This window comes from Lepisma saccharinum, chromosome 6, assembly GCF_977018435.1.
Source record: "Lepisma saccharinum chromosome 6, izLepSacc3.1, whole genome shotgun sequence".
Classification (NCBI taxonomy): domain Eukaryota; kingdom Metazoa; phylum Arthropoda; class Insecta; order Zygentoma; family Lepismatidae; genus Lepisma; species Lepisma saccharinum.
Genome location: NC_139234.1, coordinates 14,817,210 through 14,880,868, shown reverse-complemented (window position 1 = coordinate 14,880,868; position 63,659 = coordinate 14,817,210). Strand labels below are relative to the sequence as shown.

The window sequence follows — 63,659 nt, the reverse complement described above, 5'->3', positions numbered from 1 at the left end:
GAATCTCATAAAAGCCCATGAATTCCTCAAAAAATATCAAAATTTTTATTCACAGTTCGAATGCAGAATATTGATTGTTAACGGATGAATATGTCATAAGTTTCGTCAACCATAATAGCAAAATATTCTCGACTTTTAATATCTGTTACCACGGAGCGCAAAACAGATCTCCCTAATATATCAATGATCTCGTTCTGAATGTCATGTGAGAGCCATTGTAGCCCGAACGTCCCATCCACTCTCCTAGTTCATGCACATCGTCTTTTGAAACTCTTTTTTTAGTAAAACATTTAACAATACTCATAATTATATACTTAGTATATAGTAATAAGTCATGTGTTTTGTTTTCTCTGGTCACAGCCCGCCCTAAGTTGATGGTTTAGCGGTCTCAGCCCCCCAAAGGTGATGGTCTAGTCTAGAACATTTCAAATGTGTATTTAAAGTTAAGTTCATGTGGCACAATTCAGAGTAAACTTGACAAGAGAAGCAAAATAATACATTAGAACTCTTAAGCAAAATTATTTGGGGGCTCTGCCCCCCCCCATCGTTAACATTGGGGGGCTCGAGCCCCCCCCCCCAATCCCCATGGAGTCGGCGCCTATGCTTACTGCGTTAATAAGCACAAAGCTCCCTATGGAACAACGAGAGTACAAATAAACGTCACATCACATGCCACATACACGTTTATCGAAGAAACAATGCAGTTAGGTAATACACGACGCGACAACAATTACTCCCACGTATGTTATTCCTACATCCCGCTCATAACAAACAGGAATCAACACTGGGGCAAAACACCATCAGCAACGCGTTGAATTGGCAACACAGCAACGTGCAGAACGAAGTTAGCGCTGCAGCTTCCTCGTGCAACTGCGTAACTCTCGGCTCCACCGCTAGGTGGTCTGTTCTCTGGTTGGTCAGCGGTACGTTCCCCGCTCTCCACTTCCCCTGCCAGCTTCTAGAGCGGACGACGTAAGAACTGAAAAGAGCTATAGTGAGGTTTCAAACCGAAGCGACACGCGACAGCAGTAGTTCGTACCGAAGTGACAAGCGACAAAGGCCCATTTAGTCTATAAATAAGCATTTACCGCTCATGGGAAATCAATTCTCAGGCGGCGCAATACACGCCATTGGGAATCTGAGCGACACGTGCAGCTTGTTGTGTTGGTTAGGTTCGAAAAATTTAATTGATCACTGAGGATTCACTTTTAAGTGGCACGGAGATTACACCCCGAAGCGACAAACAACGGCTCCTTTACTCTAAAGGAAACAATTCACCTTGCATACGAGTACAACAGACACGATGCATGGTAATGAGAAAACAACAGTCCAGTCCAAGCGACACGTGCATTTTCTCGTGATGAATTGGTTCGAAAGGAAGCTTTCAGACTGAAGCGATACGTGTTTCTTGGAAACCAACATTCAAAAATAAAAAGACACCTTCCGAATTAAAGCGACACGACAAATTGCAGATGTCGCTTGTCGCTCGGACTAAGCCGATTTATCAATACCGTGCTTTGTGTCAAGGTTATTAGAAGTTGTGTTGCCCCGGCCTGTTATTTGCGCAAGCCTGGCTTGTGAATGGTTTGCTCTAGATCGAATGCTTCTGTGCGAAATCCCGATATCGCTTGTCGCTTCAGTCTGAAAACTACCTTGTTGTTTGAAGTATATTCGTGCAAGTGAAAGTGGCATGCCATATCATAGGTTTTTCCTAAATCCCTCAGGCGGAAAGGCGACGTTGAAAGCACATATATTTACTTTAGCATTTGTTATGTGTCATTACTTCTGCAGATTTGTTGGCAAAGATTCACTTAAGCTTTACTTTACTTACAAAATAATTAAATATATCTAAACTTTTGTACGTTTTGAGTTCGTCGTGCGTGTACACGAGACACTTGTATGTAGTATGCTATACAACTGGCGGCCACAAAGACACGTCATACTTTAATAATTTGCTCTGCAGTTGATCATCCGACGGATTCTAGACGTCCACTCCTTCATAGTAGAACTTTAACAAATAGCTTTCTTGACTATCGTCGCGCAACTGATGAAAACAAGCGCCCATTTCTTACTTCGTATGCAGGTGAATCTGCACTGGCAACAACGGGGACTGGCCTAAACCGGAAGATCCGGGGGGACCGGGCAAGACCTCACCAATGTTTGTGTTTACATTTTTAACACGGTCTATATCAATGACATACTTCGAATAGGTTTCTGTTTCTTTTTAAGAAGTGTAAAGAATATGATAATTGATATGTATATACACACACAACTTTGTCGGGTCAAGCACCTCCCCCCCCCCCGAACAAACTTCAGGTCAGCAGTGTCCCGGATTTTCACTTATGAAATATAGCAACCTTAATCATACCAAAAGTTGAACCCCCTCCCCCTTACGTCAACCATATATACGCCCATGGTTATACATGCAACCATTTCGTTTCTTAACCGCAACCCGCTACAAATGTCAGCCATATGGAGTGAAAGTGGGGAATTCGTTGTGTAAACTCAAGTCCGCCGTTGCTATGGCGACAGTGCTGGTAGGGGCGCACCGTGCACGTGATACCGAAAAGTCTGGATCGGGATAAAAATTCACGTCCCAATCTCGACTTTGGGAAATGACATCCCGAATGGTCATTTCAAAAATTCGTTATTTCTCGACGTTTTCTTCATTGTTAAGTGTCTGGAACTTATCAGAAATTACTAGCTTTTATTCCAGAAATGCAAAAACAATCACTTAAGGTGAAACTGACGTGTAGAATTCGAGATTTCCAGAGCTTAGGGAAATTTCGAACATTTCCCGTCCCGATCCAGTCCCGACTAAAATAAATTCTGTCCGGAAAACTCGAGCTCGAGGGATCTTTTATCAAATAGTATAATCAGTGAATTATCAACGAAAGCAACCATCACTTGTATCTGGTGCCACTGTACCGCAATCTGGAAAAGGTGGAGGTAGTGTAGGAATGGGTGCAGTCACCAGTCAGTAGGGGAGAAATGACATTGAAATTAGTGATGTTTTGGGATAAAACTACGTGTATTCTCTTGGTATCATGAGTGTGTATGGGGATTTTCGACGGGTTTGGATTCAGCGTTTTCCCGGTAGTGAATTACCGGCAGCTTGGGAAGAAGATGTTCGTGCAAATCTCTCCAAACACAAGCAAAAGGTAGCTGTTCTGCGAGAAGAGCTGGAGAAGGAGGAGTTCTACGTTGAATATCTGGAAAGACTTCTCTCAGATGTCGAAAAGCACAAAAGTCAGGGTTGTGATGGTTCTAATGTAGCTAACCGTGTACATCTTAAACCTGAAGAAAGTAAAGAGAAAAATGACAAGGAAGTTAATGAAAAAGCAAGCCAAAATGGCGATAAGGAAAGTGAGAGTTGTGGGCATCACATAGCACCAACACAGCCTGAACAATGCGAATCCAATGAAACCAAGACAAAAGAATCGGTTAATCAATGTATAAATGAGCTATCTGTAACATTAAGCGAAACACGAACGAGAAGATCAAGTGGTTCTTCTTGTGAGGGTTCTTTGGAATCTGCAAAACCAGATGATTCAAACAGTTCAAATTATGTTACTGTTATTGAAGTTAACGGTGTTACAAAAAATAAGAAGGGCAGTTCGGGAAAACAGCAACAAGCACAAAGTTCTCCAACAGATCAACCAAAAATGCAAGTGAAGAAAATTCCCCCAAGGCCCCCTCCCAAGAATTTTAGAAAATCAAAAGATAATGAAAGTGAACTATTAGCTTCTTCTAGAAAAAGTTTACCAGCAAACTCTTCACCCTCGGGGGCTCTCAGCTCAGGATCTTCAAATCCTCACCCAACAGCCGAAACAAACAAACAGCTCAATGAATACGCTTCACCAAAGAATTGTGACATAGAGTTACGAAAACAAACAAATACAGATGTAGATCGTCCTGCTACATCAAGGCCAACTTCTGTACCTAGCGATACTGCATCTAATGCAAGCAATTTATGTCGACGTTCCAGTTTTAATAGAAAAAAATTTAGAGATAGAAATGTTTCATTGGAGAAAGAGGTTGGTACTGTCAACCAAACTGCAGATGTGCAGCTTAGAAGTTACCAACAAGCTGGTGAAGCAGTAGATGTACTGAACAGTGAGAGTAACAAAGAAGAAGGTATTAGTGATGGCAAGAAAATAGAATATGAAGTAAATATCAATGAAAATAAACAGAAGATAATACAGAACAAAAATGTTATGGAGTGCTCACTAGTCATTGAACAGCACAGAAACAACAAAGTTAGTGATAAAACTGAAAGCACGAAGACATTGCAGAGTCATGTTGAATCAGGTGAGGTGAAAGAGTGCATTAGTGAGTGTGTGCATCAGAGTGAAGATGACTCTATTCTAACAACAAGATCCGAAGAGTTTCCTGATACTGGTATCCTTCTCGACAAGGATATTAGCCAGGTCGATAGTGAAGAGCATGTGTATGATTCTGTACCTCTGGATGTAGATGGGGACTATGTATACTTGTCACATGAACAGAGTGGTAGCATGAGTGATTTGGACGGAGAGACAACTTTCAAATCTCAAACGTCTCATTACTCTGGCCATAGTGCAACCAGCTCAGGGACCACGGACACTGAATGGTTGCCCAACAGCCCAGTTCCTCCAGAATCTGATTCTCCAAAGCAATCAAATTATGTCAACATTGATTACTTCCTCAAGTAAGTAACACTGGTTGAAGGTTAAATGTAATCCTAGGTTTATAGGAAGAACTAACTTTCACCTATCATATGGAAGTTGTTTTCGGGAAGGGGTAAATTACTGATAATTATATGCTGTACAAAATATTTTTTTTCAGGTAAATGATTGTTGATGTCAGAATTTAGCTGCACATAAAACTGATAATGAATCTGTTCTATGGGGTATTATTAATATTTCTTCTCGATGTATTGACGGAGTTGCAGCACAGGGTGGTTTCACGAATGACCAGCCTGGAGTAAGCATAAAGATGCGACATTGCTAATAGGTTAGGTGGGTTTAGCATTTTTTTTTTGGTGCATGCAACCTGATTTTATAATTAATAAACAGTGAAAGTAGTCTGATGTAGGACATTTTTACATATGCAGGCCATGCTTTGGGATGAAATATATAGGTTGTTTGTGGTTTCCTTGCCATGAAACAAATTTTTGTACCCTTCAGTGTTTTTAGCTTGCACAAATTTGTTATTGTGAATTAAAGTATGTCTGCTAACGTACCATGAAGCAAAACAGCCCTAAGGCTTCACACAAGTGAATATAGCACTCAACACAACATTCCACAACAGCAACTATAATTTTATGTCGTTAGGTTACGAGTGTAAAGGGTAACAGTTCAATTGTTTTTATTTTTATCATATTCTCCTAGCAGGAAGATTAATTATCGTTGAATTTGGACAAGCGTTGTCACACAATTTGAACTATCCTTAAATTAATGATTACTGTTTAGATTTTGAAAAATAGGTTATTTATGTTGAAAAAAAAATTACCTTACGCAAGGATGCGTGCTACCCATGGACAATGTATTTTCTGTTGACAAGCGGCTGTAAGTATTGTAGGCTAGTGGGAATCAATGAAGAAGTAAATCGAAACCTTAGTAGAATGCATTTAGGGACTTTATTTTAATGCTAAGATAACCAAACCTGACCTGCCTAACCTAACTAAAAAATAATACAGTTTTGCATGGTTCGTACTTACCAATTGTGTATTGCGGAACATAGTTCAAGGTGTCATTATGCTTTTTACACGAAAACAAACACAATTTTTCACATGGAGAGTAGTTCTTGTTATTCCTTTTTCTGCTTCCGTAAAACACAATATGGCGGGCAGAGGTTGACTAGTGTTTCCAACCTTCTTCACAGAAAAATACCTACTGTCGTGTTCATCACGTGTGCAAATTGTAGATTATGCACAGGTAGCTGACGGATAGCCCCATGAACCATTTCCGATAAGGTTAGGTTAGGCAAGCATAGTTAAAAAAAGGGGTTGGAAACACTGACAGGGAGTTATCATCAAACGTATGCAGCAACCAGTTCACGTAGCGACAGCAATAGCACTTGTGCATCGGTGAGATCTTTCTCATGAAAAATACATGATTTCTCAGTCAAATAGATTCCACGATGAAAGAAAATACCTCGACGAACTTTGGAAACCTTAGAGAAACTCATTTCCATAAGTAGTTTCTTCTGTAAACATAAAGAAATGTGTCTCCGATATAACGAACTGTTATCTACAGATTCAGCAATATGTTAAGTTATCACTGAAACTCCACAATATGTATTAACCAGTGGCGAAGCTAAGGCGTAAATACTGGGTAGGCTGAAAAATCTGCTTATATATGTTTATACAGCAGGTAAATGCGTCGATTCTTGTTGGTCGCAAAAGTATCAATTACTCTTTCCTTGAAGCCTTGATCAAGAGAAAGTTCTCTAACCAGTTTTTTTTTTTAATGGCTATTGTACTGAGAGAACTTTATCTTTCATTTTTCATTGAATTACAGAGATAATTTTTTACTCTCTTGAGGGTGCTCATACTTCTTTCGGAGGAAGCTGTTGTAACAGGGAATGTCAAGACCAACTTGATAAGTTGTGTTACTTCTTTGTAGATTGTTTGAAGATTATTGCTAACTATGAATTTTAGAAGATCTACAGGAGGTAAATGCTTTTCTTCATAAGCATAGATATTCTTTAAATCATTTTCTAATCGTTCTTTGTTGAAAAATGGATATGTGGACAGAAGGTTTTTTTAATTTCATCACAGGAAAATGTAGTTTATATTCCCCAAAGCTATTTTGGTCTAGCAATTCAACAAATTTTATCATTTCAAGATCTCCAAAACGTATTTCCATTTGTACAGTCAGGTTGTCCAAGATTTCGTAGGTTAAGCATCTGAGAGCCACGAAGTCTTGTTCACTTACATTTATTTCACTGCAAATTCTCTTAGAGTTTTCAACACATAATTTCACAGTATTATATTTTTATAACATAAATACACTATGTGACACACACACAAACACACGCACGGATACGACGCACTTTGCACAAGAAGACTAGAAGCACATCACGTTGGTTCTGAGGCTAGCCGCTTTCACCCAGGAAATCGGCAGTCCCCTCCCCTTACACTCCCCTTCCACCTACATAGAGCTCACGCTGTAGCTGCCCTTTAACGCGAGGCTTTTCGTCAAAAGCCTCACAGTTCGGACCGAACGTGCTCTCCTCTTTCTGGCCTGACTGCCGAGACATCTGGAAGGATCGGCGGAACCAAATGGTCGGATTACATAGTTTAATTCGTTTTAACGAACTTTGATTGTTACAGGGTACAAGAACATTTTAATTTCAACATTTTTTGGGTAGGCTAAGCCTCAAAAGCCTCATAGGAGCTTCGCCACTGGTATTAACAGAAGTAAATCGAAATCGAACCATTATTTATTTGTGTTTTTTTCCGCGTGCTGGAACTAATTTTACATTAAGTAAAACATGAAAATCTGTCAATTTTTTAAAAAAAAACAACCAAATAATTCTCGAGGGATACAGTGGGTGGACAGCCCCCAAATTTTATGTTACGCAAGACATCAAGATCTGTCTAAAAAATTAAGACAATTCTAGATGCAGTACCATCAATTAATTGCTCTGAAATAATAAAAGTCTTTTTGAACATTAAAACTAAACAGTATCAGTTTTCTTCACCAAATTAATGTCCGTGTATTTTTTATTGGATTTCATGGAAATTCCTTGAGGACAACACCTGAATAACATATCTGGTCACTATTCTCAGAATTAGGAGGGATTATTTGAGAAATGTGTCAGTAGCAAAGATCAAAATAAACATGTAACCTTGATTTTACTGTGTTTTTCGTGGCTTAAAACAATATAAAGTGATGGGCCTGCTATAATCAGGTGAAGATTAATAAGTTTTTGAATAATTGTCCCACAAGTATACCCACATTATTCTGTAAAAACTGGAGAAATGTCACAAATACCGCATTTTATGTTAAAATATTACTCTAAACAGAAAAGTTTCAGTGCATGTCTACATACGTAGAGTTGATGTTTAACAAGAAATTCAAGTTTATCAGTGCAAATAGTGTAATTTGCTGACACTTGTCATTTTTGATTGACTACATAAAAAGAAAAGAAATGTTTAGGACCAGTTTTTCAATGTCCAGTTATTTTTTCTGTGACAAGTAACAATCTTCACTTAACCAGCACTGGATTTTTCAATTTGAAAGTAACCGATAGTTAAATAATCCTCACTTTGCGCTTCAAAATAGTGTGTTGCCAATGCTGAACAACAGAAATGTAGGGAATTGATCTGCGAGCCATTTCTTAGTGTAGTTTCAAACTGCTTGTCACACAGCTCGGTGTTTCAATATAGAACTATAAGTGCGCTGCTCTTAAAAGCACGTTTTCGCATTGGAAACAATGGCTGCATCTATTGATGGGCTTCGTATCCATTCTGTATGATTACGAAATAAATTGAATGAAAACTAACAGATTAGGCTTTCTTCTAATAAAGGCCAATCCCATACATGTCAAATGCTATTATGGAATGCAAGCGTAGGTACTTCCTTGTAGAAGAATCATGTAAAGAAATAGAAATTTGAAACATTAATAATTCCTGTCTCTTGATATAAATGCTATTAATATGTAGAAATTGTACATGCTTTGACTGCAAGCTTTGTACCATCTCTCTGCATGTTTGTTGAACAAAGATAAACCTTATAGTAAGCATGCTTTGTAGGAAACTTCTAAAAATGTGAGGAAGGTACAACGAGTAAAAGTAATTTGAAACTTTACTGTATTTGAAGTAATATCATTCAACAATAAAGTGCGATTTGAAGGGAACACATGGGTACTTTAGTACCTCCAATTAGTATGCTTTACATACCTAACCTAATGCAACCTACCTAATCTTCATATCTAATTAGTTAGGTTAGGTTCTTATGGCATACTAATTAGATATGAAGGTTATGTTACGTATGTATAGCATACTAATTTTAGGTAGTCCGTATAATACTGAAGTACCAACACATGTAATAAATATTTGTCCAGAAAAAGAAAGATTTGGGGTCAGAACTTGAACTCGTATTATAAAATGCAACGTGCTCTTCAAGCTGGTACTGCTAACCACTGCATCGAATTACTGCTCTGAGATTGGCCTGCCTGGTAGACCGGATATCCTTCAATGCGACCTTGCCAACTGAATTCTTGTAACCGCTTTGCTTAATTTCCATATTTGCTTGGATGCTGATTGAGTTCTGCCAAACACAAGTCCTCTTTTATGCCAATGTAACTTTTTAGTGCATCACATCTTGTTTAATCTGACCGTGAAGTTATCGAGTATGTAACTTTGATATCCATGTTGCTTCTTCCAGTTAGGCCTACTTGCTAACATGAACCTAAATTGTACATTTAAAAACCAGCCCTTAGAGTTGGTTAGGTCTGTTAGAGGTTTATTGTTCATAGTATTTCTACCCTTTTCCTGCACATGTGTAAAGTACTATTAAATATGATATGTTCCAGTTATAAGGATAGCTATTGTTGAGAAATTAGGCATTACAATTATTTTTTCCATGTCATTCATTCATTGTTCTCTGCATAGTGGACAGGCATTTTACCTATTTCCCAGTCACACAGTGGTAACACTATTGTAGGGATTCTCAACCTTTTTACATTCATGGCACCCTTTGGAATGAGATTAAAAGCTTGGGGCACCCTTGTTATATATATATATAAAGTTTTTTATCTTCAATTGAAGTGGGATATGTTATCAGGAGCAAGTTAAATTTATTGTCAAATAAATACCTACTCCAGTACTAATATTTCTTTTGCCTATTTCCTAATAATATTTTTTCCTTTATCCCTAAAATATCTCATGACACCTCAGTTGGAAATTGCTGCACTATTGCTTTCTAATCAATGGGTTTGTGTTCCCTGGTGGAAGCACAATGGTTCATATCCCACTTTTAACTATAGGTCAGGTATTGATTAACCTCTCTTGAGCCTAAAGTATATTTAAAACAAACAGGTGTAAATATGCCTTACATTAAACACTTCGATGATGCAGTGGTAGCATTGCCATCTTGTAATGAAGGGGTCCCCGGTTCGATATGAGGTGGAGGCTCATAGTGGTTCAGATCCCACTTTAAACTGTAGGTCCAGTCCCGATTAGCCTTTCTGTGCATAAAGTGGACTTAAAATGAGAATTCAATCAATCAATTAAACTATTCGATGTTATATCCACAGAAACCCCAGACACTTGAGCACGGAGCAGAGGAGCAACTCCATGGAATCAGACGATGACATCCAGGACATTCCTCCATTGCTGCGAACAATTTCCATTGACCAGGAAGACGAGCAGGATGATCTCTTTTCCAACTATTCTGAGGGTAAGCATCAGTTTCTAGTGAATTTAAACTCTTTAAAGTATTTCATGTGCACAATCTGATAGAACATTTACAATCATCATAGTGACCCCATGTCCATTTAAAATTTTGCATTTGAATAAATTGAACAGAAACAAGAGGCAGAGATTATTTTGAATCGCTCATCGCAAAACACTAAAAGTGTGTTAAACAAAATTTCATGATAAATTGTAGGGTCTGTACTTATATTATGTTTGAATTAGGGTTGAGGTGATGTCAGTGCCAACTCAACCAAATATTCATAAATTTTTATGTAAGATTTGCATTGAAACCATACCATATTTATCTAACAGTTTTTCTTTAAAGTATTCATGATTTCACATGAGATAATAATTTAAGCATAAAATCAATTGTTTCTTACAATATTATTGCAAGAATGATGAGAATGATACATTTCTGCGCATATTTAGACTCTGTAAGTATTGTTTGGCATTTTTGTGCATCCCATCTGGGAATTATGTGCCAGTATCGATGGTAGAATTCCAACTGATACCTTATATCAATATAACAATTGTTGTTATTCATATTGGCAAAAAATTAATTTGTCTAATAAATTGTTTTTGTAGTCACCATTTTTAATTCTATGTGGATCAATAGAACATCAATTTCTTCATCAGTATTGGCAAAAAGAATCACATCAGTTCTTCTCCAATATCATGTGATCAAAAGTATCCGGACACACCACAAAACATGTGTATCATAGAGGGTGGCACAATACTGCCATCTACCGCATGGAACACATGGTAAGCGATCTCGGTAGTCTGCAGACAGCGCGAGACAGCAGTATGGGATGGTCTGAGGAACTCGCGCGCTTTCAACGTGGTCACGTGGTTGGGTGCCACTTGTGTAAGAAGTCTGTGCGCGAGATTTCCACCCTCCTAAACATCCCTAGGTCTACTGTTTCCGATGTTATAGTGAAGTGAAAACGTGAAGGGACGTGTCCAACCCAAAAGCATGCAGGCTGACCTCCAGAGACAGTCAAGTGTTGAAGAGGGTCATACAACATAATCACCAATCATCCATCGCCACCATCACACAGGAATTCCGAACTGCATCGTGATCTACTCCAAGCACCATGACTGTTCGGTGCAAGGTGCAGCAACTTGGTTTCCATGGCCGAGCAGCTGCCCATAAGCCAAACATCACGCAGGCAAATGCCAAATACTGCCTTGTGTGGTGCAAGGTGAGACTAAACTGGACCATAGAACAGTGGAAATCACGGTACACAATGTGGGGATCTGATGGTAGGGTGTGGGTGTGGTGAATGCCTGGAGAACAACATCTACCATTGACCTCCCCGATGGCGCAGTGGTAGCGTCGTTGCCTCGTAATCAAGGGGTCCCAGGTTCGATACCCGGTGGAGGCACATAGTGGTTCGGATCCCACTTTAAACTATAGGTCCAGTCCCGATTAGCCTTACTGTGCATAAAGTGGACTTAAAACACCAAATCAAACCAACATCTACCAGCCTGTATAGTGCCGACAGTGAAATTCGGGGGTGGTCACAGCGTGGTCACATTTCTCCTGGAGGGGGCTTGGCCCCCTTGTTGCGTTACATGGCAATGTCACAGCACAAGCTTACGTTGACATTTTAACAGCTTTCAAGCTGCCTACCCTACTGGTCGTAAACCACTTCGGAGATGGCCATTGTGTCTTTCAACACGACCGAGCACCCATCCATGCAGGGCTTGTCAGGGAATGGTTTGAGGACAACAACGTTGCACTAATGGACTGACCTGCGCAGAGTCCTGATTTGAATCCCATGGAACATCTCTAGGATGTTTTAGAATGCAGACTTCGCACTAGACCACACCGACCCACATCGATACCTCTTCTCATGTCGGCACTCCACGAGGAATGGGCTGCCATTCCCCAGGAAACCTTCTGCCACCTGATTGAAAGTATGCCTGTGAGAATGAAGGCTAAGGGTGGGCCAACACTGTATTGACTGCCAATGTTCCCGATAGAGGCTGGCCCAGACGTGTACTTTATTTTCAGGTGGGTGTCCAGGTACTTCTGATCACATAGAGTACATTAAAGAAACTAAATAGAACCAAGTGAATCTCACAAGAAATATCTTCGTGGAAGAAATGACTTTTTTTCTTCTCTTTGGGTTGAAATTCTGTTTAAAGTATTATTTTCTTTATGAACAGGGTTGTATGGAGGCTCGGTTGGATCATCGACACCTTCAAGCAGCAGGAAATGGAGAAAGGAGAGTACCTCACAGGTGAGAGTTTTGGGAAGTATAGATCTAACTTTACCGTATTGTTTCTTAGTTTCTTTATATCCAAAATATCAGCACAGTTTGGAGCAGCATCCACAGTTCTGACATCACGCAATTGGCTCACACAAAGTGTGTGAAATAATTATCCGAAACATGAAAATTTTTAATGTTAGCTAAAATCTGATGGCAGGTTTTGAAACTTTGCATCAGTTTACATATTTTATCCGCCCCAACCCCTTATGGTCTAAATTTTCTTGGAATAAATAGGTAATTTTAATTATTCCACTCAATTTTCCTACCCGTAATGGCATTCAGAATGGTTTTCCAGAAGCTGAACCACTCAGCCCCTCCCCTAAAAACTTTCTCGGTATCCGTATGTAAAGATATATGGGTGGAAATCGTTGCATCTCTTTCCTGAACTAGTAAGTTGTATGGAAATGATAAAACTTATAATGTATATACACAGGTAAACCTCGCAACTTCAAGGGACCAAAAAATGCCAACTTCGGATTAAACGACTTCTAGTTCTACAATTTTTTTCAGTTGCAAATAAATTACAGTATAAATGACTCCAATAATGGATATTTTAATTTGGCAATACCTCAGAAAATAAGTTTACATGTATAGTATATTAACATTCTGAGTTTTAAAGAAGCTCTGCACATGCTGACTGTACTAAGGCATGCCGTGCACTCTTTTTTTCGTCAAGAATGTCAAAGTAAAGGAAAAGTCAAGAAATTATGCCTCTGGTCAAGAATGTTTTTTTTTTTTTTTTTTTTTTTTTTTTTACGTTATAGTGAATTTACATTTTCATGTACCTGTACTGGGATTTTATAAAATTGAGTATTTGGAAATCTAAAATTTTAGAGTCGTTAAGATTTGTTCACTGTGTTTCTTAAGAATTACATTCTTGTATCCATGAAGTTTTAAAAAGAAGTAATGGGGTCATTCCCCATCCAGGATGAAGTCTGAAGCATTAATTTTTACATGCATTAATAACTAAATCAAGTCTAAATCTCTTGTTAAAGTACAGCTTCATTTTCTTCTTTACCGGCCTTGTGGTTGGAGTTTGTCATTGAATACAAATAAGTATCTAATTTCTTAATTTCCAACTATAAATGTTTATAAAAAGGATCAAGAAAAGTGAAGAATTTTGGATTTGTTTTTTTTGGTAGACAGCCTGAAAATGAAGGTGTCTAGCACATGGTGGTACAGAGGTTCGCAATGAACATTACCATTATTTATCTTGCAACATTATGCAACCTGTTATGCAACGATGGTGAGAAAGCCTCTTATGGTGCATGTTGTTGGAAGGAATATAAAACGTGAAAATGTTTTCACCTACACCACTCTAATCCCAATTATTTAAAAAAAAATTGTATTTTGTTTTAATTATGCACAGTTGTAGTCCTTCCTCCCCTCCCCCCAATGTCTTTCATGAAATTCTACTTCCTGAGAAACCTATTTGTATGAAGACCTGTAGGAAGGAAAACAAGCTCTAAATTACTTATCACAAGTAAGACTCCTATGATATTTACAGGAGTCATACTGGTGCCAGCAAGTGTTTGGATAATCTAGCAGAATGATATGTTCATTTTACGCAAATCTTCCTCCTAGAGCACTGTTTGTTGCAGATAAAGTCCCTTCGGAGATGAAACTGAATCTTTCCTTGCATCAGAAAAGAAAGAAAAAAGAGGGGGATGGCAAGGGGGCATGTGACTGGGGTTTACTCAGGCTTGAAAAAATGGGTACCTAGATGCAACCCGGAGGGTGTGGTGCCAATCACATCACCTCCTAAATGGCAGAGATCGAGAATGTGTGGGACCATACCTCCAAAATTTCCCCAGTATGTGCCTTCATGGCACAATGCGATGCTGGGTACGATTCCCGGTGGAGGCACATAGTGGTTCGGATCCCTCCTTAAGCTGTAGGCCCAATCCCAGTTACCCTTACTGTGTACAAAGTGGGCTTAAACACCAACTCAATCAATCACAGTGCAATGTTTGTTGATGAAGTTTATGTATTTCTTTCATGTTTTGTAGGATGGCGGAAAGTTGGAGGCCGAACGAATGACGATGTACAAATGCATAATCACCAGCATTGTGGAGAGTGAGAAGGTTTATGTTGAATGCCTAGGTGTCACGTTGCAGGTAAGGTGATGTTTCTTCTAGATCTGTTCAAAATTAAGATCACAGTATATCAGCAGGACCTAAGTTTTGTCTACAGTGGAGCCTCAATTTAATGTTCCTTAATTTTACATTGACCCACATTATGCATTCAATGTGCATGATTCTAGCAAAACTATAAAAAATTTCCAGATTTTACATTCTTCAAGTTTTTTCATCTTAGTTCTGTACATTTGTATTGAATGCTTTATTTTTAAAAAATGTAATTTTTGTGGTTGTACCTCTCTATTTTGTTCAACATTTTGACTCACATATGTGCATGTCTAACCAAGATTAAAGAATAATGTTAAAATGTACTGTTGTTGAATAAATTTTAAAACACTCAGGATTGCAATTGCAAAGACCTTTAGTGTGCTCAGTTATAGTCCATAACTTACTGTGAAATACATACAACTTTTATACAACACTTACTGTAGAAAATTGTGTAAATTGAAAAGTGACCAGATCAATTGCAGACATTTATTGCCAGTTACGTGAGGTGTATGCTGAGAATGTGATTGTTGAAGGCAAGGTGCGTAAGTGGGAATGTCTGTTTAAAGTCTGTCGCACGAATGCTCATGACGAACCACGATCAGGATGCCTCCCAATCGTAACTGACTCATTGGTGCATGATGTTGAGAGCGCGATACTAGCCAATTGCCATTGACAGTGTCAACGCTGTCCGATTTGTTTCCACAAGCTTTACGTTCTGTACTGTACACAATTTTCGTGGAGAATTTGAAGTTCAGAAAGCTGCGTGCTCCGTGGGTGCCCAAAATGCTCTCAGAGGAACGCAAGAGTAAGCGAATAGTAATTGCATTGTCTTTTTTGACACGGTACCAAAGTGAAGGTGATGACCTGTTGACCCATATCGTCACTGGGGATGAGTCATTTGTGTCCCTCTACACCCCCGAAACAAAACAACAATCCAAGGAATGGTGCCACTCAGCCACACATGATCCCCCACAAAGGTGAAGTTCAAGTAAGCGACATCCACCAAGAGACTCATGCTCACAGTCTTCTGGGACAGGTTCGGGGTGCTTCTGATTGAGTTTCTGCTGAATGGACAAACAGTTAATGCAGCCATGTATTGCAACACTCTCAAGAAACTTCGCCGAGCAATACAGAATAAATAACGAGGAATTCTGTCTTCTGGTATCATGTTGCTGCACGACAACGCACGGCCACACACTGCAGCTGCCACACAGTCGCTCATTGACTCATTTGGCTGGGAGTGGATGGACCACCCTCTGTACGGTTCGGATCTCGCCCCTAGCGATTATCACCTGTTCCTCCACTTGAAGACTTTCCTGTCTGGGAAGCGAATCATCAGCTCCGATGAAGCCAAACAGACCGTGAAGGATTGGCTATCTGTACTGGCGGCAGATTTTTTTGATGAGGGTCTACAAAAGCTCATCAAGTGTCTCAAAAACTATGAGAACTACGTTGAGAAGTAGCTTAATGTACATACAAACAGCCACAGAGGTAATGAAATTTCTTCCTTTGCATGTTTTCGTTTTATTTCAAAACTGCCCCTAATTAAAAAATAAACCTCGTAATTTATATGAATTCCTGATCACTGTCCATTTTGGCACCTTAAAAAAATAATTAAAGCATAAATTACACTTTGTGCCAACATGTACATAAACACACAATAATATTTCATATATGACTGTTTTTCTGGCACATTCATTTTTATCACAATTATTGAACTGTTGCAAACATTCATCGTCAGGTACATAGTAACAAGGATGATATATGTCTATCAATTTCATCCAATTTTATTCATCCTGATTGTCACTATTAGCCAGAAGTGTTAGAAAGGCGACTCTAAATAACAACAACCACAACACAAGTACTTCTTTACTATGGCTGAGCAGATACAACTTCGAACAGATACCGATACTCGCACTGATTCCCACTGGCACCGATACCTGAAAATTTCAATGATTGAATGTTATTATTAACAATAGTGAGTAAGTATATCCATATGCATAATTATATGCATCGATTGACAAAGATTTTTGCTTTGAAATATACAAAAATTACATTAGAATGTTAAATTACATGTTATGTCATCAGAAAATTAATTTGCATTTTTGTAGAGCCTGTGAAAGACAAATGCCGGAAAAGTATCGGCTCAGCTCTATTCTTTACCTTTTTAACGTAATTTCCTCAAAAAAAGATCCAGAAACAGATCTGAAAATTATACAGAGGCATTGAGTACAAAAGTACAGAAACATTTACACATTTTAAAATTATGTCCTATAGGTTATGCAAACATTCAAGATGTCTTTGCAGTATTATAATTGATGTTTTCTTCTATTCTGTTTTGAGTGAATTTCCTTTTTTTGTCATTTCAATTTTTTTTTGAATGGAACTTACTTTCTGAAGGTGCCTTGCAGTTTAAATGTAGATGTAAATTGTACATTAATGAGAGGATGTTGCATTTGCAGTACATGAAAGCCATCAAGGCAACATTGGCCACATCCCAGCCAGTGATAATGGAGGACGATTTCAACACCATCTTCTACAAGATACCTGACATATATAACCTCCATGCCAACTTCCTTGAGGGATTGAAGAAGCGAACACAGAACTGGGATGGACGACTGACGATTGGAGATCATTTCAAGATTATGGTAATTACCTTTCTTTAAAATTATAACAAAGTAGTACATATTTATTAATTTTAATGTATAATATTCATAATTTTGTATGAGAATCATTTGATCACAAAATCCATTTCTGCCCACAATGTTCTTGCAGAAATAAAATGCATTTGCATTATTTTCCAGGATATTTAGAATCTTAAAAAGTGTTGCGTGGCATTTTTGCAAACTCTGCGAGTTACTTAGACTTCAGAAAAGCATCAGCTGGTATCCAGCTGATATTTTCTAATAATACTGATACCTAGGAAGACAAATTTATGGTAAATAAAAACTGAGGAGAGCGGTAAATAAAATGTTAGATCAGCTGTACACATACACAAGTACTTAGCTGTCCAACCAAAAAGAAAACTTCAACACAAAATCACTTCATTTCTAAATTGCATATCTCAAGTGATTTATTCATTGTATGTATTTAAAGGATATCCTTGCTGTCCAAGAAATAAAATAATCACTACTGCACATACACAAACACATGTTGAAAATCACATGATGATAAACAAAATTCATTCATGACTGAACACAAATGACACCGTTGTTTCACTTGATGTGCAGGAACAGACTAATCTTATCGCTGCTACAGATAGCAAGTTCAATGAAACTGGAATTTGAGTAGACATTCGGGTGAAGTAAGGAATGCAGCTTGACAGGGAGCAAAGTTTTCGAACTGAGATTATGTTCATGGGAAATCCCAATTTGCAGCATCTTCCTGATGTAATCGAAGGTAAAACGTTCTTCAGCTGCAAGTGGTAGGAAACTTTAGGCAAACTATTTGTTACAAATTGACAATTTGCGTGCACAACCTTGATTGCCGGTTTTTGCGTGTTTTCTACTTAATTTGATGATATTTCACGGCTATTTCACGAAAAAGCGTTCATTTCGTGGAAAAGCACACATTTTGCATTACTTCGCGAATAAAACTCTCGCATATTTCATCATTGGGGGTGTAGTTACGTGCAGAATGTTCAAAATTACATATTTTTTTCACATTTCACGATTTCGCGCATTGTGAAAATTCAATGTCCCTTGATACCACACCAATACATGAGTATCAGTATTGGCCGAGTGTTGAAAAACTATTATACTTACTTACCTCTTTAGATACATTAAATAAGGAGATGAATGAATTGTTTTGTTTCTTTATGGTAACTTTCAATGTTATTGTTGAAAACAAAACAAATAACAGCACGAAATAACACACTTTAAAAGTCTGTCCAAGCTTTCGACTTCATCTCTCGACCAGCCCTGAGCCGGTCCCCGTGGTTAGCACATCCTACTATGATGCCAGGGGTCCCAGGTTTGAATCCTGGCCTGGGTATGGATGGTTGTGAGTGTGTATTCATCAATTTCAGCATATCATCACTTATCCCCATCTTCACAAATTAGCCAAAAAATGCACAAAAGTGAAGTAAAATAAACTAAATCAATCAATCGACCAGCCCTAATGATGACAACTCGGAGAGGGAGTCAAAAGCTTGGACAAACTTTTAAAGTGTCTTATTTCATCCTGTGTATGAGTTTAATGGTAAAATTTGATAATTTTGATGGTGTGAGGCAAGGAAAAAGTTTTAATTTGTACCCTAGTATTATTGACAATTTTGATGGTCTGATATTTTTGCAAAGTCTACGGATCACCCAATATGATACCAATATTCTAGCAATGCAATATAACATTGAAATAAGGCATTAAAAACCTGTTAAGTCACATGCAAGCAACATTATTGTTAAAAACCACACAAAACAAATATATTGATATGCCCACATAGACCAATAGAGTACACGTTTCCATCCCTACCCTTAATTGTTTGGATTGAGTTATATGTTTTTAATTGGTGAAAGAAAAAACTAATTTCACATATTTTTGTCCCATTTCAGGCCAGCAACATCAACATTTACGGTGCATTCCTCCACAACTACAGCCGTGCAACAGACACTGTGAGGAAGTGCAGTCAGTGTAGTCAGAAGTTTTCAGAAATCACCAAGAACATCAGGTTGCGGTCACTCGCTAACCAGTCACTCTCACTTGAAGACCTGCTGCATAAGCCAGTGGCTAGAGTACAAAAGAATGCATTGGTTTTGCACGTGAGTGTTGTTTTTTTAAAATTACCTTTTGTACCATAATGCAAAACTCCACTGATAGACTGCATGGCACTGCAGTTTTTGGGGACCCACTGCCTACCAAAGACTTTGATCCTGAGTTATGCATCCATTCCCATTGTTTTCTCCGACTTCCTGGAACTGCATTTTGGCCAAAGCTGTTACTGTTCCCGTGCTTGCCAAATTTTGACCTTTCTAGGAGGAACCAAGTGACATTAATCTATCCACTGTCTCCGGTGGAGGCACATAGTGGTTAGGATCCCAATTTAAACTGTAGGTCCAGTCCCAATTATCCTTCCTGTACATAAAGTGGACTTAGGTCATTCAAGGTTGACCAAGACTTTTATTTCTAGACAGGAAATATACATACATAGAGGCACCAAACTATGTCAGTTTTTCAAAGTATTTCCCCTGAACTCCAGACACCGTTGCCATCGTTGTGGAAGTTTCGTGATGCCTTTGGCGTAGAAAGAAGTAGGTAGGTGTTGTAACCACTGCAGGACAGCATTCTTGAGTTCCTCATCTGTCTGGAAGTGCATCCTGCCCAAATGCTCTTTAAGAGCCCCAAACAAGTGGAAATCACTGGGGGCTAAATCTGGACTGCAAGGACTGTGTGGTAAAACCTCCCAATGGAAGTTGGCCAGTGTTGTTTGAGTCAAATGCGCTGTAGCCTGGCATTGTCATGGAGAAGAATGACATGTTTTGACAACATTCCAGTCTTTTTCTTCTGAACGGCCCCACGTACAGCACCGGGAAGCAGTGTTGAGTAATACTGGGCATTAATTGTTGCACCCTTCAACAACCCTGTGGCCGCGGTGGCTCAGTCGGTAATGCGTCTGACTACCATGCTAAAGGTCCCGGGTTCGATCCCCGGCCGGTTCAAATCCGGGAACTTTTCTAACGTTGGAAGCGGCCCCGGCGTCCACCCTGCGTCGAATAGCATGGGTACCTGGGGGAAACCCTGGGGGGTAAAGGCGGTCAGGGGCGTGGTGCTGATCACATCACCCCCACTCACGACCTGATCAAGAAAGTGTGGGGCGTTACCCCCACACCCCCTATATGCCTTCATGGCATGGTGCTAAGCACAGGGGAACACTTTTTTTTTTTTTTTTTTTTTTTTACCCTTCAAAAAATCCACATGGATAACACCTTTCATGTTCCAAAAGACAGTTCCCAAAATCTTACCGGCAGACGGCAGCGCTTTGCTTTCTTTGGGTGGAGGGGGAACCCTTATGCTGCCACTCCATGCTGCTTTGTTTGGTCTTCGGGGTTTAGTAATGCAACCATGTTTCATCACACGTGATGATGGACTCCAGAAATGCATTTGCATCGTTTCAAAACCGATTCAGGTGTTGTTCACAAATCAACATGCGTACCGTGCTGCCTTCTGATCGAATGTCAAATGTCAGGGCACCCACCTTGCACAAATCTTATGGAACATTAAATGCTTGTGAATGATTGTCTCCGCACTGCCATCAGTGCTATTGACCGCATGCGCTATGTCACGCACTGTTACTCGCCGGTCTTCAAGGATAAGTTGCTCAACCACGCAATATTCACCGGAGTGACTGCAGTTGGGAGAACGTGTTCGTGTGGTCTATTTGCTACAAACTCCCACCCTTCACTGAACTGTTGACACCATTCGTACACTCTTGCCCGTGACAGTGTATGTTCACCATACTGTGATTGAAGTCTACGCCAAATTTCAGCAGGTTTCACCTTCTCCTTCACCAGAAATTTCATTATACACCACTTTCCACAGCAACAGATACACTACTTGCCGCCATCTTCGTTTACACTACTGCGCATGCGTCACAAAGGATCATGGTTACTCGCAAAGAATCATGGTCTGTCCTGCCAAAGTAATGCAGCGCTACATTGATTCATTAATATTTTACGCACGAAAGTCTTGGCCAACCTTGAACGACCCTTGTAAAACAAAAACTCAAACTCTGTCTACTGTCAACACTACTCTATGGAGAAGCTACACAGCAATGCACAAATGTACACACAGCACACTAACATGAAAACAGAGCATAACAAGCTTTCTTGATTTGAGGATGAAGCTACAAAGTGGCAACTGCATGTGCACAAACGTTGCTTCTCTTATTTCCATTTGCTCCTTGGTCTCCAACAGACAACGGTTTCCTGGTTTCTGATTGGCACTGGTACTGTTGAGTGATCATACACACTTTTAAAGGTGGGTGTGATTTAGAACACCAGAAAGGTAAAAATCTGAGTAAGGGATTGACTTTGACATTGTTGGAGTTGACTAGGGAATTGATGATACTTTCCTTGCCTCTCTTTTGGCATTATTGTGTAACCTCATCACCTTGTAATCAAGGGGTCCTGGGTTCAATACGTGATAGAAGTACATAGTGGTTGGATCCCAGTGTCAAATTTATGTCCAGTACTGCTGTGCATAAAGGTGATTTAAACCGAACTTCAAGTAATACCGTCCTCTATCACTTGGGGAATCCAATCATTGTACCAAAGTGGTATGACCCTTCGATGGGTACACAGTCATTCAAAAAATTACTACCAATAACCCAACACACCATCCCAACTTTCCCTGGAAGTATGAGGATCTATGAAGCCCAATGTAAATGTACATAAAAAGTATGTTTCACACATTTGTAAACATTGACTATTTTTACTATACACCTCTTGTAGAACATTCAGTTATTTCATTATTCACTTCAAAACAGAAGTAATCATTATTTCTTCAATTATAAATATAATTTTAATGTTTTGATATTTTTTTCATATATTTGGCACAGAAAATTGTTTGCTGCAAAACATAAGCATAAGTTCTGATATTCTGTTGCAGGATTTGCTGAAGTATACCCCTCAGTCTCATCCAGATCACAAGACTTTGAATGAGGCCCTGAAGTTAACACAGAACTTCTTGGATGAATTTAATATGATCCAAACAAAGACACTGTTTCCTGTAAGTATGAACAGCCTCATATTTATGCACATACATAAGTATTGCAACTTTTAAATAGCATATAAATGAGAAATCTAAGAAAAATTCATTGTTATGAAATGATCAATGTGCTGAAGAGATTCTCTCGGGATACCAGCCAGGTCAGTTCTGAATTTGCTTTCAAGGCTTCCAAGAATTAGCGTCTTACTCATCTTCAGGGATAGAAGTGCAGAGGTATGTGTGAAGTCAGTTTATGCATTTGGTGTGGAAAAAGTGGCAGGTCACTCTGGTATTGTCTCTCCCATTTTTGCACTCCCGGTTAACTGTTGCCAACCAGGCTGGGTCCAGTCCAAGTCTTATGTCCCTGTTGATGTTTTTTTCCTGGTGGAAACCTTGGAAGCATATCCAGAACTGACATGGCCGATATGCTAAGAGAGAGAATCTCTTCATTATTTGTGTCCAAGAGCTACAAGAATTATTTCAATGCATGTTCTGTTATTAAGGTTGAGCCAATACAACTTTGAACCAATTTGCTTACTCTTAGCAAATTCTCACCATTAAAAAAAACAGTTACAATTATATTGTAACAGTTTAATGTCTTTCAAAATATTGATTAATGTTTACCAGAGTTTTGCTATCAAATGAGTAGTTCACGAGTAAAACGTAATAACCCACAAAAATATGAAACAGAAAAATGCAAGTGAAAGTTTGTCCATTGCATTGTAACTCATGTATTACCCAGATGTTCTTGTGTATTTACCAATTGCTGGCTATTGAATAGACCTTGTTCACTAATGTATGAGAAATAGAAGACTCCAGCAATTATACCCTGTCCCAGCAAACTGTAGAGCAGGGCTGCCCGTATCGGCAGAGGAGGAGGAGGAAAATCAAGTGATAAAAGCGCAGCGTTGCCAACCGTACGGTCCTGACCATACGTGCATGGATGTATGGTCCAGACCGTAGTCCGTTCGCTAAATGCACGGCTTGTTAAAATTTGCTCTTGCAGTTTTATCCCTAATATTCCCCTAAGAAATTTTTAAACCAATCGTACGGACCTGGAGACAAAAATACGGTCTGTTTGCCATGAGCGTTCGGTATTATCCTTTTCAAAAGTTTGCAACGCTGGAGGAAATTGGGAAAAACTCCCGTTGCCCATTACACAATCCCTTTTCTCTCACTGTTCATGGGTGGAGCAGTCTCGCGTCACTACTTGCGCAGAGACTTGTTCTCGTTCGTCTGGTCTACAGTTAGCTGGTACGGATAATACATCAAATGTTATCTCAATTTTTAATTGAGTGTGGATTATCACGTTTTCCGAGCTGCTCAAATATTCTAGAATTACATTAGAATATTAAAATGTGTTTTATGTAATCATATGCGGCTTTTCACACTATACCAATGCAAAATGTATGGGCACTTCAAATTTTGCATAATTTCCAAGATAGACAGATAACATTTTCGCATGCCAAAAAGAATGTCGATAAATTAATTCCAACCCCTACCACTGGTATCAGCCAATACCATCAACTCAGCTCGACTGTTTATAAATGTGTCAATACAGTTTTGAGACAAAAGGATTGGTGACTGTAACAGCAATGTGCACAAGTACTTCTTTGTATTTGCTAGTATGATTCTTATATGCTATGTCATTTTCAGTCTCACGATAGAGCTCAACGCCGGTTGGTGAAGAATTCTTTCATAGTAGAGTTGTCAGATGGACACAGGAAATTGCGACATCTCTTCCTTTTCAATGATGTGATAGCATGTGCCAAATACAAGGTAAGCATATGTACTGTGTTATGCATGTAAATTGTGTTTCTTGTGCGTGCCACTTAGGGATTTTGATTTTTCAAAATGTTGATAACACTGAGTATTCACATGATAACTGGGCTGATAACTGATAGGAATTAAAAACTTGCAAAACAAAGCAGGCAGGTAGGGTTTGAAATGTGCTGCCATTCAATTTTTAAATGTGCCTATTTTGATAGGGAACTTCAATGTATGTAATTTATTTACTCTTACGAAGCTATGCAAGTGCCCCTCTGTGCTTTGCACCATGCCAAGAAACCATATAGGGCAGGGTGGGCCCAGCCCAGTTTTCACCACGTGGGTTTTTTCAGAAAAACCGAAAAAACCGAGCCAAAATGTGGGGTTTTTCAGAAAATGTTGTAAATTATTGCTCTAAATACTTGAGGTTCTATGATTGTCAAATTTGTTTTTGAAAACTTGTAAAGAAAAGGCTTATCAGAGCTTATAATACTAAAAATAGTGAATGTAGACAAGTCATAGTGGGTTTTTCAGGATGTGTTCCTCAAATCATGCTAGAAATGAACATTTAACACAAATAAAAAGATCATATATCCAAGAAACAAAAAAGAAAAAGTATCAGAAATGTTTAGGTAAATTGTTTGCATTTATTGACGCAGCATACTTGAACAAAGCTTATAATTTTGAAATGTGGTAGCACTTTGGTTATCAGTCAGTTCGTTATGTGGGGGAATCCATAGTGGCACGTCATAGTTTCAACTGTGATGATCAATTGATACAAGAAATTTTTGCATGTTTAAACGTTACAAGGGAGAATTTTATTGAAATGTCGTTAATTGTGACATGATTAAATTGGAACACACTTTAAATAATTTTTGTAATTTCTCATCCTAATGGGTTGCTTGCTTATGCAGTAAAATGTTATTTATGTCTGGTTGGGAGCTTTGTAGCCATGCAAGTCGTACATCTTCATAATTACCACATTGTCAGCTTTGTGCACAAAACTTACTGCAGCATTATGTACTTGCACTATAATTTGACAATAAAATTATCAAAATGTAGTGCATGATTTAGGAGGAGCATGAGTTAGGGTGGATGGGCAGAGAGGGATAAGTCATATATTTAATGATGATGATAACTGCTGTAAATTTAGAATCATTTAGGTAAAATTATTTCTGCAGCTAAAAAAAGGTGTGAACAAAATTGAACAATTTGTTTCAAGATGGTGGATGAAAAACTTATTTTCCACATGTTGCAGGCAGGTTCTATGCTATGCTCTACAATGTATTTTTTTTTTTTTTAATGGTCTAGAATACATTTTCAGAGTATAAGGAATTAAACTGAGTAATTTTAGATATATAATTGGTCCGCAATTTTGCAGTAAAACTTATAAAATAATATTTCGTAGCTTAGGAGAGGAATGTAAAATCACACACATTCTATTTTAGATAACCACCATAAATGCAAAGCTTTTGAGTTGCAAGATAACTTGAAGGATGGATCCCACATTGTATTTGAGAAATATTGCTCATCATGTTTAAAGATAGTACACGACAGACTGGTTTAACATGTCTTGCGAAAACTTTAAATTATGCTCATATTTGACTAGGTTATATTTTTGTAGATTAAGAAACACAAGTCTCAACAATGTTACGGCATCACTTGAGCTTTAAGTTTTTCATAAAAACTGTAATGTAGTGTGTGTGCTAGGAAGGTTAGGGATAAGTCACCAATTTTGAGACCACATTAACTGCAACAAATTTAGAGAAATTAATCACATCTAGATTCACCTTTGGAATGATTTTGTTTTCCATTGTTCAAAATATTTCAAGATTGTAGATAAAAAAATGATTTTTTTATACTGAGGTAGATTCCAAATTCTGATGACACTTTCAGATCTCTGCCTAAACTACATTTTTGGAGATTAAGAAAAGAGACTAGAATTTTAGGGCTTCACTTAAGCTATAATTTGACAATAAATGTTTTGAAATAAAGTACACGTTTGGGGATCATTGTGGACCAAATTGGAGGTAACCAATGTTTTGACCATGGGAATTGCCATTCTTATAGCAGCCAGATATTTTGGAAGATGTATAAGGTATTCCATTTGGATGAAATCAGCCAGACAATTAAATACGGCAAACTTATAATTTGGCATCGTTAATACATGGAGGAGGTATTTTTGTTTGAAACATCCAGAAAAATAAATTGGAAAACAGTAAACACGACTGCGATAAACTGTGAACAAACTGTATTGAAGCAGATTTAAAACATTGTGTTACATAGTATTTTTGAATTATTTAATGGTCTATGGCATATGAAATAAATGAGACAAAAAAAGTTTTTGTAGCTGTAGCATAATTCATTCCAACATAAGCACAACACTGCATTCACAAAATAATTTGTTTCACAAACTCAAGTTCAGAATTGTTTTGATTCATTTGCTTTATTTTACTTCGCTTTTTGTGCCACTGTTGGGAAATTTGCGAAGATGTGGATGAGTGATGATATGATAAAATTGATGAATGGACACTCACAAACATCCATACCCTGGCTGGGAATTTGAACCCAGAACCCCTGGATAAGAAACCAGGACTTCTGGGATCGTAGGCATTTCTCTTGTTAGAATAAAATGTTATTAGTCCTCACCTATAATAAGATGCCAGTATGGAGTACCGTTGTTGATACCAGAAAAAAAACACTGGTCTTGTACCCCCCACCCCTCGGTAGTCTTGCTTCTTGGATACACCAAAGTATGTGCCTCCTCAGGGAATGCAATCCTGAAAACTGATCACAAAGCAATAGCATTAACTATTACACCCTCCTGGAAGAGTAGAATCAAACTGTTGGACAAATATTTTAGAACAGAATATGTTAACAGAAATGTTAAATAGTTTTTGATTCAGTCAACTATTGCCTGTCCCAGTTATGTGTGGAGCAAGGGTGCACATAGCATCAGAGAAGGGGAGGAAATAGAGTGGGCAGAGTGAAGCAGTACATGCTCCTGTGAAGGCTAGTAACTGCAGTTGCTTTACATTGCTCCAGGCAATCCATTTCTCTCTCCGGTAGTGGAGCCATCTCACATCACTACTTGCGCAGAGACTTGTTTTCGTTCACTTGCTCCAGAGATAATTGGGACAGGGTATAAAGCAATACAAATTGAATGGTACAATGCATTACTACTAGGAGAAAAAAATAATTCATTTTTAATATATATATTTTTAAACATAACCTGAAAAAAACCGTAAAAACCCACGAAAAACCCAGGCAAATTGCCAACCCTGGTATAGGGGTGTGGAGTTAGAGCCCCACACTTTCTTGATCACGGCTGAAGGTGGGGGTGATGTGATCAGCACCTTGCCCGTGGCCACCTTTACCCCCCATAGTTTCCTCCAGGTACCCACTTTATACAATGCTGGGTGGGCACCGAATCAGTTTGAACAGGTGGAAAAGATCTCTTGTTCTCCCTCGCCGGGGATCGAACCTGGGTCTTCCGCATGGTAGTTAGACAAGCTAACTACTGAGCTACCACGACTTCCATGTGTCATTAAATAATTGTTTAAATTAAGCCAATTTTTACCCTTTTTTTGTCCATATTGAGAGAGAGGTCATTTTTTGGGGGCCAATTTTAGCTAAACAAGGCATGTAGAAAACAACAGAGAAAAGGAGTTTTTCATGTAATAAATTATAATTTTAAAAAAGGTGGGAAAATACCTCCTCAATAGCAGTCAATGAATCCTGGATTTGATTCCAAGGCACAGTAAGAGGTTCAGATCCCACTTCAAACTGTAGGTTCACTTTTGATTAGCTTACCTGAATGTAAACAAAAGTGAAAAGCAGGGACATAGTTTTAACAACGTAAACTTTAAGGATGAAGTAAGACTAAAACAATCATAATTGTGCGATATGTTATATTTTCAGGCATCAGGGCGAGCAAAGTTTACATTCGAGCTGAAGTGGTACATTCCATTGAGTGACATTGTGATATTTGAAGAGCCGGCCGTGGAGCCTCGGGAGTCTTCGCCAGCGAACATTGTGGCTCTCAAGTCTCAAGCGTGCACTGTCAGGGACCAAATTCTCTGGGAGGAGAGTCGGGAGGAGAAGGTGAGTGAGACATGAATGGTGGAACCTGGACTTCATGTTTCCAAATTTTATGTGCTTTTTTATTTATTTATTTATCTTATTTTCCAGCGATAGCACACTTCAACTCTAGTAGGCACAACAAACATTGAGATACTACCAAGCACACATTCATATATATTAGACTATCAGAAATGTAAGTTCCCAAGGCTAAACACCATCGAGTAGGTATACATCTCTAAAGGTACATCTGTTCCGCCAGCCAGAACACACGTGTCGCAGGACCAGTTCACTGTAATATTCATGCCATTTCTCCAGAATTACTTTTGATATTTGATTCATGTTTGTTTTTCATAAATATACCAAGGTATGAATTACAGTGGAATACAAGTATTGTATACTTCTCAAAAAGCTACTTTCAAAAGAAATTGATTCTTGGGGCCACCCGTCTCATTCATTCACTGCTGTCTTGTTGAACTTTTTATAAATTAACATGATGTAAAGCTTTTGAAGGAAACCTCTCGTGTGTAGAGGAGAGTACATGACACTGATGTTTAGGCTGTGTAGGTAATATCGGGTGCATTCCAAAAAATCCCATGAGATTAACACGTTAAACAAGTTATGGCAATTCTTGAAAAGGTCGTTCTGTGAAAAGGAAGAAACGAATCTGAGATAACAGGGATATGGACTTTTTTTCTGGAAAAAGCAAAGGCAGTGGATGGAAGTCCTTGCATGAAGTTTGTTCTTGCTTGAAATGCACCGGCTGAGAGATTGATTTCTTCCACGAAAGTCATCTGCTGCATGGATGCTTCAAACTGCGCTAGTTTAGAGTGTGCCTTAACTATTCAAAAAGTGTAATTGAAATGAGCAAGAACATCTGCAATAGAGTTGATTTTTGTCATAAGGACTGGCCTTCCACTGAATGTCATGTGAAAACTTTCCATAAAAAAAATACTGCAACTGATGCTTTCACCAACTTTCATTTAGTGGCTTTTCATTGTGTGATGCGTGGTCAGTGGATCGAGTCCTCACGATGCTGGTTCAACACCGATTGGATGGGAGGGACTTCCATAAGGAATTGAACCGGGGACTGCTTGCACCCAAGAAGAGCAAGCTAACCATTTGGCTAAACATGATCTTTTTTTGTTTTTACGAGATATCATCTTAGTCAGAGGTACTACATATTTGTGAAACATGTTTTCTGTGCAAGTGATGCTATTGTGGTGCATTTTGTTTCAGCGTATCCGACTTGGCAGCCGCACAGAGAAGCAAAAGAAGAAGCTGGCGGACCTGGAGGCTCAACTGGTTTTGGCATCCCCTAACCTTGTCTTCCGCGTAGGGAACCGTAGTGCCCGCGTGTACACCTTCTTCCTTTCGTCCGAGTTTGAGCGCAGTCAGTGGGTTGAAGCCATCCACAATCTGCAGGTAAGCCATTTTACCAGCCAATATACCGATCCTTAAAATGCAGCAACATTACAGACCTACTATCCTTGACAATTTCCCTGAGATCATTCTCAGCATTGTCCTTCACAACTGTAGGCTTCCCAACAAAAATCCTGTAAATTCTTCTCATCTCCCATGCATGGAATTGAAGTCTTTTATGTTAATCTACGAGGGGCATTTAAAAAATAATGGCCAATTGATTATATCAAAGAAGAAAGGAAGTGTAGCAACACTGCTTTAGTGGTTACAAACATGCACATATCTACTTTATTTCTCGGCAGGCATAGTCACCATAATTTTCCAAGGAATTTTGGTACTGTTGAATAAGCTTTTTTATACCCTCTGCATAGAAGTTCGCTGCCTGGGAGTTCATATTTTCAACACGTCAGTTTTTGCTAATCATTGACATGCAAGTCACTTTTTGGGGTGCAGGAAGACATAGTCACTAGGTGCAAGGTCCGGATTATATAGTCGGGGATGACAAAGTTCCCATTAGAACGTCTCAATCGTCTGGAGAGTGAGGGCAACAGTGTGTGGTCTAACGTTAGTGTGGATAAAAACATTTACTGAATGCAGCATTCCACATCGTCAGTTTTGCATGGCACGTCTGAGTTTTCATACAGTTTCACAGTGCACCTGCGATGCGATTGCTTTACCCCACTCCATGAAATCCACTAGAAACACACCTAGTTCGTCCCAGAACACAGTTGCCATGAATTTTTCTGCAGATGGAGTTTGCTTGAAATTTTTTGCCTTCGGTGGGTGTGGATGTACAACACCATTGCCCATAGGTGTCAACTCCATGGGGCTTGGGGAGGCTCAAGCCCCCCCCCCCAATGTTAATGATGTGGGGGCAGAGCCCCTCAAATAATTTTGCTTGAGAGGATCTAATGTATTATTTTGCTTCTCTTGTAAAGTTTACTCTGAATTGTGCAACATGAACTTAACTTTAAATACACATTTGAAATGTTCTAGACCATCAACTTGGGGGGGGGGGGGGATGACCGGAGACAGCAAAACACATGACTTATTACTATATACTATGTATATAATTATGAGTATTGTTAATAATTTTACTAAAAAGAGTTTCAAAATAACGAGGTGATATGACAATTATACCAGTATGTTGTTTAGTGAATTCTGAACAATTTGGGGTCGTAAACATGACTTTCAGGCAATATTGATATGTACGATATTTACTTATCCTCGAAATCTCTTCCTCTAGTACAAAGAATAAGGGTAAAATAATTCTAAAGTCTTTGAGTTTATTTAACACTGGCTTGCAGTAAAGTACGCAATTAAAGCTTATGAAAAGTCTGTATTGCGAAAGCGGGAACGGCTGTGATCAAAGGCATTATTGCTAAAGCACAGCGTGCTATGTGTTGTTTTATTATTGCAAAATTAATTTTAAAAAGTAAAATATTGTAGCAAGAACAAAAAAGTAAAACTAATTTTCCTGCGATTTGTGTTAGCATTTATGTAAATTTTAAATAAAACTGTTAAATATTAGTTATTTTTATGGGTACGTCAACACTAAGGTTAATTGCACCCGTCACATGTCCTTTCTTTACAAGTCTGTTGCGGACATTAACACCCACCCATGCCCTCGCCGGGACTCGAACCCGAGACCTCCGGATCAAAGCGAGTTGAGTTGACCACCCAACACATTTGGCTACTGAGGCCAGCATAAAACTGTTATGTTGGCCTGTTAATGTAAATACATAGCCTACTTTTATATAAAAATGTTAATTGTTATCTAAAAAAAAACAAATCAGCAGATACAGAAGACATAAAGAGAGTTTGAAACATTTTCTAAACATTTCTCATGTTACATTTAATTTGCATGAGGAATATAATAGCTGCTTAAAAACTGCTATACGAAGACGTAATTTTTATTTTTAAAAAAGGGAGGGAGAGAGTCATTCATTGATTTATTTCAGTGATCAGAACCCCCAATAATTTTGACAAGTCGGCGCCCCTGCCATTGCCCTATTCTTTTCTTCACTCATTACATTTGGACCATACACTTCACACAGTTCTCTCCTAAATTTCAGCAGTATTATGACCTTTGGTGTTAAGAAATCAAATGACAGACCATATTTCTCAACAGGCGGGATTGTGTTTTCACGCAGCCCTTTTAACATGCTCTAACTCACACGATAACCAACAGCTGACTAGCAAAACTGTGATTGTTAGCTCGCCAATGGACTAGTTGATGTATTGCGCAGGCACGATCCGATCACTGATGGCCCTTTCTTTTGATTGTTGATTTGTTGTTTTAAGTCCACTTTATGCACAGTAAGGCTAATCAGGACTGGACCTACAGTTTAAAGTGGGATCCGAACCACTATGTGTCTCCACCGGGAATCGAACCCGGGGCCCCTTGATTACAAGGCGACGACTCTACCACTGCGCCATCGGGGAGGTCCCCCTTTCTTTTGAAATGCACCTTGTAATATCATGAGATGAATATAGATTATGCATTTTACTAGTATGTAATCTTATCCACTCACCCTTTCCTTAATCTTTTTTATGTCCAGATATTTTTCTATTGAGTTTATAAAAACACTTGACTGGTGCTGGGCTGGCTGTTTACTACAACTTTGAACTGAAACTAATACCAGTGCCAATATTCTTACCAATTCCTTCACTTATACTGATAGCAATTTTTTAAACAATTCAGTTCAGAGTATTTTAAAATCTTTGTTTTCCTTGGAACTATATGAGGGGTTCAGAGCACAGTGGTATTACTCTACTTTTCATGGAAGTGGAATTACATGTGTAATTTAGGCTTGTGAAGTATCACCATTTCAGCACTAGAAGTAAATATAGTGGAACCCCGATTTTATGTTCTTCGATTTTACATTTTCCTGCGTTATACATTCAATCTTGATGGTCCCAACATAGCAAAATATTACAAAATTTCTCCCAGTTTTACATTTTGTTTGTTCAGCTACGTTCCCTGAAAAACTTAAAATCAAGGTTTCACTGTATCTCCTAAGTTTCAAATTCTTGCTCATAGAGGAACCACTATGTGCTCCAACAGCTGAACATAGTACTAAGTTATTTAAAAGATCCTTTTTCTCAAAACTATCTTGAATGGAGTTACGCCACTTGTGCTCTCAACCCCTCATATCATAGCAATCTACCTAAGTTTTTGTATATTTTAGATTCCCAGATTTATATTACACTCTAATTATGCATTTGTCTGTTTCAGTGTTCCCAGCTTCCTAGTCCTAGTGTGAATGTGACCATGTATGAGTTGCAGGCATGGATCACTGCCTGCAGGACATTCCTGAAGACCAACATGGGCTCATACCTCCTGCGGACAGGTCATGATGAGAGCCTCCTGCTTGGAGATCTCCATGTCACTGTCCAGGACCTCAAGGGGATGGATGCCCCTGCAGGTGAGGGAATCAATATTTTAACCCCTTAATAGTGTTATTATTATTAATTGTGTTTTTAATAATAATAATAATAATGTGGAGAGCTATTACTTGTACGTTCCACAACTAGTACTGTCACTGGCAAGATTGGGAATTCAGTGCTCGGTGCTCTGACACCAAACAGGTGCATGGTTTATCAGTTTCCCATAAATAATTCTCGTAGGTACGTATTGTATGTATTGTAGTTTATGGTTGTTGTAAGCACGGTAGCATGTTTCTTATTATTTCTCTTGTAGTGTACGGTTATTACAAGCATAAAAACACAGTTTTTCGTTGTGACGTTTCAGGAGAACACACGCTCCCTTCATCAGACATTTATTTTTAGTTTGACTAAAGATACAGTTATAACAATGGTTAACAATTTTTTATACAAAAAAGAATCTGTTATACAATGGATGTTGTCAATGTGACATTGTTGTAATATAGCAACTTAACTGTGAAAAGAAGCAGTCTGTTTTATTTTTATTTCAGATAACAATTTTATTGTTCACATTATTATTTATTTAAAAATTATTAATCCCAAATATCATTTGGCAATAATCATCATTGCTTTCACAGAGTTTCTTGATGTTTTCCGTTACATTAAATTTTAAAGATGATGGTGACTTACTCCACTTGTGAAAAAGGAAACTCCATAGTGGGTCTATGTTACCATTTTCATTATTTAATTTATTCCAGTGTTCTTCTGCAACACATGATGTTTCTTGATGTAAATGAAATATATATTTTAGAGAATGAAATATGCAGAAGCAAATTAATATGTGAAAATGAGGTGTACTTACTTACCTGCAAAACTTGTTATGGTAGCCACTGCCAACATCCTCTAGTGCGCTTGCTGTGCTATTGTTTGGCAAGCTTTTGTTGTGTATAGTAATAACATGCGTTAGGTTGTAGAAGAAATTTGGTGGAAATTGGAAAGAGAAAATTATGAATAATATCAAATTTGCTGGGAAATTTGAAGATATTGGACTTGTATATTTGATTCAGGCTAAGTGGAACATGAAAGCTGTTTGCTTGCTTTCTCCCCTCCCACAGAAGAAACATAATTAAGATTTAAAATTTTTGGTTTGGAAGCAACCAATACCTTCCCATTATCAAAGTATGAAAATTAATGAAACAATACAAACATAATCAACATAATAATCTGTCTTGAAACTTTTTGCATGATTAGTCAAAGGGACAAAAGGGAGACAATAAAATAAGACAATTTTTCTACAGCAATGATCTTCATTTTTTTGCTGTTCCCGCTGTTCTTTTCATTCAATCTCAACATTTTTATGACTTTGTATTTTCTGTAGACCAGTGGAAAATGAAATAATAATTGTTGATGAAAATTTGTGATTGAGATTTCAATGTCTTCTAACAGGAAGATTGGAAATGAAAAGGAAATTTTTCACCTGAAAAAGGGAAACTGTGCCCTCTGGCTTGCAACATTGGTCTGAACCTCATCTGCATCAATGAGGAATTTTAAATTTGAACCTGGATTGTATAAGAGATCTTTGTTATTTGACTTTTCAAATTTCTATCGAAAGTCGTGGCACCACACCTCTCTGGCACTGCCACCAAATGCCAAGATATTTTGGCCAAAATTTCCAGCAAATTTTAATTAATGATGTTACAGTACTTGTTTTTATGAAGCTGTTAATGCATAAATTGTGCTCTGTTTCAGATTTGTATGTCTGCATTGAAGTGGATTCGTACGGCCACTACTTCCGAAAGGCGAGGACCAAGATGGTGTGTCAGAGTGCAGCCCCTGTGTGGAACGAAGAGTTCATCATTGAGCTGGAGGGTTCCCAGAATTTACGTATCTTGCTCTACGAGGAGCATCCGTCCCGACCTTTTCTGCGGGGCAAATCAACCGAGAAGGTAAGAATTTGGAATTTCATGAATCATTCAAGGTATAGCTTTTCAAAGATTCATGCTGCACTGTCATCTTATGATAACCCACAGAGCAAGTGTTCAAGTCTGTTGTGTTACTCATTTCAAAAGGTATGCTCACAGTGTTGTTTCAGGCATTTCCAGGCCTTCAAAGTAACCTCCATTGTATTACGAGGGTCACTATTTATATTTTGAGCCTTGGCAACACTGATTGAAGTTAGGCGCAATTTGAAGTTTGCACAGAATCGTCTGGCATTATTGACCATAACGTACTTCAAATGTTTTGTCAATAGCTTCATTTGTGTTGTTTATGTTGCCTTGGAGATTGCACGACAACAATAAAATGGAATTAACTCGTGAACATTTTCGTGCGATGATTTTTTACGATTTTCGACGTGGATTATCAAGACAAGAGTGCATCGATCAACTTACTTCCACATTTGGCGATGAAGCCCCATACTTTGCCACTGTGAAACGCTGGTATAACGAATTTAATCGTGGCCGCCATTCGCTCACCGACGAGATTCGCGAAGGTCGTCCAAAATCAGTTGTTGTTAGAAAACATTGATGCTGTGCAAAACGTAATACCTCAAGATCGTCATGTGACATACTGTGAGATTGAGGCAACCATAGGCATTAGTTCCACCAGCATATATAAAATATTACATGATCATTTAGCTGTGAGAAAGTTGTGTTCTCGTTGGATCCCACACAATTTGACAAAAACTCAATAAGACGCTCGCGTCAATTGGTGCAAACAAATGCTCAATAAATACAATCGTGGTGCTTCAAAAGACGTATATAAGATTGTAACAGGTGACGAATCATGGATATATGCATATGAGCCGGAAAGTAAACAGCAGTCGACTGTATGGGTGTTTCAAGATGAACCCAATCCAACAAAAGTTGTTCGCGCTCGAAGCACATCGAAACAAATGGTCGCCTGTTTTTTCGGGAAAACTGGTCATGTGGCAACTGTGCCTTTAGAGGAACGTAGAACGGTCAACTCTGAATGGTACACAACAATTTGTTTGCCAGAGGTCTTGGGTCAAATACGGAAAACAAACAAACGCCGTCGGATCATTCTTCATCAAGACAATGCCAGCTGTCACACATCTCGTCTAACAACCGACTTTATGAACAGTCAAAAAATCGAATTGATGGGTCATCCGCCGTACAGTCCTGATTTGGCACCCAATGACTTCTTCTTGTTCCAGAATGTCAAGAATAAATTGTGTGGACAACGATTTTCGTCGGCAGAAGATGCCGTTGATGCGTTCAAAAACCATATTATGGAGTTGTCTCAAGAAGATTGGAAGAACTGCTTTGACAAATGGTTCGAACGAATGCAAAAGTGTATTGAGCATAAAGGATAATACTTCGAAAAACAATAAAGCAGTTTTCAATGCCAAATTCCTGTTTTTTCATTGTTAGGCTCAAAATATAAATAGTGACCCTCGTACTACCAGGGCACTGTTATTGACAATACATTTAACTATGGTTGAGCTGATACTGCCGACCTCCGAGGTGGAGTGCAGCATGCTGCGATGCCAGAGGTCCTGGGTTCGAATCCTGGTCTGGGCATGGGTGTTCTTTATGAGTGTCCCTTCATCAATTTCATCATATCATCACTCATCCTTGCAATTAGCCAAAAGTGGCAGAAATCAAAATAAAAATAACCAACACTGACGTATAAATATTGGCGGATGCCATTGATACCTATCAGAAAGTATCAGTTCGAATTTAATCCTTATGTCAGCTGATACTTTCGGAGAGACTATATATCCTGAAAATTATGAAAAATGCATCATTTTTGCAACAACATTGTAGGGAGAAATAGATTTTTGATTAAAATTATTACCTTATGTGAAGTTATGAATATTTTAAACCAAACCTCGGGTAGATTGTTACGATATTATTCCAATGGATAACTTAAATCTTAAAATTTGTAATATTGTAAACTACTGTGAATTGTTACAATTTTCAAGTATCTGTATCGATGGGCATCAAAATGATTATTAGCAGTGGTATTGATTTAAATTGTTAACCAGCTCAGTCCTAGAGCTAACTGTAATTCCAACACTTTGTTGGTCGTTTTTTTTGTTAATATTAACATACAATTGTTATGCCCTGATTTTGTAAAGTAATAGCCTAAACATGTAGTTTCGATTTGAAATGCAAACACATTGTAGTTACCAGATCACATACATTATTAAAGAAGATAATGAACCATTTATATTCTATGTGTATAATTTGCAATTTTATATCAGATCAGTAGAATACCAGGATTGGCATGGGAAAATTTTAAATCGATACTTTATTGGCATTGGTAAAACTTCCATAATGGTTCCTGATTTGTAATTATTTTGTGTTTTGTGGTGTTAATGAATATACATTTCTGTGTCTGCAGCTCAGTCGTTCGTGGCTGAATGACAAGCCGATATTCAAGGAGGTGAACCTGCAGAATTGTGTTCTTGGAGTGTGCCTGAAATTCCTTCCAAGTGAAGTGACACTAAGGAGAGTTCCTACGGCCAAAGCAGTTGGGCTCTTCGGTGCCAAAATACATCAAGTTTGCAAGTAAGTGCAAGGAATATGTGAGGATCCATGCTGTGTACCAGTGGCATAGCATTATAGTACGCCCATACTCCCGGCATTCCCTGATTTATATTTGAATTTAGAAAGAAAAAAAGTGTGAATGCTGTAAATAAAAAGTATAATTATTATAAATAAATTATATATATGTTTGAGCTTTCTGGCGTTACAATAGCTATTTTTTGCAATCCGCCTACAGCGGTCCACCAACAGCTCTCATTCTAGCATTTTTTCTATGCTTGTATCTGAACATCACATGCGAAAGGCGTACAGAGGGATCTGATTGGTTCTAGAGTTCATGTGACCCTTCCTGCTGTCTGATTCATACGACAGCTGTAGAATTCCTACTCGGTTCTTCCTGCTTGTGCGATGCTCATCGATAAGGTTATGCTACAATACACACAAAATTGACTGACGTAACTTTACCAAACTCAAATATACCACGCTTTGTATAATTTATTGCACGAACAGTGATGTGCATTAAAAACTGAAAGAACAACACAGTTTTCATCAAACAGTTGGTAAAGTCCTCGCGGTAGAAGTTCAGCCTGTGGCTGGCTGCTCTAACACTTAACCTGCAAAACTACTTTTTACATAATTTTTTTCGTTAATATCTAACTGCTCCATATTTTGTGTCAATGGTAATGTTTTAGCATTCGTTTCAAGACTCTTTAACATGGAATGATCTCTAGACATAATTATTTTTAAATGTTTATCAGCATTCTCAAGATGCAACTTGAAGTAAGACAACAGTGGTCTGCATTACTAATCGGCACTGTTACTTCAGTAGAATACGTATTATAGTTGGATCATCCACCCACCTTCACGTCAGAGTTTTTTGCACAGTGTGATAAGACACCAGAGGTCCCTGGTTCGAATTCCAACCTGGGCATGGGTATTCTTTGCGAGTGTTCCTTCATTAATATCATAATAGCCGGGCCCTGTGGCAGAGTGGTTAGCACATCATGCTACAATGCAAAGTGTCCTGGGTTCGAATCCTGACCTGGACATGGATGTTTGTGAGTGTGTTTTCATCAGTCTCATCATATTATCACTCAAATTAGCCAAAAGTGGCACAAAAAGTGAAGTAAAATAAAGCAAATCAATCAATCAATCAATCAATAGTTGGATCATCCACAACAATAACGTCTACTGTTCTAGAAGTGCTTTTGATTGAGATAGGTTTTTTAATAGCTTGTGTCATGCTGAAAGGTTTCTTTGATTATCGGGGTTTACTGAAAAAAACAAAATATAGTTTTGCTATGCATGTGTTCTGTGTGCAGCAAAAGACTCCGAATGGTGTATGGTGTTTCTGACTTGAGCAACCTAATTAAAAAAGGTATAAAACACCAGTATTCCAAACATTCGTTACATAGTGAGGCATCTCATTTGCTAGCTAAAACACACGTGAATCATTCTTTATCGGAACCCGGCCAACTTCAGGCCATAAACTCAATGAGATTGTGTTTTCAAATAGACAATGCATGTGGCGACTAATTCCATAAGTAAACTATTAAGCCAAAAATGGCCTATCATTCCTTTGGACTCGGCGTTCCCACCCAAAATGCCCATGCTATGTCACTGCTGTGTACATACAAGAATTACATCATAATTATTGAGCACAATTCATGTTATGGAACTTAGATGCAGCACAAAATGAATTTACATATCCATGTATCTGTTTATTCCATTTGGTGGTCACCAAAGTGATCAAATGAAATAAACTGTCTTGCAGATATGTAAGTACAATTTGTGTGTGTGCGTGTATTAATTGAGCACAAGCTATTAAAGTCGTGTAAACTGTCGACATAGTTTCCAGTGTAGCATCACACCATTTTTACTGTGGTTGAGATCAAGAATGTGTATGCACCTACCTACACACAACCCTTTGTGCCTTCATGGCAGAGTGCAATGCACAGTGGTGACCTTTTTAATGTATTTAAGATTAAAATGATGCTAGCTAGTGGGCTAGTTACAGTGGGTTATTTTTGGTTGAGTGTAAGCTTCAGTAAGTCAAGCTGCAAGCAAGATATTGTAAGTCAGGAGTCTCTTGTTAGAGTAATGGCACCATGTGTTCAAGTTCTGGTTGAGCCTGAATTTGTCACCTAAATTTCTATGAAGTACATTTCTTGTGTGTACGATATCTATGCTGGGAGATATGAGGCACTTGCATAGGTTAATTGGATTGGATTGATTTGTTGTTTTAAGTCCACTTTATGCACAGTAAGGCTAATCGGGACTGGACCTACAGTTTAAAGTGGGATCCGAACCACTATGTGCCTCCACCGGGAATCGAATCCAGGGCCCCTTGATTACAAGGTGACGATGCCACCACTGCGCCATCAGGGAGGCCATAGGTTAATTGGGTCAGGACCTGTAGTTTCAAGTGGGATCGGAACCACTTTAAGTGTGCAGGGTGGCTACTCACTGGGAATTGCTTGAATTCTGGGAATTATGATCAGATTATTGTCTCCGGGAATTATATGTGAATTCTGTGTGAATTTTTCTGTAGACGTGAAAAATTGCAACTTATTTTTTTTTGCAATCTCTTTGAATTTATATATATATTTGTAAATTCTATGGGGCAAGTTTTTCACACTTTATCGAGGAAGGAAAAGCAAGTTGAGAGAAAAATAAACAGAATTCTCTCAATCTGTTTACTTCTGCCCTTTGTAGAAGAATCTATGTGACAAATGGAAGATTACTGCACGATAAGATATCTTGAAGTTGAATAAGTAAATTTGAGTTTGAAATACTTATACAATTAACATTTTTTCAGAGATTAGTATATCCTGTAGATGCATTTCGAGTCTGAGTATGTGAAATAGCAAATGTAAACTCCATACTTAAAATTAAATATTTTAAATAAATATGCCATTTAATTTGAATGGAATTAGAATATTTGGATACCTTGGAATCACAGACTCTCTATAATTTTAATATATTTGCGTGCGGGTGGTGAGAGGCGGTAGTACGTAAGATTGAAAAAGAGAAAACATCTGCTTGTACCTTGAATTTTGTTATTAGTTCACCTTGAAAACCAGGAATTATACTTGAATTTTATCATGGTCCTAGAGTGGCCACAGCGGTGTGCTTCTACTTCCATCATGGTGCATTTGTTGGCTAGACACATGAAATTAAACATGATTTTTTAAATTATTTTTTTTATTACCTATTTGTGTGTGGAATGAGAAAATCTTTAACAAAAAATGAAGTTCAATGGAAACGACTGCCATGTTATATACTGGAGACAAGAAGGTAGGGATGGAAATGCTTCTAAGTAGCACTCGGAGAAGATTTCAAGAACAACAATATCTGGAACTAAGGAAATCATGTTGTTATATCTGCAAGAAGTTTGCACTTTCTGAAGTATGCCATCTGATAAGTGTACAAAAGAAACATTCTTATCTTTAATCGCAAGTTAATAAACTGTGCAAAAGAGGTGTTGTGTTAATTGCTTGTTATGAAATGTAGTGGAAAGAAGAAAATGGGGAGGGGGGGATAATTTTTCTTCCTTAATTCAAAGTCCAGGTTCAAGGCATTTGAGTGCCTGGGGCACTCCAGTAAATATGGTAATATGTAATACCAGTTTTGCATTCTTCAAGGGAACGCAACAAAGAATCCAAATGCAATTAATTGTCATTATACAGTAGCCCTAGTTGTAGGGATGCAGCAGTGCATGTATGTACTAATACACCTGTATGTTTGTTTTTCAGGAGACAGAAGCGTGACATTCCATTTATAATCACAAGTTGTATTCGAGAGGTCGAGCGACGAGGCATGAACGAGGTTGGAATCTACAGGGTGTCCGGTTCAGCTTCAGATTTGACACGACTAAAGAAATCCTTTGAGACAAGTAAGTGTTTTTCATGTCTAGTGGATAGTAATAGTATCATAACAAGGTGATATTATTCTGACAGGTAGACCATCAGAAAGTCGGCAAGTGTGTACTTATCAGTGTCTCCATGTTAGACTGTTGTGGCATTCATGGAAGACATTGTTCAAAATGACTGGTCGCAAGTTTCAATTTTTGGCAGTGGAACGAGTAACAGGAACTCATTACTTTTTTTCTTGTATGTATAGCGTGCATTGTAGAATTATTCCTCTTATGGTTTATAGTTGTTATACGCATTGAAACATGCTTTTTGATATGTATAAATATCTCAAGAAGGGAATGTGTGTTCTTCTGAAATGTTACTTCAATATATATAGTTCATATGCTTGTAACAGCAAGAAACTACAGAGGAATGTTGAAATTAGTACCTCAACCTAAGTTACTTTATTGAATATTTACTAACAAAATTAAGAGTTACTTTTGAGGTTTTTATTTTCTTTACATTTTCTCGTAGGAGAATTTATCTCAGCCAGATTTCTGCAATATCTTGAACAAAATGTTCTTTGGATGAGTTGATCTTTATTACAACACAGTCAATGGATTTCTTGAGTAAATTGACTTTTTCTTCTTCTAATAGTGCCTGTAATGAGATGGAATGTCACCATTGTACTTCGTGTGAAAGCTCTATCAATTCTATCCTAAGTAAAACAAGCCTCAATTCTCTACAAGTAGTCCTCATTCTGTTTTTTTTAAAAAAAAAACATAAAAAAAAAGCTTCCATTTAAAATTCATTTCAAGTAAAAAATAAAACCAGCATTTGACAAACATCCATTATTCGTATTACATTGTAACTTGAGTATATCATACCCTGAGAAAGAAGTTGAATAAAAGTACAAGAGAACATTCATCAACACTACATTGCAGTGCATTCAAGGTCCCTGTGAATAGTAACCATGGCAAAAACTCATCTCTGAAGCTGAGAGAATTCAGAAGAAAAAGTATCAGTGAAATGGTTTGCAATTTTGTTAATATACCAGTATGAGTGTATTGGCCAGTACGAATAGTTCCATATAGATCTGTCCCATTCCTAAGAGCTAATATAATTTTTTTAAGTTACTCTTGTGTATTCTGTGGGCAGTTTTATTGCATTATATCCGGATTGAAAATTATAGGGCATGGAAACCAATTTTTAATCATGCTGTATTGAACAGGCCTTCTACCTGTCTTCTCTCATGATTTTAGCACTGTAATTGGCTACTCTCCCCTAGCTCCTACCCTAATTGTTAACACTCGTGCCTTTTGTGTCTGAGTTCTATTCCCGGTGGGAGCTCCAAAAGTTCAGTGATGATCCAATATTGGTCATAAGTGTGGAGCTACTTGAAAGCAACAGTAGCAAACTGTTCTGAACAGTGCAATGGTGCTTCGTGCACTGAACCACTGTCACCCAATGAAAAACCACTTGGTAAGCCTTGCTCCTTAATGGGCTGTTTTGCACCATGGGTTTTAAATGGTCTGTGTACATTTCAGATTCCTACGAGGCAGAGCAGCTGCTGAAAGAAGTGGACATCCACTCTGTGACAGGAATCCTCAAGCTGTACCTGAGAGAGCTCCCGGAAGCCCTGTTCACTGATTCCCTCTACTCAGAGTTCTTCCAGGCTTTCAACAGCCATGATGGGAGCAGGGACCGCCTGCTGCTTGACTGCTTCTCTCGTCTTCCACAGCAGAACAGGAGCATCATAGAGTTCCTTCTGGCTCATATGATTAGGTAAGTATCTTTAGGGCTTTGGTTTTTAGGAGAACCTTCATTTTATATTTGTAAGGCAATCAAGATGAGAAAGCATAAAATCTGGGGGGATTTTGTAACTAAACTAACTCTCTAGCCTTCTTAAACCCGAAGGTTTATGGCTGCAGCAACACAAGCCTTCCATCTGTACCTATCCTGAGCAACATCAATCAATTCTTCTCCATCCTTACCGATTTCGTTTAGGTCCATCTCAATGTTATCCCTCAATCTTAAACTTGGCCTTCTTACAGGTCTCTTACCATCAGGTTTCCCAACAAGAATCTTATAAACTCTTCTTTCCTCTGCCATTTGTGCCACATGGCCTACCCACCTAAGTCTTCTTGATTTAATTATTCTAATAATATCTGGGCATGAATACAAATTATGCCGTTCTAAATTATGTAACCTCCACTCACCTGTCACCTCGTACCTTTTAGGTCCAAATGTTTTTTCTAAGGATTTTATTTTCAGATACTCTTGATTTATGTCCTCTTTTACAAGGGTCGTTCAAGGTTGATCGGGATTTTTGTACGTAAAAAATCGATGAATGGCCGGATCATGATGAAACGTGCAGGTGACGTAATGTATTCCTTCGCGAGTAACTAGTGCCCGGCATGACATATTTCGCGCATGCGCAGCAGTTGCAGCGAACATGGCGGCAAGCAGTGTGTCTGTGGCTGTGGAGCAGCGGTGTTTAATCAAATTTCTCGTGAAGGAGAAAGTGAAACCAGCTGAGATTTTCAGACGATTGCAAGTACAGTATGGTGAACAAACGATGTCGCGGACAAGAGTGTACGAATGGTGTGAGCAGTTTCGCGAAGGACGGGAGCTGGTGACAAATGAAGCGCATGGACACATTCGCCCGACTGCAGTCACACCAGTGAATATCGCACGTGTTGAGCAAATGATTCTTGAGAACCGGCGAGTAACAGTGCGGGATATTGCTGCCGAGGTGAATATCAGTGTCTGGGAGTGTTGAGACAATCATTCACGACCACTTACGCTTCCGCAAAATCTGTGCAAGGTGGGTTCCCCGCCAGCTGACATTCGATCAGAAGTGGACACGCAGGACGGTCTGTGAACAGCTTCTGAATCGGTTTCGAGCAGAAGGTGATGAATTGTTGCAATCCATCATCACATGTGATGAAACATGGTTGCACAATTCAACCCCAGAGACCAAAAGACGCAGCATGGAGTGGCGGCATAAAGGTTCCCCGCCCCCCAAGAAAAGCAAAACGCAGCCGTCCGCTGGAAAGATCATGGCAAGTGTCTTCTGGGACATGAAGGGCGTTATCCATGTGGATTTTCTGGACAAAGGGAGCATGATTAATGCCCAGTATTACTCCACATTGTTGAGTGGTGCTGTACGAAAGTCCATTCGCAAGAAAAGACCTGGGATGTTGTCTGGAAATGTCATTCTTCTCCATGACAATGCCCGCCCTCACACGGCCAATGTGACAACAACAACTCTGGCCGACATGCGCTGGGAAGTTCTGCCCCATCCCCCCTACAGTCCGGATTTAGCCCCCAGTGATTATCATTTGTTTGCACCCCTTAAAGACCATCTGGGAGGGAAGAAATTCACGACAGACGAAGCTCTGCGGAGCGATGTCCTCCAGTGGCTACGACAACAACCAAGTTCTTTCTACGCCAAAGGAATTCGGAAGCTGCCAGAACGATGGCAACGGTGCCTCGGCGCACACGGAGAATACTTTGAAAAACTGACATAGTTTGGTGTTTCTTCTGCTACCTATTTCCTCTGCAGAAATAAAAGTCCCGGTCAACCTTGAACGACTCTTGTAATGTAATGGACCAAGTTTCACATCCATGTAATATTACAGGCAAAATTACTGTTTTGTATATTTTAACTTTTAGTGTCTTTGATATTATACGAGAAGGTACAAGTTTATGAAGAAAAAAGTAAATTTTGTAACATATTGCTCTTTCAGGCAAGAAAATTGTGCACATTCTTGATTTTAGCTCAAGTCTGTAAAATCAATCCTTACCTTGCATATTTATGTTTCATCCACATACTTTCAGGATAAACCAACATGAACACCACAACAAGATGTCTCTGCACAATCTGGCAACAGTGTATGGTCCCACGTTGCTGAAACCTGGTTTGCGCCAAGAGGGCTCGAAGCACCGAGATCCACTGGCAGCCGGGACGGTTGACGTGATGGCACAGGCAGGAATCCTGTACTCCTTCCTGCACTTCCAGGAACGTGGAGAGCTGAGCAAACTAGTTGCCTCTAGTAACTAGGTTAGGTTGTGAGTAGCAGACAGCTAGAAGTATACAAGACTGGTCCAATGACAAACAGAGGAAACTGTCACTCATAAAGGGAAAATATTCTCGGAGTGACGGTTTATACTGTATTACCCTTTCCCACTTTATTAGGAATAGTCATTTTATCCGGTAATAGTAAACGTGTTAATTTTTGTTAATTTGTTCTTTTTTTAATCAGCCTTTTAATTGTATTTGAGTAGAAATTTGTTGATTTTGAAGAATTTTAATTTCATGATTTCATGATTTTGTAATTTAATCTTAAATGTGTAGCTTTCTTTTTTTTTGCGTTACATGCAGTTGTTATTGTTTCTAATTTTAATGTACACTGAAGCAAGGAATAGATTATGCATATTTAGAACGATATGAGAACAGTTTATGGTGGTATCCACGCCTTTATAAGCTGCTTAACCCAATTGCCTTAAATTGGTCAATGTTGCCAAGTGATAGGGAAAAAAAAACATTGCTTATTGCCTTAAAAATTCTCAGGATTGCAGGTTGTTGGATTTTCAGATCAAATGCTGTTCTTTTTTTTTTTTTACTAGTCCAAACTGACTGAAGTAGATTTTTCATAATTGTAAGCTCCCTGTATTGTATTAACACATTTGTGTAGCTGTTTCTGTAATATTCTGGTGGTTGTGACTGGAATGTTAAATCACAAATACATCAATATGGATCCTTTGCAGTAACCATAATTCTTTCACTTGTTTGACTCACTGAATTTGGAAATTGTGTGTGTATTATGCACACATTTGAAATTAGCAGGACCAAGAAATTATCCAAAACAGTTTAATCTAGGCCTGTGATGACTGACAGGTCTTTTAGACCTGGTTTTTTAACTTTTAAGGTTTGAGAGAATGAATGGTGGGATTTGGTGAAATTATTGTGGGAGATACGTTACAGTATTCATTGAACGTTGGCGTTTTAGGTTCAACAACTCTTAAACTGTTTCTACAATAAGCAATCAGATGATTTGGTAACTGAAACTCATTCTGTACAGGACTGTAGGCTTCTTTCCACTGCTTCATCTTATGTCCGTGGCCTACCTGATGATTTTCTTTTATCCACCACTACCCATCACCAAGAATTGTGGAACCAAGGAATACTATTGTACTAGTCTGGCGGAACCTTTGAATTCTGGCATCTAAATTGCCTTTGCACCAGAATTTGGGTTTTGCGAGCAATAGTACACAAGCAGCTTTCTCTTGCACAGTGTACATTTCACTACAATGCACAAATTCGCACTGCAACTTTCTGCAGACGTTTGCATAGTTTCGTGCAGGAACTGTTGAACCTTATACAATTACTTTCAAAGCATACCATGTAACATATCTTCCACAATATCCTCACAAAACCCCACCATTCATTCTAGGAAACCCGGTGTGTTTAATATTTTTCTACTAGAAATAAATGAGCTCTATTTCTGTGTCTTCAACAATTGTCAGAACCTTCAAAAGCATGTACCATATTATTTTATTGTTTTTTATTAGAAAAACATATACCACATTGTTGATGAAGCAACGTAACATACTCAGTCCCAATCTGATGAAGCATTACAGTGCTGGGTTTGATAGCATAAATGCTTAATGCTCTCAGCAGTCTTCCTAACTAAAGCTAAAACAAGCAATCATGGTTTTACAGTGTTGTGTTTTCTATACAGTTGAACAATGCTTAAGTTGTTGATATTACTTCTTAGTAAATAAATCTTCTTAGAATAACTATTAAACTTCAAAATTAAAACAATAAGAACGTTTAATACAGATGAACCCACATTTTACATTTCTCCCCCTATTTTTTTTTACCGTGCTCCCCCGAAAATCGTAAACTTGAGGTTCCACTGTATCTTAACAAAATAATCAGGGTTGTGCTTTTTATTGTGTTTATTATGCATCTTTTCTTCTAAGTACTTCTATTCTAATTACATAAGTTTTCTTGATCTGTAATCATCTCGAGTTCCTGCACAAGTACTATAAGTATCTTCAACATCATATCTTCGTATCTTGTAGTTAAAATACAATTAGTACTGTACTTGTTGATAAATTTTGTATATTATTAAGCAGCTCAAAATCTATTTTTTTTACATTTCATTGCTTTTTTTTTTTAATAAATTTGCCACTTTAACAGTTATTCTAAAAAGCTTTTTGTAACAAGTATTATTAACCTGTGTTGAAAACACATCATTGTAAAACCATGCAAACTGATGAAGATTAGGAAGTAAAGCTGAAACATTGCAAAATATAACTTTTTTTTCTTGTATTGAAATAAAACATTAGTGTACATTATCAGGGAGACCCGAGTGTTCCGTGTATTTGTTGTATTTTTTATACATTAACCCAAAGTGAGGCAGTTCAATCTGCTGTTAATTGACTCACCTCTATGCAGCTAGCTTGCACATGTGAAAATCTTTCTTTTTTTGTCAATTCCTGCTCCTTGATCCTAACTAAAACTATTTCTGAGAACTTATGGAGAAAAATATGTAATATATAAGTTTTTGTGGATTTTTATATATTACACAGGTATTATGAGAGTTATTAGTATTATTGAGACAGTAAAATTCGGTTAGATCCAGTAAAGTACTTCCAGTGTAATATTAATACATTTTTCAAGCTTCCACATGACATTTTACACTAATGACTTCCACTAGTATTGCATTGCATGTTTCTGTAGTATGTGTGTTTTAAAGATGCAAGAACTTCCTCAAAGAAATATGTAAAAGAAACGAACATTGACCAATGCATAGTTAATACCTAGGGTCATGCATATTTCGTTTTTAACGAAAAAACAAAATGTGAAATAACAGATTGTAATGTTAATTTTTAATGTTTCTGAAAGGTGTGAGGTGCATTTTCCTACCCTGTTTTGTCACGAAATGTTGCGAAATGAATGGCAAAATGCGAAATAGACTCTGAAACGTGAAATTTAGAGTTTATTTACCGATGCGACACTTTCTGATATCAAATTATCCTGGGAGGTATGCAATTCACAGAAATTGATTGATTCTGCTGTAAACATTTGAGAAGCTAGAATGGACCCCTTTATACAGGAATAAACTTAATACTCTGGTAGCTACTTAAATGTGCTATTAGAAGGGATATGCTTATTTTGGGTAGTAAGTGCAGTTGTTAAATCAAATTTTTAATTATATTCACGTTTTTAAAACTAAAATGTCATTTTATATACCACTTTTTCACCGCTATAACAGCAAAATTTTATTTTATTTACCACTTTTGAACCCGAAATTTTGCTTTGTTATTTACCAAAAATATGTGCCTCTATTAATACTACTATGGTGTTTAATATATACATTGTGCTCTAATGACAATCATAAAGAAAGTAATTTTTTTCTGGACTTAGATTTTGCGATGAGACTAAAGCGCATAATGAATTGAGGACAGTTTTCTCTGCTTCTTTTGCATTGCGCTCGGATGTTATTATTCCAGGTGTTCTACTTTGTTATTTGACTTCCAATGCATCTGTTCAAGTTTACTGTGCTTGCAAAATTGTTATTTTCTTAATGTGTTTGCAAAATGATCTGTGAAAAAATATTTTGAGCTGAGAGTAGCAATCTGTAGCAGTTTATTGTTTTAAATTTTAGAGAGCTTTTTCAGAAGTCTGGCAGTTGAACAATTTATCAAAGAGGTTAATCAGACTTTTTATGGAAATATAAGTAGTACAAGTAAGATTATTAATTTTCTCCCAAATTGTTCCGATTACTTGGTGGTTGTGTTTAAATGAGTACTGATGGCCTTTTTGATGTTCGCTCCTGGTATATCTTATACCTGCACACAAACGAAGGCCTCATTTATTGTCATTTTGGTAATAAGTTTGCCTTTAAATCCCTTCAGGGTGAAGTCTTTGACATCCAGCAATGTCAATACCTTTTACATAACATGCATTCATGTAATATAGCAGAAGTAAGATTTGCGTATTTTGATAACCTTTTATATTTCCCTTTTTTCATGTAACTTGCAATGTTTTGTGTTCTTTTCTATGCTTAAATTCTAACCATATCACTTATTAAAATGGCAAGTAATCAGATTATACATAAAAAGTTAAAATGGAAGCAGCATGGTTCAAATCCAAGTTGGGAGCACGTGTTGTTCCTTGAAACCAAGCAATACAGATGTCACTATAATGAACGCAACTCCAACTGGCGGCTAGGAAACAGTGAATCAGCGATAGTTGAATTTTCTTCGACGGAGATCGGGCATTTTCGAGTCCCTAGGTACCGAACGTTGTTCGTGGGAGAAAACAAATGAGCTTTCGGTACTGTAAAGCGAGAAAGAGTCTTCTCAGGCAACGGTATTGTCGGCAGCAGAAATCAGCAGGGGTTAATGGTGCAACTGCACACGTGGTCCTGACTGATGAAGTTTCTGGAAGAACCACCCACCACAGGTCGAAATGCAGGCCGACACACAGTCATATGAAGACAACGCTTGGCAATGTTGCTTCGGGAGAGCGATGTGATGCCTTCAACTTTTACTTCGCAACTGATTTTGTTGACACCCATTGGACCACACGCCCTGAAAATGATTGGGGGAAAGAAAGTGCAAGAAATAGCCATCAAGGTCAACCGCCAGTTGGAGTTGCGATCAGTATAGAATGACGTGAGCAGTTTCCCATATGAAGCAAATTGATCCTCCACCCAGCAGACTTAAATAGGAAAGAGCCAAATCTCCATAAGGAAGATTTCACACGGAAGCGACAGGTGACATGTGTCGCTTGAGGATTTCACCAATCAAACCCAGGCTCTTACAGCCTGTCATGCTGCTATGGTGTGAAACATTGCTCTTGATTTGCTTGTTCCCAAATGACATGTGTCATGTGCCGCTTGTTGCTTCGAGCTTATGTAAATTGCAATGGAAACCCTCACCAAGTAACAAAAGAAATGACATAATAGGGGTGAACAACTGTGTCAAAAGTTTATTTCTAATGTTTTATCATGTCAATAATTTTGTGGTTTTCCCTGCCTAATTCCCGACATTGCGACAACCAATGGAGTGTTGGTAATACTCCAGTGGAAGGGGAAATCTGCATCTGTGTAAGCTGATGTCATTTTCAATCTTAATACTGGCCAGCAGCAATACATGTGAACAACTTTTCCAATAAAAATAGTCTATTTTCAGCTTCCCACCACTCTGTCCATATATTCTGTACTCCTTGCTCAACCTTGCCACCCATCTTTAGAAAAATATTGCAAGAATTTCAGAATAGAAAAGAACAGTAAAACTTGTCAAAGATAAGAAAACAGCCATGCCTTATATGTAATATTAGCAATGAAACCTGTATGTTCCGAAAGCAGAATAGCAAAATTTCCCTTATATAACAAAGCTGTCATGTTAAAAGTGATAGTGACTGGTAACAATTATACTAAGACTTCTTTAAACAATAGTAGTGGTTGCATTTTTTCCCCAGTGATTCACTGGTATGAACAGGTATGCCATAAAATGGCAGTAATGGTAGCAATAGCAGGTTTGTAGTATTTTATTTCTTGCATATTTTGTTTGTAGAAAAATTGAGGAAAATAATGTTAATGTACAGAAGGGTGATCTAGTCATATTTTGGTGCAGCTAGAAGAGGTCACACAAGTAATAGAATCATATTTTCCTCAACATGAGGGAATATTCATATTTGCAGTTTACATGCCGTTTCTTTTCCATATCTGAATCTATTCCTGCTTTTGTGTACACTAAGTAATAAAGTATTTTTTAAAAGATCGTGCAAGATGTACAGTCAAATGTTTATAACTGAATGGAGGTGGATATGTTGTAATCGATCGCCATTTTTGTTTAATATTTATTAAAATTGATGAAAAGACTCATCTTGAGATTCTTAAGTGAGTGCAATAGCATCAACATTGGAATACAGTCCAAAAGTGAATTTTAAAAAAGGAACATGAGTGACGTATGGTGAACTAGCCTGAATTTAAGTGCACCAGCAAGTGTCTTGAACAATGATACACCATGGTTAAATTGTGATTCATATATATCCTAGGGCCAAAGTAAACAGCCATTGTGAATATAATCAATAAGCATTTTTTTAAAAGCAAGGTAGATTTCTTATGTTACAAAAAGATATGAGAAACAGGGGTAAGTTTACGTGAGTTTCTTCACCTCTTCAGTGCTTTCTGGAATGGTGTCTATTATCCTCTTCTCTCCCCTCCAGTAACTCTAATTGCCGGACATTGGGTGCATTCAAGCATCTCGGGGATTTGCTTCTTTGAGTGGTATTTTCAGAGCACCAATGGCTTGACAGTGGATGCAAAACATCAATTCATATTGTGCCATGGACAATGCGTTTGGAAATACATTCAACAAGGACATGCATACAACGATAGCTCATGTGAACATTAGTGAATTCAAAATTATCCCCCCAAAAAAATAAGAAGTGATTATTGAATATGAATGGAGCTACATGAAATTTTTGCCAAAAAGACATTCACATTACAAAACAGCACATACAAATTATAACTTTATATTAAGGGTAACCTGACACCAGCACCAGTGTTGAAACTCTTCCTGATTCCTATTGGTAAAAATATGGTTTATAACCCATAAGGACTTGCGTATGGGTAAAATTTACCTAGACGATTTTGAAATATAATTTTTGAAGTTTTCATTTTAAGTCCACTTTATGCACATATAGGCTAATCGGGACTGGACCTACAGTTTAAAGTGGAATCTCAACCTCTGTGTCCCTCCACCAGGTATTGAACCTGGGACCTATTGTTTTTTTGTTTTTTTTACAAGGCGACAATGTTACTACTACACCATGGGGATCGAAATATAATTTTTGTGTCGCTTCCGATGAGTGTCCGAGGCCACCCTTTCCAGTGAAGCCTTCGGAACTTTGGATCAGCTGTTACTTAGTTCGTTTGTTCTGCTCGCAGGGCCATAGAATCGCTGCCTGGGTAAATTTCACCCAATGTGCGCACTCGTATGTTCCAGTTTGGTATTTAAGTATGTTCTCTTTTTCTTGGTTTTATCAATTTTGCAATTCAATGAAAATGTTCAGAATTAATAATATTACATTAATTATTGAAGGTGTTACTATTTACATGCTTTAAAACAATTTTTGTTCTGGGTATTTTTTACCCAGTGTGCATTCGTACATCCCAGCTGAGAGCGTGTGTCCTGCTGGGTTAATTGGAAGTATATCATATTGCTTTAAAATATACATAATTTCTTAATGAGAAAATTTCTTTCTCCTCACAATCAGCCAGTATTTGTAATTAGATTTGAACCGACATCCTCCCCCCCACAAAAAAAATGGGGAAATAAACTGGTATTTCTTTACGAGATTTTAAGTTCTATTCAATGGCACCACTGATCTTCATTTGTTTTGCAAACACAACACCTTCACAGAGTCAAAGCATGATATATAGTCGTGCATAGTGAGCAGCTCAGACCTTCTAACACAGCCTTGGCTATATCAGTACTGGGACCAATCCAAGAGTACTAATGATTATATGTGTGAAGGGCCATTATTCATTCCATTTTGTTACAAAAAAAAAAAAAAAAAAAAAAAAAAAAATTAGGAGCTGTGCTTGTTCGTTCAGTAAGGCATCTGATTGCCAGGTTGGATCCTGGGATGGATTCCTGGAGTAAGTGATCTCAAGTGGGAATTTTTGAGGCCAATTCCATCTTGGAGGGGTTCTGTGGGAGAGAACTGGGGTATAAAGTCAGCCGTAGCATGGTACTGATCCCATGGCTGCTACAATGGTTGTGTACCTCCACTCCATACTCACCTTGAAAGCAAATTTGAAGTTACACAGGAAGGCTTTACCTTTAAGGTATAAAAATAGTTGGCAATACATGAATATTTTTTTCTTGCTCAAGTGTATGAAATACACCACATTTCCTAAGACACACAGTAAATGTGCAACCCTTATTATCTTGTAGGTTCACACCCACATACTGGCAAAAATTTATCTCTAGAAATATGTAATAATCTTGCAGTAATTATAAAAGTACAAGTACATTAAAAGGACAAGGCTTGACACAGAATGCTTCACAAGCACTATGTTACAGTATTAGGTCACAATTGAAATTTTGGAGCTACACTGGTATTTTGAACCAAAGACACATTGAACACTGTATTGTATTTGTAACTTTTCTGTTCTACAAGATGTCCAAAAAGTCTCGCACCCTAGCCAAATCACAGTATTTATTTCCTACGCCTTCATTGAGTTCCAACAGGTCTGTAGGTACAATCACTGTTTTTGACAATGCAGGGAACCTAATCTGGAGGTATGCTGTGGTATGGCACTACTTTATTGTAGTACGAGCGTAAGCCAGATTGCGAATCTTCATGCTGCACACCGGAATGCAAAAGTCTCATGGATTGAACTTGCTGGTAAAGTCTCGATGTGGGTAACCCTCACCTCCACTTATTCCTCCTTTGATGACATCATTCACTGCAACAAGGAACAAAAGAGTCCATTCTACCATTTACCCCATGGTGCAAGACTTTTTGGACACCTTGTAGATAACTAAAATGCATAATGACTTGCCAACACGTGGCTTGAAATACTACATCAGAGGACATTTAAAAACTGAAATATGGTGTATTATTACAAAAATTATGCCATACTGGCCTATATTGCTGTAACAGTCTCAGGTTTTTATAGTTTACAAAATTTTAGGTCAAAAACAATTGACTGTCTTCTTGCTTTAAAATTCAATGTTAAAATAGTTTTTAAAAAAGGCATGGGCATATTCAATAAGTAGGCATTAAATGACAACATTATATATTTAAAGAGATGGTAATACATCAATGGTTTGTGAATTTTAGGCTGCAGTTATTGTGCTAGTGTGAATTTTAAACTGCAGTTATTGTGTTAGCATGAAATTTTGAACTGCAGTTCAATTGTGTTAGCTCAATTTTTAATAGTTTATATGTATAATTGCAGTATAGTGTAAATTATGGTGCAAATGTGTAATTTATTCCTTTGTTAATATTGTCCGTAGATCCCCAGTTCTGTGCTCTTAGGTACATATAAGTAAATGCATGTGTTGTTTCCACTAATACATAGATGAGGTCATGGTGAGTGAGTAAATGTATTTGGTTTCTTCCATTTCCACGTGCAACAAGTGAAATGTTCACGTCAAACGGGGCCACAGACATACAAAAACGTGATATGTATTTTTTGAGTACAGATATTGTGTAGTTTTCATTGTACATTTCATATGGTAAAAAAATAGAAGAAAAAAAACTTTTGTAAATGAACCTAATCATCTTTTTCCAATAAATCCCTTGCTATACAACTTTCTTTTTTATTATTGTGCTTGGTTTGTTGTTGGATGTGATTATGAAATTCAAAGTGTGTCAACAATTGGTATGTGTTTGAGATTAGAGTTATTGTTAAATTCAAAGAATGATTTAACATGATACTTCATCAAGGCCCACATTATTGTACATAAAGATATTTTCTCAATTGAGAGTTTATTTTAATCTGTTAATAGGTTTGTTGAGTATCATGGTACTACAAAGGATGCTTAGAAAGTAATGCCCCACATTTTTTTTTCTCTGAAACTATTTATACTAAATGTATTAAAATCACTCACAGTATAACAATGTTTCCTTTATACATGTTATTTTTCTACATAATCTCCATCTACGTCTACAGCCTTAAACCAGCATGAATTTCTTCCCTGTACCAGTTCGTGTCACCGCGGCCGGTCATGCAGCTCTATTTCTCGACTTCCTGAAGCCTTCACTCTCTGCACCCAGCATTCAACTGTGGTCCTATAAACCTCAGAACTTCCATACACAGCACACAACCGTGTGTGAACGTTTCCCACACTTTCTTTGTTCACCACTAAGAATTCAAGTACAGCTCGTTGTTTGTAATTTTCACTGACCACTACTGCATCACTATCTGTCGGACAACCATGTACTCACACACATGTGGGCATTAAATATCTATGTTGCTACCCTTCCATTTGCACACTGCTCTCTTCATTCTGGAATGAGAAAAGAAATGTGGGGCATTACTTTCTGAGTAACCCTCGTATATCGTATATATGTCTCCTATTTTATTATATGGGCTCACAATGTCGCAGCTAGACATTGGGGCGATATGGCAGAGCAAACAAACCTTCCCTTCAGTATCTCTTAAGTTTGTTGCAGGGGAACAGTCGAGTAAGATGCCATCTGGCATGAATATGCATACAAAGCAGAGGTGTGTCAAAGCTGAAAAAAATCGCACCCATTGACTTTCATTCTCTCTCTCGGCATACTTTTACAGAGACAAAATAGTGAATGTAAGTACAGTGAAGCAATGGGTGGTGTGCTGGAACAGTAGCGACAGCAATCTGCAAGACTATCACTGCTATACTTGCTTCTCCTCAGTGCACGTCAAGTCAGCAAAGATGTTGTTTTGATGAAAGTTCATTGTTTGTCGACACTACAATGACATGTATAGCAATAGCGTAACTACGAGGGTCATTTGGAAAGTAACCGCTGTTGTGGCGTGGCGCTAGTAGTAGTGGGCAGATCGCAATCTGTGATTCAGTAAGCTTCCAGCTGCTAGTGAGAGCATCGTAGTGCCGCGTGTCTGCTGGCTATAACGTCACAAAATGTGTGCTGCCATCAAAAATCCCACCAAATGTGAGGTACGCGGAGTGATATTTCTTTGGGCAAAAATTCATGGAACGTGGTATGACAGTCACTTCTGAAGTTTACTATAACACTTTGCAGAAACTGAGAAGAGCCATCTAGAAAAATCGTCGCGGTCTGCTGACATCTGGGGTGTTCGTGCCTGACAACGCTCACCCTCACACTGCTCGGCAAACACAAGACCTTTTGCGCCAATTCAAATGGGACGTTTTTGATCATCCTGGACTTGGCTCTTTCTGATTTTCATCTGTTCACTCACATGAAAAAGTGGCTTGGGGCACAGCATTTTGCTGACGATGAGGATCTTCAAAATGCTGTGACAGGTTGGTTGAATTCCCAGTTGGCCGAGTTTTATGCAGAAGGGATTGGTAAGTTGGGGAAACGCTATGACAAGTGCTTGAATTTACATGGCGACTATGTTGAAAAGTAGAGGACAGCTGTACCTTTCAGATGTAAAGTAAAAATTTGTTGTATCTATGCGGTTTTTTTTATGTACAGCCAAACGGTGGTTACTTTCTGAATGAGCCTCGTATTTTCCTCAAAGTATTTCATTTCTGTGTCCCTTGTATTGCCGTTGTTTCACTACCTTGCATCTTTTACATCACTTTTCTTTCATTTGGATAATCTTGACACGGCTGAATAAATAATTTATTATTTTAATTATCTTGCGGGTGGTGCTTTTCTTGCCAACTGCAAGGATAAGATGAAACATTAAAAGTCCAAAAGGAAGAACCGTGCCCAGGCCAGGACTCAAACCTGGATGGAATCTTTGGTGAACATTCTCGATGGCGTAGTGGTTACACTGTCGCCTGATTATCATTTAGTCCTGGGTCCAATCCCCAGTAAGGCACATTGCACAGTGCTTCAAATTAAACTGAGGGGCCAGTCCCAAGTAGCCTACCAAAGAATAAAATTCCTTTATTTTCTTAATGACGAAGTGACCATGGAGAGTATAGGACAATGTAAAGTATCATATTGAAGATGTAACAAATGGTAATTAAATATTTTGATAACACACTGTCACTATTGTTTTCTTAAGTGTGAGGATTTTATCTCTAAAATAAAATATTAAACAGGCAAATTATTGGGTGGTGTCGAGCCCATATAAGTTGACGCTATAGACGTAACTTTTCGGTGGCAAGAGAGGGGGCAACTTGCCTTTAAAAAAATCAGGTGTAATAGTAATATTTACAAGTTAAATCTACTTTTGTTAACCTCCGGGGACATGAGAAGCAAAGTAATAGATATTACAAATTATTATGGGATGGAAAACTGAATATTCTCCTAACGGCAAGTTCCACTTCCTTGTTGGTGTCTCATCTGTTTCTCCGCAAGTGTTCTTTCAGAAAAGATAACAAGTGAAAGTCAGAAGGAGCCAGATCTGGACTGTAGGGAGGGTGTCGAATGAGTTCCCACCCAAATCTGGAAACTTCATCCCTCGTTAGCTGTGCTGTGTGCGGCTTGGCGTTGTTGGAGGATACCTCTATCCCTGCCAGGACGTTTTTCACGAACAGCACGACGAAGTTTTCTCAAAGTGCGCACGTAGTGAGCGGCATCGATTGTTTCCCCAGGAGTGAGAAAGTCCACGAGAAGAACACCCTCCGCATCCCAGAAGACAGTTCCCATCACTTTGACAGCTGATGACATTGTCCTCGGTTTCTTCTTCCTTGGTGATCTTTGATGTCGCCACTCCATGCATTGACGTTTACTCTCAGGCTCGTAGAGGTGGAAAATGGTTTCGTCTCCAGTAACCAAAAACTACAAGAAACTCTTGCCTCCATCCTCTGATCGGTAACGCGCCAAAAGTTCCGCGCAAACATCTTTCCTGTTTCGTTTTTGTGCCGCATTCAAATCCCGTGGCACCCATGTGCAACACACTTAACCCAGTTCACCAATCTTCTCCTGGATAGCACTGTGCCCTACTCCAACAATGTGTGAAAGTTCTCTAACCGAAACACGCCTGTTCCCCTGGATGATTTCCTAGACGCGAGCCACGTTCCTGTCGTTCGAGGGAGGTTACTGATGTCTGTGTTTCCATCTCTAAATGTTCTATCCATCGCCTGATTCTACTGGCAGCCATACACTTCCTGCAATCGGCGGTGGATATCTGATGCCGATGCACCTTCCTTAAAGGGGAATTCAATCACTGCACGCTGGCGAAACGACATGTCAAACGGAGCCATTACTCACTACTTGCTACTTGGCATAGGTACTGCGCCGATCACCCCACCTTCAAGTGTATGTTGTCGCAATAGATGGCTCTAACTGTTATGCAGCGCTTCGCTCTACGTGAACATTTACGTCTGAAATAAAAAGTTGATTACGACTTTCGGTATGCACCAGTATTTGTACGGAAATATTTGACGAATAATATTGATCAGTATAACCAATATTTAGAAACAATATTTTTCGTGTGAAATGATGAGAACGCACGTCAAATTCTACGCTTCAGTTCGCCTCATTCATCTTTGGTCTTCTCTAACGAACACATATTTTGTGTTCCTTACCGTTCATTAGATCTCGCACTACGAGGATCTGGTTATGAGAGAGACAAACAAATACATATATATGTCAGGCACGTATCCAGGAATTCCTTTCGGGGGTAGGGGGGCTGAACATCATCTTTTTAATGGGTATAGATAGTACCTCACAATTGTATGTTTAAGACCTGTGGTGACGATTGGGTTCCAAAACGGGGGGGGGTGCAAGGAAAGTTTACTTTCTCTTGATAGACAAGGCCTAGGATTAAGAGGCAAAAAAATGGGGAGCAACTATCCCCTAAATCGTTGCCACTGTTTAAGGCTGCCATTTTAATCAGAACGTGAAATCGGAACTTTTTTACCACTCGACTCCCCTGTTTCCATGCATTAACATTGTGTGCCAGAACCATCTGAGTGTTTGTGTTTGTCTATTTCTTCTCATCAGGCACCAACACATCTGTGGTGTCTGAGTATCTGACAATCCCCTCGACAACGCGAGATTCAAACTGTGGGCTGTAAGGTGGACGCAGAAAGTTCTCGAATATTTCTCTGGTTTGAGCCTGATCACCACTAATGTGTCTTGTCCTCCCATGTTTGCAGCTCTTATAAAATCGGAAACCCACTAAATTGTTCATATTCATGAACAGGCCTCTGAAAACCCTTCCGTTCCCAACACATGTAATGTTTCGTCTCCCAATATGATCAAATGCTTACTTATTTACCTATTTCTAGTGACGTGCCCAAGGGAGGATTGGTGGGGTCATAACCCCATTTGATCCAGTATTCCTTAAAACAGGAACGTCAAAGACAGGAAAAGATGGCAAAATGAGGACTGACTACCAAAAATAGTATTCGTAACCCGTCTCCCTACCGATAATCCTGGGCACGCCATTCTTTATCTCGGACACAACTCACCAGAAGTTTTTATTATTTCGTATTCGAGACTTAGGTAAAATGCGTTCTTCCTGCAGGTTTGGATATTATCCTTTAGGGTGCTTTCGCCTGCCTTCGCACCTAACCTGAACAAAGCCCTAATTTTCAATCCTTGTGACTTGGATCTTCAAGACTTTAGTAGATTTCAGATTGAAGGGATACGCGATACATGACGTATGGAATGAGCCAATCAACAAAAACGTTTCACACCGTAGCGACACAAAAGGGCTCACAAACCAACGTTCGACTTGTGAAATCCTCAGGCAACACAGTGTGAAATCTCCCTTAGTAGGCCACTGTCATCGTCACCTCGAAGCGGCAGCTCATGTTGACCACCGAAGGAAAATGTCTCCTCAACCGGTGGGAATGCCCCTCAGTTTTCTTCTTTCTCCTTTATTTTCTGTGCTTGTTAATAAAACAGGTAACATCTTACAATTTGACATACACAGAACATGTACTATGTAGCCTATACATTTTAGCGCAAACTCAGTCGAAGTCAAGGTTGGCTCGGTGGCTCAGTTGGTAGAGCAATGGCATGGTATGCCAAAGTCCTGATTCGGGTCCTGGTAGAGCCTGCAATTTCCGTTAAAATAACTACATATGCTACATCTTCTTGCTTTCTCTTCTCGACATTCATAAAAATTTCGGCTGTCCCTTCATGGTAGTTAAGTATTTGTGTGTGTGCGAACCCAGTAGGCTTAAACAAAATTATTTATTTTATGCCATGAAATTCTCGCACTGCATACATGAAATTTTGTTCGGGCACAACTAAATCATCACTCAAAACTTTGATTTTCAGTTGATTTTCAGCTTATTTCTGTTTTAATAAACCGCTGAAATATTCACTTTAGAGAGAGAGACCTTCGATCTCTTCGGCTCTCGACCTGAACTAGCTGCACTACACTGAGGCTCCGGAAGTTCCGCTGTCGTCAATGCTTTCAGCTTTGGACCCGAACTAGTAGACTTCGTTACTTTACGATATTCAGTCCTTTTTATTTTCGAATCACTAGATCTTACAAAGCAAGCAATGGACACACAGATTTCTAATCGACTGTATGAATTGCCAAACTCTGAAAATTCTGAAGTCTCATTAACCGATTCTGTTGTACAGATCAACCAGTAAATTGAAGCCGCATATTTATATTCTCATTATATTCTAGAACGTTCCGCAGATAAAACGATTCGTTAATATTGTCAGTAGTTCGACTCCTTCTCTTATTCAAGAACGTTCCCTCTCACGCTTTCCAGAGATTAAAAATTACAACGAATCGTCCTACTTGTGGCGCTACCTTTGTTGTGCAGCTTCCAAAAAGTTCGCTGCGACAACACCGAAAGTGCAAGAAACGTTTACGTGCAATATTATCAACAACAGGGTTATATAGAACATTCTCCGTCTTTATAATTATGAATCTCCTTAAATTATCGTCACAGTATTCAAGAAGACAAAAACATAATTTTATGTAGTGTAAACTGATAATTTCCTGTTTGTGTTGGGGGGAGGGCTCAAGCACCCTGATCCCCACCTTGGATACATGCTATCTCCTTAAATTATCGTCACATTATTCAAGAAGCCAATAGCCTAATTTTATCTAGTGTAAACTGAAAAAAATCCTGGGGAGGGGGGGGGGGCTCGAGCCCCTGATCCCCACCTTGGATACGCGCTATTAACAATAACGGGGTTATAGAACATTCCCCGTCTTGCCTCGATAATTATTTCTCTCCTTAAATAATTGTCACATTATTCAAGAATCCAAAAACCTAATTTTATCTAGTTTGTAAACTGAAAAATTTCCTGGGGAGGGAGCTCGATCCCCCTGATTCCCAACTTGGATACGTGCTATTATCAATAATAGGGTTACAGAACATTCTCCGTCTTTCCTCGATAATTATTTCTCTCCTTAAATTATCCTCATTTTATTTTATTTCACACCACAAGGAACCAAAAACCTTATTTTATCTAGTGTAAACTGAAAACTTTCGGGGAGTCTCGAGCCCCCTAAGCCCCCCCTTGGATACGTGCCTGATATATGTCTATGTTAACATCGCATTCTGCTCCAAACTTCGCAATCTTGGCCGTAATTTCGAACATTCCCCACCCTATCCATTTATTGGTTTCGATACAGCGCCATCTATAGCTCTTTTCAGTTCTTACGTCGTGCGCTCTAGAAGCTGGCAGGGGAAGTGGGGAGCGGGGAACATGCCGCTGACCAACCAGAGAACAGACCACCTGGCGGTGGAGCCGAAAGTTACGCAGTTGCGGGAGGAAGCTGCAGCGCTAACTTCGTTCTGCACGTTGCTGTGTTGCCAATTCACCGCGTTGCTGATGGTCTTTTGTCCCAGTGTTGATTCCTGTTTGTTATGAGCGGAATGTAGGAATAACATACGTGGGAGTAATTGTTGTCGCGTCGTGTATTGCCTAACTGCATTGTTTCTTCGATAAACGTGTATGTGGCATGTGATGTGACGTTTATTTGTACTCTCGCTGTTCCATTGTGACGCGAACTGTGCAGCATATTGTTAGGGAAGGCAAAGACAGTCTTGAGGCGTCGGGTTCCACGTCATTTGAATCACCGCGCAAACGAATCAAAAGGAACAGTATCACAAATGCAATCGCCGGTTGCGATAAAGATATAATAATAAGAATTATCCTCGGGTATTATGTAAAGGTTGAATATCCAACACTGAACAAGTTTTCGTTGATTTGCATACACAAATAAGCTTTCAGTGGGGAGTTTCGTCGTTGTGGAGGATACTGAAGTATATGGGGTTCAAGTACAAAAAGAGCAATGACGGTAGACGATTTCTGATGGAGAAAGCCGATATAGTTACAGCCAGAGTAACGTTTTTGCGAAAAATGCATCTTCTAAAAAATAAGGAACCTTTTCCCTATATAGGTATTTCATTTAGATGAAACGTACATACATCAGAATTACGCTCCAACGAAAATCTGGCAAAGTAAAAAAGGTACAGAAGGATTAAAAGTGCCCGTGGGTAAAGGTTGGCGCATTATTGTTTGTCACGTAGGTTCCAGTCACACTGGTTTTCTACAGGAATGTAAATTAGTTTTCAGTGGTTTTTGCGGTTTTTAGATACGCTTGACGAAAGGAACATCAAAGACGCAGTGATTGTAATGGGCAATGCTAGCTACCATTCGGTACAGTTGGAAAGAATTCCTACAACGTATACACTTGATATCATACACTTATCGGTATTCTACTGACCACAAGATGGAGATAATACGCATTGTCAGGCCATACGCGAACAATGGGATGTCTGTATTTCATGGTTCTTTTGATTTCAACTCGCCTTTCCCGCTACTCTGGCAACGCTGCAGTCTCTCTCTCTAACCGGCCTGTCTCGTTGCCCTGGATAGGTGGTTTCCCCGCTCTCCACTTCCCCTGACAGCTTCTAGAGCGCACGCCGTAACAACTGAAAAGAGCTATAGTATCGTGGGAGAGGAATGCCTCTACCTATTGTATTACTCTTTGCGTCATGGGAGAGTGATTGCATTTTCCTCTCAAAACAAGTGAAAGTTGTATTTATTCATGATCCTTGGTGTTGTCTAGCGTTGCAGACATAATTGCACGGACAAGGTAACGTGATTGTCCAATTAGCAAACTGCAACAAAGCAACAGTTCTTGGTGTCAAGATTGTAATTTTCCTAGCGAAAGTGAAAAACCTCTGTACACAGTTTCCTTGCCTCGGAAGGAAGCTTGCTTACACTATGGGCACAGCTTTCCTAAAACGAAAATGATAACAAAAAAAGGTGTTTAATTAGAGAGAAATTGGTAAACTGTAAAACTAACAATTTTATTTTGGGGAAGCTGAACCTGGACCTGTAGGAAACGTTCGTAAACTTCCCATGTATTACACATGATTTTATCTTCCTCCATATAAGCACATTCCTTACAAAGCCAGATAGATTACAGCGGTGATGTGATTCAATATACATCTTGATCTGTAAACATTGAAATAACCCTGAAGCGTAAAAGACTGTGACCAGTGGC

General features: G+C 38.6%; 1 protein-coding gene across 1 annotated transcript; it reads left to right on the top strand.

Annotated features, from left to right (window-relative positions):
- Positions 1-2,949: 2,949 nt before the first annotated feature.
- On the top strand, positions 2,950-49,769 carry RhoGAP1A (Rho GTPase activating protein at 1A). The gene is made up of 16 exons (XM_083123549.1): positions 2,950-4,690; positions 10,249-10,391; positions 12,581-12,654; positions 14,694-14,801; positions 17,273-17,458; positions 19,361-19,567; positions 22,413-22,532; positions 24,168-24,290; positions 28,200-28,382; positions 29,598-29,783; positions 33,019-33,208; positions 34,917-35,113; positions 37,536-37,702; positions 41,434-41,573; positions 43,080-43,317; positions 45,376-49,769. Exons 1-16 carry the CDS (start codon positions 3,048-3,050, stop codon positions 45,596-45,598), a joined length of 4,128 nt encoding a protein of 1,375 aa, XP_082979675.1. The 5' UTR covers positions 2,950-3,047; the 3' UTR covers positions 45,599-49,769.
- The last annotated feature ends 13,890 nt before the right edge of the window (positions 49,770-63,659 follow it).

Bases quoted from the DNA above. Each gene is read 5' to 3' on its own strand.
- RhoGAP1A (XM_083123549.1), top strand. From the start codon at position 3,048: ATGAGTGTGTATGGGGATTTTCGACGGGTTTGGATTCAGCGTTTTCCC. The intron at 19,568-22,412 runs GTGAGTGTTGTT...ATTCTGTTGCAG, and splicing joins AGAATGCATTGGTTTTGCAC to GATTTGCTGAAGTATACCCC. The intron at 37,703-41,433 runs GTAAGTGCAAGG...TTTGTTTTTCAG, and splicing joins AAAATACATCAAGTTTGCAA to GAGACAGAAGCGTGACATTC.